The sequence below is a fragment of the Macrobrachium nipponense genome, chromosome 31 (assembly GCF_015104395.2).
Source record: "Macrobrachium nipponense isolate FS-2020 chromosome 31, ASM1510439v2, whole genome shotgun sequence".
In the NCBI taxonomy this organism is placed as follows: Eukaryota; Metazoa; Arthropoda; class Malacostraca; order Decapoda; family Palaemonidae; genus Macrobrachium; species Macrobrachium nipponense.
This window is the reverse complement of record NC_061093.1, coordinates 43,538,813-43,605,583: the sequence shown is the minus strand read 5'-3', so window position 1 is coordinate 43,605,583 and position 66,771 is coordinate 43,538,813. Positions and strand designations below refer to the sequence as shown.

The window sequence follows — 66,771 nt, the reverse complement described above, 5'->3', positions numbered from 1 at the left end:
TGAAAGGTGACGTTCTCGGTTAAGTCTATTTCATATGTTTTTCTTTTGTCCAAGTAAAATCTACTGCATTAATCAAGGGTTGCTCTTTGACGGCTACAGGGTGTAACACGAGTGTATACACATATTTTGGGGAATGAAAGATAGTTTCTTTGAACAGAAAATATTTTATAAACATCCATTTTAAGGCGTCCGTTGTCGGTGCAGGCAATTTTAAAATAACCATTATCATTAGTGATGCTTTCACGCGATACGAGTTCGTCGGACCGAGTAACCTGAGATGGAGAAGAGAGCGGAGGTGGCGTATAGGAGTGATGGAAGGATTAGGCCGATGTTAATAAAGTATCTCCCAATAAAATATATTCTTTAGGTTTTGAAGAAAAAAAAAATGCATGAAGCATTGAAACTGTTTCCCTCCCTATCCGTGGTATTCACTGGCCACCGATAAAAAACAGAACAAAAAGAGTAAGCCTAACTGAATATCTCTTCCATCAAAGATAAGTTTGCTTATTCATTAGACAACTATAAAAGATTTCAAGTGTAGATTTAAAAATCTCTTCCTTTCCATCTAAAGTATTCATCAGACACCAGTCATAAGCGTAGAGCTAGTCATGATTCCTGGTTCAGCAATGTCGTGACGAGGCACAAAAATTCAAAATTCACAAATGTATGTTGCTCAGCAACATTTACACTACTGTATTGTCTTGCTCTCTTGTGGTGCTTCGAGGTGTTCCACCTCTAGGCCCATGTTCTAAATTTTGCCGTTCTTCAAACAATTTGATTTTTCTATGTATGATTCTCTCCGGTTTATTAAGCTTTCTTGATATCTCTCCAACAGGAACTTGCACCGAATGCAGTGCAATAATTGTCTCTCGCTCATCGAGGGATGTTTCTTAGACCGATAAATGACACATTGACATTAGATTCCCGTGCACATAACATCAAAAGCAACAGTGAGAGGTCGCCTGGTTCACACTGTTAGGATATCGTTTTTTTTCTTTTTGCTTTTAAATTTGATAGCATTCTGTGAGATTCCAATGTTTTCTGTAAAATTTAACAAATGGAATAGTTCAACTACCTTCATCTTAATATTCAAATAATAATTTAAGGACTATGTTTATGCGATACTACTAGTGATAGGTGTCTCCTATCTATTTGGTAATGCATATCAGTGGTTGTGATATGACGTTTTTTATCACTTCGTTTCGTTCACGTCAATTTTGCTATATGGAAAATAGTTTTACACAATAACATAACATAATGTTCTAAAGATACCAGTGACTGTTTTAAACGCCATTACATATGATTTCTTCCATCTTTGAAAACAAAAATCTATAAATAAGGCATGAATCGTGCGTCAGGCAGGTGAACGAAAAATTATGACATTCTGCCAATAGTTTTTTGGCCGACAGTACATATACCAAACCGTTGCAGGCAGTCAGAATTCTAAGTCAATTTTGGGGGGCGGCAGAATATAGTATAATTACTCTGATGGATAATTTTGGTTTGGATTTTCACATTTCCCTAGATCTATGAATCAATGACAGTGCATTATGCGATTAGAAAATGAGTGACCACATGGTTTTTGAGACGCCGTCACCTGATGGACCCGGATTAAGGAGCCCTAATAATTAGATAACTGTCTTGAACGCGACGTTTGATGGAAGCAGGTATTATCAAGGACTAATAACCTTGCAACCAAATCACTGACTGTTACTAAATATGAATTGTGAAACTACAAGGGAGAAAGTAAAGAGGGAGATGTATATGGAAGAAACAAGTAGAAAGAGGGAAAGAAGGAACATAAAAACTTTGGGCGAGGGGCAAGCTGTGGGAACTAAGAGGTCATTCAGCTCTGAGAAGGAAACTGAGAGTAAAGGTTTGACATGCGTAACAGAAGGAAAACCTCAAAGCAGTTGCACTGTGAAACAATTGGTAGGAAAAGGTGGACAGAAAGATGGAAGAAGAAAGCATGAACTGAGTAACATAGTGGACCCCGTATTCGTTTTCTCAGCATTCGTGGATTTCTCTATGGACCATATCTACCCATTATACGCGGGAAATTCGCGTATTTGCTGTAATCTTCTGAGAAATATTAAAAAATTCTTTTTCTTTTATAAATGTCATCATAAAATGCACTTTTTGTGTTAAAAGTATTTAAAAAACCAGGTATAAAAATTTTTAGTGCATTTTTCTTGAGTTTTAACTACCCAATGAGCAGTTTTAAGTGTTTTTATGAGTTTCCATATTCACGGATTCTAGCTATTTGCGGTGTGTGTGTGTGTGTGTGTGTTCTGGTACGCGCATCCCCCACGAACACGGGCAGAGGGGGGGGGGGGGCACTGTAAAGTAAAAGGAACAAAAGGGGTTGCAGCTAGGGATCCACGGGAAGCCGCATAGGACTTTTAGTAATGGCTTCAGTGCACGAGTGATGAGCTCAAACGGCACTGCCCCCCCCCCCCCCCCTTCCCCTACAGGGAAAACAAGGAGAGACAAGGCACTGGATAGCAAGGAAGTTCACAATACAAAGCAACACGGGAGGAACAGCATGACAAATAAGTTACGTAGACGTAGGGAGTAGTGCTTTGAAAGGCAGTCCAGATGACAATTATGTATGACATATGTTGTGACGATTGACCTCCATAACTAGAGCATTGCTTGTACTTAAAATAACGTAGCTACACTAACTATGCCTTGTAGACAGTGCGAGTATATCACAGCAGTGACTATTCTGACATTTAAGCTAATATGGTCACTGAAACCAACACTGAATGCTAAGGTATACATACACTGCATAAAGGTTTTTTTTTTGTACACTGAAATACCTGACAATGTGCTTTTGCCTAATTTACACCAAGGAGAGAGAACCATATATCATATGCATGTATATGTGCACGTGCTCTGATATTGAGAGAAGTTTAATAATATAGATTATATACAACGTCCAACAAAATTAATATCTATTGTTATCACCTACTATTCACCAAGTGAATACTGTGTTCCATTGAGGATTGTCTATTAACTTTAACAATTTACTCTATCAACGGCAATTCTGTTTATTTTACCATTCCTATGAAATAATATGGTGCTGTCCACTTCCGTTTTATTTGTGATCTGCAAAGCACCAACTTTATGGAGCAATTTCCACAGTGTACGATATGTTCTTCGGCCATGCGCTGCCGAGCATGCATCCGTTATTGGCAATTCTGTATACGCTGTTGCGAGTCAGTTGGCTCCCGAGTATCCTGTAATAAAGTCCAGTCTCCAGGACGTTGTGTCATTGCAAACCTAACATGGCGCAGTGAGTAGGATAAGGACCAACCATGCCCCAGATACGTCGACCACCCCAGGCCACGCCGAGGCGTGCCTCACCTGCAATGCCAAGGGCCTTGTCACAGGCCGTCATGCAAGCACAGACGTTATTTGCAGACCAGCAGCGTGCCATCCGTTCCCTTCAGGATGCCCTTCCCGGTTCAGGAGCACGTGCCGGTAAAGTTCCTGTCTCTGCTGCCCCTGAGAAGTGTGAGGCGGTAATGTCTTCGGCAGCGTTCAGATCCTGGAGACGTTCGATGACGTATTGGATTCACCTTAACAAGTTCCCGCCGCAGGATGTTGTCCTGCACATTAGGCTCAACTGTGTACCGGCGTTGCAACGTGCACTGGACGCTCGGTATTCAGATGCCAAATGGAATGCCCTCGCCCCAGACGCGGCTCTGGACGCCATTGGGAATATTGTGTTGCGGTCGTCGAACCAGGCAGTTCAGTGGTCTGAATTCTTTGCCCTCGCACAAGGGCGCGAGGAATTAGTGAGCGACTATTTTTCAAGGTGTGCTCAGAAGGCCACCGACTGTAATTTTGAGTGTCCCAAATGCGGGGAGTGTTTAATAGAGTACATGCTGTTGCGGAAAAAATAAGGTGTAGGCCTCAGTGACCCTGTATTAAAGAGGCATGTTTTTCAGACATGTGAGAACATTTAAGAGTGTAGATGCCCTTCAGGCACTGTGCTGCACTTTCGAAGCTGCACGCCAAGATGTCGAAAGTATCCCACGCGTCGCTATCAGTGAGAGGGGGTCTGCTGGCGCCTCGAGTGATGACGTCACAGGCATTGATGACGTAGAGCCAGACGTCGCGGTGTTGCGCGGCAATTCCAATGTGAAGCGTTGCGGAAATTGTGGGGGGCGCCATCCCTTTGGTCGAGCGTCGTGCCCAGCAAGAGTATAACGTGCCACGGGTGCCAAAAGGTAGGGCACTTTCAGAAATGCTGCAGGAATACGAAGAAAGCGCCGCTTGCCTCGAGTTTAGCGATTGTTGCAGACACGCACCTCTCCCCCCACCCCACGATCAAGGCTTGTGTTTCCCATAGAAACGGGAATTCAGTATCCACACTCGTCGTAGCAGACACAGGAGCACAGATCTGCGTTGCCGGACCCACGATTCTCTCAAGACTGCAAATAAATTCACTGGAGTTGCAGCCGCGAGCAGGTCTGAGGGACGTAGCTAATCTACGAGTGAGATGTCTTGGATCAACGACATGCTTCATTGATATAGGTGGGCGACGCACGAAGCAGGAGGTTTACTTTGTGCCGACGGCCAAGAACTTCTATATATCGCTGAATGCTTGTAAGGAGCTGGGAATAGTACCCCCTGACTTCCCTCACCCCTACCATCTCGTTGCATCAGCTGATGTGCTTAATGAAGACGTCGCACGGCCTAACTCCCCTAAGACAATGAAAGCCAGCCACCTTACCCATCCCGCCTGTGGAGGAGAATATACCGAGACTTGAGGAGTGGTTATTACGGCATTTCTCTTCAACAACCTTTAATACAACCAGGGAACCGTTACCTGTCATGACGGGCAAGCAGCACCACATCCATTTGTTGCCTGATGCCGTGCCTTATGCCTGTCACACGCCCGCGACAATCCCTAAGCATTGGGAAGAGGAGGTCAAGGCTCAACTTGACGAGGACGTTCGGAAGGGCGTGATAGAACCAGTCCCAGTGGGGGATGCAACGGAATGGTGTGCAAGGATGGTCGTTGTCGCCAAGAAGACGGGGTCAACCTCGCCGCACAGTAGACTTCCAGCGCCTCAACGCCCACTGTCTTCGGGAAACTCATCATACACCGGCACCCTTCGACATGATTTCAAGCATCCCCATTCATACGTACAAGACTACGGCGGACGCCCACTGGGGTTTCCATCAAGTGGAATTGGACGAAGACAGCCGCCCGCTTACGACCTTTATCACTCCATGGGGACGATACCGTTATCGTAGAACACCCATGGGCCACTGTTCGGCGTCGGACGCCTACACAAAAAGGTTTGATGATGCCCTGCAAGACATCACCAGAAAGCATAAATGCGTTGACGACACTTTGCTATACGATCACAGCATTGAAGAGGCGTTCTGGCATGTATATGAATTCCTGTCAACGGCGTGTGCCTCTGCAGGTATCACACTCAAGCCCGAGAAGTTTAAATTCTGCAAGAGAGAGGTCACTTTCGTCGGTTATTACCTGGGATGGGAGTATACAAACCCGCAGACGAACGACTAGACGCCATTCGTAACTTCCATATGCCAGAGAAGCCCTCCATCACGGATATTAGGTCGTGGTTCGGTGTTTTCGTGAATCAGTTAGCGCCCTTCCTTGCAACGGCGCCCATCATGGAGCCCTTTAGGGACCTCCTCAGAAAGCCCACTGGAAAAAACGTTTACTGGGATAGTCAGCTACGTGACAAACTCCGGCAGGCACAGGAGGTCATCTGTCAATTAGCCAAGGACGGCTTGGCATATTACGACAAAACACGCCCTACGACGATAATGACGGATTGGAGTAAAGAAGGTATCGGGTTCGTAGTCCTTCAGCAGTATTGTATTTGTCAGTCAGCTGACAGCCCCTTTTGTTGCAAGGGCGGCTGGCGCCTTGCCCTGTGTGGTAGTCGACACCTCACCTCCTCTGAAGCTGGGTATGCCCCCGTAGAAGGAGAAGCCCTGGCAGTTACCTGGTGCTTGCGGAAGGCCAGGCTGTTCCTACTTGGGTGTCCTAATCTCACCATCATCACGGACCACCGTCCTCTTCGTCAAGCTGCTGGGTGACAGAGCCCTTAAGGACGTCATCAACCCGAGATTATTCAACCTGAAAGAGAAGACACTCCAGTTCAAGTTCCACATGAAATACCTGCCCGGAAAAAGGAACACTGCCGCGGATTTTCTTTCAAGGTACCCGACCATGCGACGCCACCCCGCGAAGCTTCCGACGTGGATTTGGAGGACGACATTCAAGTGGCAGTGGCATGTGCAACCGTGGCCGCCTTGGAACCGGATATCATCGTGTTGGATGAAGACTGCGTAAGGAGCGCCGCATCTAACGACCCTGTAATATCAGCTCTTGCTTGCAAGGGTTGCAGCGGGCGACTGGCCCCACAGAAGTCGCAAGAACTCGCCTGCCTTCGCCCCTTCTTCAGCGTTCGGGACCGGCTAGCCATCAACCAGGATCTGGTGACATACTCAGTGGACCAAGGATGTGTTTCGCTTGGTTATACCCGAGGATTTACGCCGCCAGGTAGCGTAACCTACACGCAGGACACAAGGACCTCGACTCGATGTTAGAAGGGCCAGGCAGTCGGTCTATTGGCCGGGAATAGAAGGGGACCTTCAGCATTGCCGCGCCCGATGTACTTCATGCGATGAACATGCCCCCTCACTGCCTCCTGAAGAAATGATACACACGCCGCCTGCGGAATATCCCTTCCAGCAAGTCGTAGCAGATATGTTCCAGATAGAAGGCAGTGTATACATGGTGTATGCCGATAGACTAACAGGTTGGTTAGAAGTGGCTCATTTCCCCAATGGTGCCACGTCTAACAAAATCAGTAATCACCTTCGATCATATTTCTCGCGTTGGGGAGCCCCAGAATATCAACTGACGGAGGCACGAACTTGGCCAGCGAGGAAATGGAGGCCTTCTTCAAGAGATGGGGGTCAAGGTCCGGCTGTCGTCGGCCCAGTATCCCCAGTCCTAACGGTCAGGGCAGAAGCAGCTGTCAAATCGCGAAGAGGCTACTCCGGGAAAAATACATTAAAGGGTGGAGCCCTTGAGTCGACAAAACGGCCCTGGCGATACTTCAGTATCTCAACACTCCTCTCAGGGAAATTAACAAGTCGCCGTCTCAGCTTGCAACGGGTCGCCAGCTGCGCGATGGGGTTACCGCACGGCCAGGAGACACCTGTTAGTAGACAGATATTGGAGGCAGACGATACGTCGAAGGGAGTTACAAGTGGCAAGGTCGCAGGAGGCGATGCGCATCCCTGGCACTACCAGAAGACTGCCGCCCATCGAACTAGGTACCCATGTATGCATACAAAACCAAGCTACCAAGCAATGGGATCGAACGTGGGCATAGTAACAGAAACAAAGCCCCATCGTCAGTACACCGTCAAGCTTAACGGGAGCGGCAGGCTGTCAAAAAGAAACAGACGACACCTGAGAGTCATCGCTCCGCCCTCTGGCACGCCCATGTCCCAGCACGAGTCCTCCGCAAACCATACCCCGACAGAACAGGGGACACGCACCACACAGGAGCCCAACGTCGTTGATAGGCCCAGAAGAGCCGCTGGTAAACCCAAGTGGCTCAAAGACTTTGTAGAGTGATGTTATTACCTTTTGTATGCAATTGCATCAGGAATTGATATTTCTTTTCAGAGAATTTATGTATTTTATTTCGTTTTTGTGTATGCATCGAGAAGTTAGCTTTAATTTTTTGTTTCTTCTCTTGTCTCATTGATCTAAGGGCATTTTTCCCTTTTATTTTTTTTGTCATGTATAAGAATGTTCTTGAGGGGGGATGTACGATATGTTTTGTATTTTTCCCCTTTTTATTTTTGCCATGTATAAGTATATTCTTGAGGGGGGGATGTACGATATGTTCTTCGGCCATGCGCTGCCGAGCATGCATCCGTTATTGGCAATTCTGTATACGCTGTTGCGAGTCAGTTGGCTCCCGAGTATCCTGTAATAAAGTCCAGTCTCCAGGACGTTGTGTCATTGCAAACCTAACACACAGAAAGTAAACCATAAAAGGAGATGAAACGAAAAGAAGAAAAGTAAGAAGCAGAGAATAACACATAGTAACTAGAACCCGAACCGAAAAGGAGCAAGTTTTCTGTCGTAAAGCTGGGTGTACGCGATGCAATGCTCTGAGTCTATCTAGTTCGGTTTACTGCTCTGGCGGGAACTCGCGCGAGAAACTGCACCATGTGCACGGTTGTAGCATGCGAATTTAAACTTGCAAATAGAATCGAACAAATTCAGAGCGAGTTTAAAGGCTACAGGTGATTACTGAAATATCTACACACATTCTTGCACTCTGTTTATAATAAGTTTAAACATATTCTCGCAAGCTGTCCTGCGGACGCCTTTCAAGCGGGATGTTCATTTGTTTGGTTTGAAGTACAGCCTTCCACAGGGATGAGTCCCTCTCTGGCGGGCCCTTGTACGTTTTCTAAATGAGTTGCTTCTTGTATTTTACAATTGTCTTTTAGTGTTTTCTCATCAGTAATTTAAAGAGTATCTCGAGGAGGAATAGCATCGCGTACGCCGAGCTGAAAGCATCACAGCAAACCAAGATATATAATAACCACAGCAGACACGAAGAGTCAATTTAACATAAACATCGGAGATTTCTCAGACGAATTCCTCAGTGATAAACAGGAACGACATCGATGACTCCTCGCTTGTCCCCGTTCATCTTCATGGATAGTTTGGGGTTGCCGCTGTTGACCTTGGGCTGACCTCGCTTGTAATACAGGACCTCAATGGCCAGCGCTATCATTGCCAGTGCTAGGCCGATCAATGTCGCTATGAAGACTCCGCCTATTGTGATGGGGAGATAAAAGAAAATGAAAGTCTCTTCTCCTGATGGACATTATGCCATGACATATGTTTATGAGTTTGTGAAATTTTTATTTGGATAGGACTGGTTTTCGTATAATTTGCGTATACATTGTACATATATTATTCTGCAAGGAAAAAAAAAAACTTAAATACAAAAGGCCATAAACATCTAAATATAAATAGTATGAAGCAACACCTTCTTTCCTTTTTTAAACGAGACCAATTTCCCTGCCAAATCTGGTATCTGACTTGCTACTTGAGGCCTTTCCAGGTACGCTGAGGGACGCAGTCCTAATTAAATATTCAGTACTAACATCAATCCGTCGTGAAATCGTGGAAATTTCAACAAATTCTATGCAACTTTAAAAATTTCGATTGAATATTCATCAGCAAGTTGATTACTTTTTTAAAATTTTATAATTTTGCACAGACTGTGCTAACCTGAATTACCCAAACACAACAATGAACCAGTCCAAAGGTCAGAGTGGTGCCGATTTGAGTGATAAGTCCTATTCATGTCACTGAACTGGAAAAGGACAGCTGTTACATATTTATAATATTCAAGAAAAGGCATATAAAACAAGTTTGAAAGTGGTCACAGGCGGAAAAAACAAGACGTGATGAATCTGAAGTTACGTAGAGCACAACGAAGTATTGCATTGGCATCATGCAAGCATACTGGCTACTGTTCCCGAGAGCATAATGAAAGTATTTTATCTAAAGTAAAGTAGGTTCATGAAACCCATTATACTTTGCTACGTAACCAACAAAACACAGACTCCCCATACACTGTATATAAGGGGATAACAAGAAAACAAGTACTGCAAATATTTTTATGGAAAAACGAAAACCGAGTTTGAATTCACAGGAATGAAAAAAGGTGGTTGAAGTCTAAGACTCATTTCTACTTTACCCTGCGACAGAAAGAAAATAGCATTGCTCAAATGAAATGAAACAACTAAAAGAAACATGCAGATTATATATGAAAAAACCTACGAACCAGTATCTGTTATCAGTCTTAAATTCTTGTTCAACCTCTATTGTCCCCATTAGAGATGACAAAATTCTGATCAGTGTTAAATAACTACAAAATGTTCACAGAAACTTCTGCAGGATCAAAACCTGCCTCAGAATAAATCACTCGGCCTACAACTAGGGTGATCATGACTTAGCTACAGGCCGGAACCAAAGCCCTCGTAAAAATAAGTGCAATAGGAATTTCCAAACGGTCAATGAGGGCACGTCCTTTTTCATATATCATTCTCAAATACAATTAGCAACAGGCTGGAACCAAAGCCTTCGTAGAAATAAGTGCAATGGTATTTCCAAAACGGTCAATGAGGGTACGTCCTTTTTCATATATCATTCTCAAATGCAAAGATAAGTGTCGATGCAGAAAATTGTTGCAAAAACAAAAACAAGACGAAAAAAAAAACCTTTTTCCTCTTTTGCATTTACTCAGTAACATCTCTACTCCAAGAGCCAGCAAACCAAGGACTATGCCAGTGATGGACACTATGAACACGCCACCTGGAAGTAACAAGCAGATCTGATTCTAGATTCACTGACGATCACAATTCATTCCCTTTTTCAAAGTTCGACTGAAGTGACTCCTCGCTACATTCTACCGTCATCTTCACCATAACGACTCATACTCTCATGTAATTACAGGGAAAAATGTCTCTGCCGTTCTGATTCAGGAAACGAAAAGAACTTTATATTGTTGCGGGCTGCTCTATGAGCAAGAGTCAGTGCTGGCATAATCAATAACAACTACTTTATATTGTATACGTAAGATGAATTTAAAAATATCGATCTGTTTGCGTTGTCTTGGCCTAAAAAATACGGTTTAACAGAAATACCATACATTCCAAAATTGCCATTAACGTATTAGGAAACTAAAACAAATTCGCCTTGGAAATTATTTCGATATATCAATAAAAATTATGCTGATAAAAGTGCTGTGAAAAATAGGCCCAAACTTATAAGTAGACATTTTTTTATGATGAGAAGCTAGTGTCAATAATTTTCACAATTTAAAAAATATTGTTATACTAGATAATTTTGATTCAAAAGGCTAGGGTAATCAAGCTGTAAGAAGACATTGTAAACTGATCTTAAGGAGACAATCAATGAATACTCCAATAAAAATAAAGCATAATTTTGGCCCTTAAAAAGCTCCGCGAACGTACAAAAAGCTTGACTTTGCAAACGCCCTAACTTTACGATTACCTTTATACAGGATATGTGACACGACACTCTTCAGGTCACAAGACCTACGTGAAAAAAAACTATTTTTCAAAACGCTGTTGACCATCATCAAGTTACCCTGTCCCATTTAGTATGCATCAAATCATTCCTCTCATTTAATAACAGGCAGAACTAGAAACAACTAACATAAAGAATTAACATGGATTCTGGCTTCTGGTTTCCACTCGTCTAGAACAAGAGACAAAATGTGACCTTCTTAAGCGAAATAAGTACAACTATCCATAGTCATCCCAAAGGTCTGCTCATGATTCAGTTAATGACACCTGTAAGTGAAACTAGCACTTGAAGAGATTATGCTAATGTAGTTTATGATGAATTTAGAAACTGTATCCATGAAATGTAGTTGTCAAAGTAATGCAATAATGATAAAATTGCTCTAATACTTCCACGGTTTTGTGTAAGGCTTATAGCCAGTTTGGAGGGTAAACTCATACCGATTGGCAACAGTGCTCGGCCATTTTTCGCTATAAATGAGAATCAGCCAAGCTGAATTCCAGACTAAGTCAAGGAGCTTCGAGATTCAACGAGACTATAACCGAGACGACTCACCCAAACTCTGAAGAGTGATGCCCTCGGAGTCATTCTCGTTGGGGCAAGCACTGCGGGCCGAAGCATTCCAGAACTCAGCCGACAGCACCTCGAAGTAGCGCTCCTTCTGCAGCTCCAGGATTCTTTTGGAAGGAGAAACGTTACAATAATGATAAAGTTACTCGCTTAACGAGATGCAAATGGGACACAAGAGAGCCAGTCATTCAGCTCAGGGAGATGGGAAAGACGAGCAACTCGGCCTAGGGTTCTTTACAACTCGGCCTAGGGTTCTTTACTTAGCTGTGAGTTAATCACGTCATATCGAGGAATATAATTAGCCAGGGCAGAAATAAATTTTAATTACACATGAAGACAGATAATTACAATTAACAGTATATATCTTCTCAGCCTAATCCTCAGTCAGGGTTGCTTTTTTTAATGGGCGTTTTCCCTCTGCCTCTAACGCTCACGGAATGGACAATTTCATGATTTGTTTTGAATAACCTATTTAGGAGGAAGTAACGGAAAAAACCGCTGACTCGTACGAGACCACCCCGAAAAATTGTATCCAGTCTGAACTCAAGTTCCAGTGATTTGCTCATTCCATGGTTTGGTCACAGCTGGAACGAAACTCTTTGAAAATTGTGTGGCCCTGAACTTTTCTAAAAAGACTGATATAATTAAATATACGTCGAAGACTACAGGACAGATGATGTAAAATGGGGGTAACTTATTTTAAATGGGGATAATTTATCTAGCAGCATACTTACGCCCTACTGATTTCATCTTGCAGATGGCTTCCTTGTTGCACTGCAATGGCGTAAGGCTGTTCGGCAAAGGCCTCTCCAACTTCCGTCAGCAGGCAACTGTGATAGACTTTGTAGCGGATCTCTGAAGCATCGTGGATGAAGGCAAACTGACCCTTTTCGTTGTCCAGGACCTTTCAAAACAAGCGAGGCTAATCAGTAAAGCCTGAATTTTTCAAATAATAATAATAGTAATACTGTTGTATAAAATGGCAGAATTCAGCAATATAATCTTGAATATTATCTTTTCTATTTTTATTATTACTCGCTTTTCTAGTTTGGCGAGTAATAAGCGAGTAATAAGAAAAATAGAAAAGATAATATATATAATGATTTCGCTGAACTCTGCCATTTTATTCAACAGAATTTGTTTAATACAGGATCTTCTTCCAAATCCTAATAATAATAATAATAATAATAATTAAAATAATAATAATAATAATAATAATAATAATAATATTTCGGAAGGAGACCCTCTCGTAGACATGTTTTGTTAAAAATAACTGCTGCTTCAGCACTATTAATCTTATAAAGAGTCTTCTCTATCTTTCTGATGACGGCTTTCTCGTTGTTGCTTAGACTGGCGAGCAACGCACCAAAGGGCATGGTCAAATTCGGTTGAGTCATTTGATTTATTATTGCTTATACAATTCTCTCTCTCTCTCTCTCTCTCTCTCTCTCTCTCTCTAACGCGACGTTTCCTCCTGATCGACAGGACATTATCAAGCGATAACTGCTGAGGGACTGAATTCCAGTGGCGAGTCCTTCTCCTTTTATCGTGGTGTTGCGAGCTCTCCAGTACGGTCAGAGCACTTCTCCGGTAGGTCGAGTTTTTATTGGTTCCCGGGAAGGTGACTCATACGGCGGGCGTTGACTAGTCTTGCAGACCTTCTCAGGTAGGGGGTATCACCGGGAGCCTCTTGATTGGCTTCTACCTGCGTGACGTCACCCCTGGTATTGTTCTCATGTCTGGTGTTCGTTCCATGCGCGCTGGTACTTTCGTTAGGGGAGAGGGGTGTGGCCTCCTCACACACGTCGGTATCAGGAACGCTTCTTGGGTGGTATTGAGGGGAGGCTTTTCTTCGAGGATGAGCAGCGCTTCTAGGAGACGCAGACGTCGTGGGTCAGGTGCTCTCCCGATGATCTTAGTATTCCTGACGATGTCGTCTCTCGTGATGTTTCTGCGGTGTACTGCAAGGGCGTGCTGCCTAATGGCGCCCTCCTGGGCGTGGCAGGAAATCCTTTTTGACAGGCGCATCGTCGTCATGCCGATGTAAATCCAGGGCATCCTTGGGCGGGGCATACGTATCGGTAGACGACGTTGGACTGCTTCAGGGGGTCTCCTGCCGGTGGGAGGGGTTGTTCTTCATCAGGAGGTCTTTCGTACGCCGATTCTTGTAGTAAATAATGAGGGACACTCTCTTTCCTTCCTCCATGGGGCGGACGTGTTCCTCTATTATTTTCTTCATGGCTGCTTCTTCTTCCTTGTATTGGTGGTGCATGAAGGCTTTATAGAAAAGTTTTGATATCCTCCGGGGGCGGAATGTTCCTTCTCTCTTCCTCCGTCATGTACACCACTTGTCAAGGGCGGCTCGAGTTTCTCGGTTTACGAGTTTGTTCGAGTACCCATTGTTAATTAGCATCTGGGGATGCTCGGTCGAGTTCGAGGTGTGTGTCCTGCCACGTCGAACAGTGCGAGAGGGCCCTCCTGACGAAGGCCCTGACGGTGGTGGTCTTGAACCGCGCAGGACACTCGCTATCACCATTCAGACAAAGTCCGAGGTTCGTAGCTTTGGTGTAAACGGTCGTCGCCAACTTCTGATTCGTCTTCGTGACAAGGACGTCGAGGAAGGGGAGCCGATCGTTGCTGCTGTACTCGACAGTGAAGTGAGTGCGCTGTTCTGCAGGAACTGCTGCCGAAGGGCTTCTACCTCATCCTCGCAGTCGGCTTGCACGAAGATGTCATCGATGTAGCGTGCGTATGTGCGGGGACATCTGTGTTGCGAGAAGACCCTTTCTTCCACTTCTCCCATGTAGAAGTTAGCGAAGAGGACTCCTAAGGGGGACCCCATCGCTACGCCGTCCTTCTGGCGGTACATCTGTCCTCGGTGGTGGGTGCAAAGGGGCTCTCTTCGTACAGATATCCAGCAGGGTTCTTAAGGAGTCTTCTGGGATGTTAGGGGGTCTCATATCGGGATTCCTATATACCCGCTCCATGATGATCCCTATCGTCTCGTCGACTGGGACGTTGGTGAATAGGGACTCAACGTCTAAGGACGCCATGGTTCCCGCACCGGGGGAGTCGCGGATCTTCTCCAAAAATTCCACCGATGAGGTGAGGCAGTACCTGGAGGGGATATAGGGGGTCAGAATTTTATTAAGGCGTTTGGCCAGAGCGTAAGTCGGGGCGGGTGTTTGGCTGATGATCGGACGTAGGGGGTTGCCTTCCTTGTGGGTCTTCACGTTCCCGTAAAGGTAGCCGAGGCTGTAGTCACCTTGGATGGGCGGGAGGTGTGTGGCATTCGTAGCGGCATTCACGGCTGCGATGACCCGGTTGGCGTCGCGTTTGATGTCTTCCGTAGGGTTCTTCGTAAGTCTCTCGAACTTAGAGACATCAGACAAGATGGCGTCGAGTTTCTCGAAGTACATGACGGAGGAAGAGAGAAGGAACATTCCGCCCCCGGAGGATATCAAACTTTTCTATAAAGCCTTCATGCACCACCAATACAAGGAAGAAGAAGCAGCCATGAAGAAAATAATAGAGGAACACGTCCGCCCCATGGAGGAAGGAAAGAGAGTGTCCCTCATTATTTACTACAAGAATCGGCGTACGAAAGACCTCCTGATGAAGAACAACCCCTCCCCACCGGCAGGAGACCCCCTGAAGCAGTCCAACGTCGTCTACCGATACGTATGCCCCGCCCAAGGATGCCCTGGGATTTACATCGGCATGACGACGATGCGCCTGTCAAAAAGGATTTCCTGCCACGCCCAGGAGGGCGCCATTAGGCAGCACGCCCTTGCAGTACACCGCAGAAACATCACGAGAGACCTAAAAACATCGTCAGGAATACTAAGATCATCGGGAGAGCACCTGACCCACGACGTCTGCGTCTCCTAGAAGCGCTGCTCATCCTCGAAGAAAAGCCTCCCCTCAATACCACCCAAGAAGCGTTCCTGATACCGACGTGTGTGAGGATGACCCACCCCTCTCCCCTAACGAAAGTACCAGCGCGCATGGAACGAACACCAGACATGAGAACAATACCAGGGGTGACGTCACGCAGGTAGAAGCCAATCAAGAGGCTCCCGGTGATACCCCCCCCTACCTGAGAAGGGTCTGTGCAAGACTAGTCAACGCCCGCCGTATGAGTCACCTTCCCAGGGAAACCAATAATAAAAACTCGACCTACCGGAGAAGTGCTCTGACCGTACTGGAGAGCTCGCAACACCACGATAAAAGGAGAAGGACTCGCCACTGGAATTCAGTCCCTCAGCAGTTATCGCTTGATAATGTCCTGTCGATCAGGAGAAACGCTCGTTAGTTTTTTAGAGAGAGAGAGAGAGAGAGAGAGAGAGAGAGAGAATTGTATAAGCAATAATAAATCAAATGAGTCAACCGAATTTGACCATGCCCTTTGGTGCGTTGCTCGCCAGTCTAAGCAACAACGAGAAAGCCGTCATCAGAAAGATAGAGAAGACTCTTTATAAGATTAATAGTGCTGAAGCAGCAGTTATTTTTAACAAAACATGTCTACGAGAGGGTCTCCTTCCGAATATACAAACATCAGGCTGCACGACCCACAGCAAGAAATGAAGAAAGGACCAGGGACTTCAGAACGTCCCTCCTACAGCGGCAACTACGGGCGGGAAGAAGACTGCCGATATGAAGACCCTGAAGGAGGAACATCACCGCCTGCGAGAAGAATGGGCGGAAATACGTGCTGAAGCTGTCCGCCCTGATCCTGATGACAATACCAGACACAACACCCCTGCAAGTGACCACCACCACCAACCAGACGACGAGCGGAGCGCGAGGCCTCCCACCTACGAGGACATTAACGCGCGCCTTGCCTACCTAAGCGAAGAAGACATGCGTAAACCATGGGTTAGGGGCGTAACCCGCAAGCTTGTCGCCCTCAACGGCGGTAAGCTACGCATTCAAGAAAAGACACAGAGGTATATTAACCTCACTCCATACCAGCCCACCCCTGAACAAAATGACATATTAAACCTCGGACTAAACTGCCACTTCATGTCAAAACCGAAGAAACACGAGAAACGCCTGGAGATTGAGATGCTCTAGACCGATTCAGCAGTTGGAAGCAAAGAAGATCCTAACAACGACGGACGCCCTTCAACCTCTTCTGCTAGCAGAGGCCCTTACGGACAGGGGGTCATACTCGGAGCGGTATCTACACCAAAGAGATGAAGGAGGCAGCCGCAGATCTGAAGAAGAAAGAAGACATCACCGTTAAGGCGTGCAGACAAGACAGCCGCGTCGTGCTCATCAGCACCTCGGAATACTTCGAGAAACTCGACGCCATCTTGTCTGATGTCTCTAAGTTCGAGAGACTTACGAAGAACCCTACGGAAGACATCAAACGCGACGCCAACCGGGTCATCGCAGCCGTGAATGCCGCTACGAATGCCACACACCTCCCGCCCATCCAAGGTGACTACAGCCTCGGCTACCTTTACGGGAACGTGAAGACCCACAAGGAAGGCAACCCCCTACGTCCGATCATCAGCCAAACACCCGCCCCGACTTACGCTCTGGCCAAACGCCTTAATAAAATTCTGACCCCCTATATCCCCTCCAGGTACTGCCTCACCTCATCGGTGGAATTTTTGGAGAAGATCCGCGACTCCCCGGTGCGGGAACCATGGCGTCCTTAGACGTTGAGTCCCTATTCACAACGTCCCAGTCGACGAGACGATAGGGATCATCATGGAGCGGGTATATAGGAATCCCGATATGAGACCCCCTAAACATCCCAGAAGACTCCTTAAGAACCCTGCTGGATATCTGTACGAAGAGAGCCCCTTTCACCACCCACCGAGGACAGATGTACCGCCAGAAGGACGGCGTAGCGATGGGGTCCCCCTTAGGAGTCCTCTTCGCTAACTTCTACATGGGAGAAGTGGAAGAAAGGGTCTTCTCGCAACACAGATGTCCCCGCACATACGCACGCTACATCGATGACATCTTCGTGCAAGCCGACTGCGAGGATGAGGTAGAAGCCCTTCGCAGCAGTTCCTGCAGAACAGCGCACTCAACTTCACTGTCGAGTACAGCAGCAACGATCGGCTCCCCTTCCTCGACGTCCTTGTCACGAAGACGAATCAGAAGTTGGCGACGACCGTTTACACCAAAGCTACGAACCTCGGACTTTGTCTGAATGGTGATAGCGAGTGTCCTGCGCGGTTCAAGACCACCACCGTCAGGGCCTTCGTCAGGAGGGCCCTCTCGCACTGTTTCGACGTGGCAGGACACACACCTCGAACTCGACCGAGCATCCCAGATGCTAATTAACAATGGGTACTCGAACAAACTCGTAAACCGAGAAAACTCGAGCCGCCCTTGACAAGTGGTACATGACGGAGGAAGAGAGAAGGAACATTCCGCCCCCGGAGGATATCAAACTTTTCTATAAAGCCTTCATGCACCACCAATACAAGGAAGAAGAAGCAGCCATGAAGAAAATAATAGAGGAACACGTCCGCCCCATGGGGAAGGAAGGAAAGAGAGTGTCCCTCATTATTTACTACAAGAATCGGCGTACGAAAGACCTCCTGATGAAGAACACCCCTCCCCACCGGCAGGAGACCCCCTGAAGCAGTCCAACGTCGTCTACCGATACGTATGCCCCGCCCAATGGATGCCCTGGGATTTACATCGGCATGACGACGATGCGCCTGTCAAAAAGGATTTCCTGCCACGCCCAGGAGGGCGCCATTAGGCAGCACGCCCTTGCAGTACACCGCAGAAACATCACGAGAGACGACATCGTCAGGAATACTAAGATCATCGGGAGAGCACCTGACCCACGACGTCTGCGTCCTCCTAGAAGCGCTGCTCATCCTCGAAGAAAAGCCTCCCCTCAATACCACCCAAGAAGCGTTCCTGATACCGACGTGTGTGAGGAGGACCACACCCCTCTCCCCTAACGAAAGTACCAGCGCGCATGGAACGAACACCAGACATGAGAACAATACCAGGGGTGACGTCACGCAGGTAGAAGCCAATCAAGAGGCTCCCGGTGATACCCCCTACCTGAAGAAGGTCTGCAAGACTAGTCAACGCCCGCCGTATGAGTCACCTTCCCGGGAACCAATAAAAACTCGACCTACCGGAGAAGTGCTCTGACCGTACTGGAGAGCTCGCAAACACCACGATAAAAGGAGAAGGACTCGCCACTGGAATTCAGTCCCTCAGCAGTTATCGCTTGATAATGTCCTGTCGATCAGGAGGAAACAACGTCGCGTTAGAGAGAGAGAGAGAGAGAGAGAGAGAGAGAGAGAGAATTGTATAAGCAATAATAAATCAAATGACTCAACCGAATTTGACCATGCCCTTTGGTGCGTTGCTCGCCATGTCTAAGCAACAACGAGAAAGCCGTCATCAGAAAGATAGAGAAGACTCTTTATAAGATTAATAGTGCTGAAGCAGCAGTTATTTTTAACAAAATAATAATAATAATAATAATAATAATAATAATAATAATAAGAGGTTACAAACGCCCATCAGGGGCAATTATTTAACTAAACATTATCTACAGTCTCTTCCAAATAGGCAAGAAGGCGATGAGCATTTTACTGAAATACTATTCATCTCATTGACACTTACAAACAACAAAAAGATGCCTCGTTCTTGAAAGACACAGGAATATTACCTTTTTGAATCCGTCCTCGGCTGTGGCCACAGGTCCCGTCTCGTCTATGACCTTCAGGATGTGAGTGTACTGCTCCTTAATGGGATAATCCCATACTCTGTACTTACTCTGGTCGCTCGTGCTGTTCAGGGTCAGCTCTTTCCATACCCTGGATTAAAAGCAGTCGATTAAATCGTGAATTTCGAGGGTAAAATATAAGACCAGATTCTCTTGGCTATGTAAGACTCAAATTGTCCCTAGAACTTAATTCGTAGAAAAATGAATTTCTAAAATGAATCGAGATGACTACAATGAAAAAAACGCATGAGCCTGTTGAAGCTTTCTATCTAACGCGATGCACAGAAAATAAGCTATGAATCCACAAGAATGTGAAACATCTTCATATAAGAAAGCTTCACTTTTATTGGAGGGGAATGGGGTTGTAAAAGAACATTCCTATTATTATTAACGAACCTGCACTATTAATCACGTCGTTACTATTACTGTTTAAACTTACACACGCGTTAGAAGAGAGGAAGACTGTATACAAGGCTTAGGGTAAATTGAACATGTTATTACATTCCCACAGTTGGAGGGGAACGAGAGAAGTACCACATTTGAATTAACACTGGATCACTAGTCACTGGGCAGAAAGATGTTACAATTCAAATTGTAGCTGTAACTAATAGATCCGACTGGCTGAGTAAGCACATTAATGCTGTATAATTTTAAGACAAGTTACATAACCGAATATAGAGAAATGTTACAAACTAAATCATACCAATTTAATTTAGTGTATTAAACTATGTATATATTGCATGCATCAATACCTCCAGTACTGTGCAGTTAACATTTCAGAGTGGACGAATATCATTGGCAATAGCTGGCCTCGGTTCGCCAGTAAACTTTTTATATTATTAAGATGTTGTGACCAACCTTACGAGTTCCAAAAAGAAATTTGCAACCACTGTAACAAAGCCAGAATGGTGATCTTATAAAATATTTTGTAGCGTCTAAACCATTTTATTGTTTTCAGCTTCGGCCTAGTAAGGCTGAACATCATCTGGAAAGCAGAAGCAAAATGTTGTATTGGAGAAAAGTTATATTCCATTATACTTTGCTCAAGTGGTACCTACACTTCCTTTTGTTCAGTTTCGAATATTTCTGCCATGCTGGAAATCATCCAAACTAAGTTTTTTTTTTTTTATGTTTTCAATATGCTCAGTGTGAAGTGCAACAATGAACGGTGCTTGACTAACACACATACCTTAGTGCTATTGCTTGAACATCTCAAATACAGAAGTTATGCAGTAAAGGTTGGTTAGAAATACGTTTCAGTGAATCTAAGGTAACTCACCTTTATATATATATATATATATATATATATAGATAGAGAGAGAGAGAGTGGAGAGAGGAATGAGAGAGAAGAAGAGAGAGAGGAAGATGCGAGAGAGAGAGAGAGAGAGACACTTACCGTGAGTTTTGTTCATTCTAAACCACATCTCTTGTAGTTAAAATAGTGAAATCAATATATATATATATATATATATATATATATATATATTATGATATACTATATATATATATATATATATATATATATATATATATATTATATATATATATATATATATATATCTATATATATATATATATATATATATATAATATATAAGCATCCCCAGCTTACAACAGGTTCAGCTTACGGCATTCCGAGGTTACGACGCTTTTCAATTATATTCATCAGAAATTATTTCCAGGTTTACAACGCATGTTCCTGGGTTACACTGCTTACGAAGCGGACCTGACGCAGTATTGTGACTCCAAAAATGCAAAATAATCAATATTTGAAGGTTTTATATAAAAAATGCAATAAAAAGGCAGTTTACATAGTTTTAAATACACCCAAAGCATTAAGAGTAAGGTTTTCTTAGGATTTTTGACGATTTTCCGGCTTACAACGATTTTCGTCTTACGACGAATCTCAAGAACGGAACCCCTGTCGTAAGCTGCGACTGCCTTACATACATACATATATATGTGTATATATATATATATATACACATACATATATGTATATATATATACATATATATATATACATATATATATATATATATATATATATATATATATAGATATATATACATGTATACACACATATAATGACCTCAAAAAAATATTTGTTCAATTCAACATTCATAAAAGGCACTTCAGAACTAGGGAATAAATACTGCGATTATTTAAAGCAATAATCATAGTCAAGCAAAAGCATTTAAACAATTGTTTAGCAGAGATTTCTTTAGATCGTTGGTGATAAAACAAGAAGCAAAAAGTCATGGAATTCTCGTCCTTGGAAAAATCATGCAGTCCAGAAGTGTCTTTCGTCAGACTTTGAACAAAAGAAAAAAAAAAGAACAAAAATCTGAAAGAAAATTGTTTGAATAAATGTAACAGTAACACTGCAATATATTAGGCAGTATGATCTAGATTCTTGACCACAAAGAACACTAATTACTCACATTCAAAGAAAGTTCATCCTTAGTCAAGAGACCCTTGACAATGGAAAATTTGTCGCCTATAGCGTTAAAAAATACACATAATTCCAAGGAAAGTATATTATTGTATCTGGAAGACTTCTCCTCGGCCATTACTGAAAAATTCCTCGGAACATATTTCCGTTTTCGTGAAAAAAGGATAAAATGCAACATATTCACTGTGTAGGATGTCAACATTGGTGTATGATACATTACATACGGACTCGGCACTGTGAACTGGAATGAAATGTAGAGCGACAAGACCAATGAAAGTTGTGAGACTGGATGGAAAGGCCTTCCATCGTGTGAAAACCGTATCCAAGACATCTTAGACTTAGACAGTAGTACATCAGTTGCAGAGACAACACCTATGTAACAAAACTTGGCGGCCAGTCCATCTTGGAGTTGCCAAGGCGGATAATAATTTGCCTCGATTTTCGTCTAGATAGCTTGCTTGAAGAGAGGTTAGGTTTCCCTTTTCTCCTGGATATATATAATCTACTTGATACTAATGTTTCCGGAAAATGACGCCACAAACAAGTTCCGGGTCAAAGCTTGCAAATTGATAACCGCACTGGGCAACTCCAAATGCCGCCACTACCTGAAGAGCTCCTCTTCCGCCGTGGCCATGTTGTTGAAGTATTCGTACACAGATGTGTTGTTGGTGGTTGTGAAGTTTATCTTGGCTTGTCGAGCTAAGGCCTCCAGTGACTGGACAGGAGACTGCAGGAAAGGGGGAATGTTTGCTCAGTGACCTAACCAATCCATCCTACTGTAGTAATCGGAGTGGGTTCAGTTTTCGCTACACTGTTCAAGGGTCCATGATACATTTTGAGATAGTACTCTGTCTTCATCTTTAATGAGTTCCTCTCACGTGTTCCCGCTTTCAAAAAAACTAGTATGCAGTCGGTATTGTCGGATAACTTTCAGAAATTCTTCAATACACACCATTCATGAGTACAAAAGAAGAATGGTGAAATGAGGAAAGTGTCATTTCAGGGTAAGAAAGGCATTAGTAAGGCGATTGCTACATATGTCTAATTTGTAAAGGTAGAAAGAGCGACTACACAGATATGACAAAACATAAACCATAAATTTGGGTAGGAAGAAAGAGCATTTTAATGATTAAACTAAGTACTATTAGTGAGGGAAAAAAGGAACGAATAAGCAGAAGTTACCAGTTATGTACAATAGTAAGGGTAAGAGGAGCACATAAACAGAAGTTAGCAAATAATATGTACAATTTATAAGAAAAATGATGGAGTAAACAACATCAGTCTACCCAACTGATTCTAATGCAGTCCCCTACACACCTAACACCAGTGCACCTATCGAACACATGATTACCCACAGAAATATCTCATATCCTATTCTAGATGAACAAAAGCAAATTTCTTGATAACAATGTACAACCCCAAAAAAATGTTTACTGGTCAAAAAATGGTAACTCAACAGAAACGCAAAATAAACATCAAGGGGAGACTAAATGGGTAAATAAACTTGCAAAGTAAAACTGCTAACTTACTGTTCTGAGCTCTGTGTTTAAATAGTTTTACTGATTCATAGGTTTATCTCGCTTCTAGAAAAGTATCTGGTCTCAACTACGTTGACTACGTAATGTTATATTATATTTACTACTTGAAAGTAAAGAATGAAATGTAAAATATAAAAGTGTAATTTTAACTAGAACATTTCGCAACTATACTCTGATTTTTTCCATCTGTCCATCCGCCTGTGGTGGTCGCGCATGGTAACACTGCGTCCCGGGCTTTAAAAGTTACGTTATGTGTAACTTTTAGGTAAATAAAGACATCTTGGTGTACATTTGTAACTGAAAAATATTTTAATAATTTACTGTATGCGAATTACACCGTTAATATTCGAAATAGGATATTATTTAAAGCCGGGACGCAGTGTTACCATGCGCATACACCACAGGCAGATGGACAGATGGAAAAAAACAGTTTAGATGATGTACCATAAGGATTGTGATCTTGGCCACTAGAAAGATTGTTTTCTTTAAGTATAACTTCTTTGAGGGCTGTCAAGCTTCAGTAATGCTGGAATATAAAAATGCCTTCACATGGACCCTGAATTCCAAGTCAATGCAACTTCATTCTAATCAAGAAAGTAATGTTTAAATATCTGAAATGTTACTCATTTGACAAGTTTATAGCAGCTTAGTGCACTTAAAAAAAAAAAAACTAAATGCTAAAAAAATCAAGTCACAAAAATGACTTACTGAACTCAAAAAGAGGTCCAAGAAATGATTAAAAATCAGTGTTCTCAAATAGCAAACATAAGCAACTTAGTTCTGCTCAAAAACGGGCAACAAAAAACACCAAAGATCAAAATGATTCAAGTAAATCACTGGAACTCCCAGAAGACATTCGCTGCAAAAAGAAAAAACAGAAAAAATCGGGTTATGATAACTGTCCTGCTTCTGCTACATTTCTAAGTCTACAAAACAAAGATTTCCACCACAGGTGTCGGTAGGTAAAATTAAAATGTCTGATGAAAGGGTGACAAATAAGGCAAAAGATGCTGAGAATGTCTAAGATCGTAGATAATTTCTTACTACGTTCCCTGCTCCGGTACTGCAGTATAGTATTACAGTAGGATTTAAATACGACTTTTGTGGGCATGCAAACAATTTAACGGAAATTATTTATACCGACGAATCTCGATCATTTATAGCATAGGTCACCATGCAAAAATCTTTTATGGTGAATTTAGCTTTATCAGATCACTCACGAATCCTGTAAACAAAACAAATGAAAATAAGAATGCTTTCAAATCCAAATGTACAGACAGAATACGTTCTACCGTTTTTTTCTGCTTTAAAGACACACAACTCAACGTCTATAGTCTCAAATTACGTGGATTGGGGGTTATGTAGTATCTGTCATTCACGAAGCTCTAGGGCGAAAACAGACAAATGAAATTATAGGTAATTTACAATTATTACTGGTTCATTCATTACTGTGAAATGATATTAATACTTCCGATGAAAATTGAAGAAAGCTAACATGAACGACAAATACTCTCCCAACAATTGCATTAACTGGCACCTGGTGGTCAAAACGGTTGCCAGACAGTGTTCTAAGGCAAATCCAATACGGTGTCCACAAAAAATAAAAAAACGAGTGGATTTATGAAAGCAACAACTTCAACGCTTTCTGAAACTCAGTGGCGCAATTCAGCGCCTCTCTAGAGTACCGATAGAGTTCTTCTTCTGCCGCCGCCATATTGGTGAAGTACTGTTCCGTAGACGTGGACTGGAGGACCGTATAGTTGATCTTGCTCTGGCCAGCCAATTCTTGCAAGGAACTCACTGGCGTCTGCAGATTACACATCAATTGACTTTTCTTTTCATTCACAACGCTAGATTTTTTTTTTCTCATGATGAGCAACATGCTACAGTGAAAATAGTCACCAAGTGACTACTCTAGGTACGAATATATATATATATATATATATATTATATATATATATATATATATATATATATATATATTGTGTGTGTGTATTATATTATATTATATAATATATAATATATATATATATATATATTGTGTGTGTGTGTGTGTGTATATATATATATTTATATATATATCTATATATATATATATATATATATATAATATATATATGTTTATAAATGCTTCGATCATTATTACCGCACCATGTATTAAGAGGGGAAGGAATGAAACTCCAAAAATGAAATTTAACAATCATATGTAAACATTTCCTGTTCGACGGCAGTTTGTCGTACCAATAAATCAGTCACATGACACCTAACTAACACTCAAGCTTTCGTTCACCCTTTTTTTCACTGGCATACGAAACCTACCAACTTAATTCATCCACACACTCCGTGACTGAAAATGGTCTTGCTTCGAATTCCCGCGTTCTCTGCTCTCACTTTGCTTCACTCCGTTGCAATCAGTTCTTAATCGTTCTTACTACTTCTCCGTAACTCGTACTGGAACAGAGAGCGTGGTTCCGCAAAACACAATCCAATACAGGATTCTGCATGGATTTCATTTTTTGCTAAAGTAAAAATTACGTTTAAATCATCGTTAAAATGAATAGTGAGAATATGCGCCAACATTCTTTCGATTAATGTTTATCGTGGAAGCTGCAAATAACAAAATACTTGGTTATCATGTTACAAGTACAAAAGAGCGCATTCTGGTTCTGATACTATAATATATATATATATATTATATATAATAATCTATATATATATATATATATATATATATATATATATATATATATATAATGAATTGGGGTAACGATTAAGTGGTAGTTTCCACTTCCTAAAGAGACTGAAGATGAACAGACAAGGTAGTTCCAAGTTAACAAGGTTCAGTTCCGAGTGAACCTTTCTGGTTATACGAACTTTCTTTGAGTGGGAGTGGAATGGCATCGGTAGTTATTGTCTGAACCTCGTGCCCTCGTCTCTTACAGTTTGTGGGTGTTAACGTATATAAGACTTGACCAATGTGTAAATTAATCTGAAAATTACACAATTGTAAATTACAAAATTTTAATTACATATCGGGGCAATCTCAAGGTAAATTATATTTTTTTTCGCTTTAATTTTGGCAAACCAAAGGTTAGTACTCTTATACTCTAATCATTAACTGCTAATAAAGGGTTGAGTGTTAAGTATGTAGTAATTTTGGTATCACACTGAACTAGAAGTTAAACTCTTTGGAGACCAGTAACGTCTTTGCTAACTTTGGCAAGTCGAAAATACGTGAATTCGACTTTTAAGAAACGCGGTTTTAGAATAAGTAATTTTCAACGTCTTGGAATTAGTGGCTGAAACCTTTGCTGAACGTATAATCGGATCTTTTCCAGATAGTGAACCTCCAAAGGGTTTTAACCCGGTATGTGTCCACCTTTGCTGCGTATTTAGTAAAAGTGCTTTGGTGAGGACCGTAGAAAGATAAACAAAAACTGTAAATATCATAAAGCTAATGACCCCCAAGAAATATTAGTCCTAGGTCACGACCTCCAAGACCCTTCGGCTGGTCACTATCTACGAAAGATTCCGATCATCTTTTAACAAATTTTTGGTTTTATGCGCGTAAATTAAGAGCGGTAGATCTAGGGTACTTATCCGCGGCGGCCTAGACTATGGCAGTTACGGTTTTTCTATGCAGTTTTACCTCCTGAACAAGACTTCTAAGTAATATTTATTCGGACGACTGTAGTTAACCCCAGGGGCCAGTATTAAACACTGCGAAATACATTGGACGCCCCGATGCCTAGTGGATGTCTTATCCGAGGTTAAGTTCCTTGCAGTCCGTGCGGAACTATTTAGAATTACCACGACAGTCACTTGGGAATGGGGCATCCAATGTATTTCGCCGTGATTAGTACTGGCCCTTGGGGTTAATTACAGTAGACAACAAAAAAATGGTATTTCTATGTAAGCATTCCGCATCGTTCGTCCCCTCGAATTCGAATGCCATCAGGAATTTCTGGCGTCAATTGTATTTCGCAGTGTTTAGTACGAGCCCCTGGGGGTTAATTACAGTCGTCCGAATAAATATTACTTATAATTCTTGTTCAGGAGGTAAAACTGCATAGAAAAACTGCAACTGCCTTAGTCTAGGTCGCCGCGGAATAGTAATATAGATCTACCAAAAAAAAAAAAAAAAAAAAAAAAAAAAAAATTCTTAATAAGCAACCAAATGCTATAGGAAACTGTAATTTCCTAAGAAATAACCGAAGCAGAGTACTTGGATCTACTTTTCGTTGAGTATTCTCCTAAAACTTACAAATCGCTATTAAAGTATGTAGATATGGGCATAAATGCTTTAAACCCAGCAATGACCATCTCTAACTTGATCAACAGGCACTCTGCTGTCCATCGACGACGTCCTCTTGTCTCCGTTCGTTCTCATGAAGACCCTTCTTTTTCTCGCCTCGCTATGGAACTGCCATCTCTTGACCTGTACTGGGTCAATGTGGCCATCTGGATCTGCCTGATCGGTTACTATTTCCTTTACGTTGCTTACTGGGTATCTTATCGACCATCCACAGATAAGGTAAGAGCCGACCGTCTCTCTCAATATGCATAGTTATTGCCAGTTTTACAATTCAAGTTGTATAAAGATGTCTAGGATATGCATCCCGTGATAGTTTTAAAGTTCTATCCCCTTTGAACTAAAAGGTCATGGCTTATTTAAATCTCAATTGCATTTTAATCATCGTTTAAAGTAGTCAAACTGCATATTTATGATCACGATTTCTTGACAGTCGCTTGAAAACCAATAAAAATTTCTGTCCATTGCTACCAAGGATGAAATGGGAAGACGTCGCCCCAGGCGGAGTGGAAGTATTACCAGTCTTCATTGAATCTGAATATGACAGCACAGAAATGCATTGACAGAGTCTGGACCTTGTACGCACCTTCATTCGAGGTAAGCTTGGCACTGGGCTATTAACGTAAATAAGCTGAAAATCCATCTTGATCTCAGCATATATGACAAATCCATCTCAATCTCCGCATATATGACAAATCCATCTCAATCTATGCATATATGACAAATCCATCTTAACCTCTGTATAGGATAAGCAAAAAAAAAAGTTTATATAATAACCAGCCAGCTTGTGTTATGGGTCTGGATAATTACATGGATAACGACATTGTTTATCATGACTCCTTAAAAAGTTAATTTCAACCACCAAAGTTACCGAGAAATTTACTTTGTTTTTATGTTTACTTTGTACAGGATTTCTCTAATCATCGCCCAGAAGCGCTACACGACGAAAGAAAAAACCAAATGGTTTTTTCGTTAACCGTTACTTCTGCTTCTTCGCCGATAATGATCATTCCAAATCTATGCAGAATGGAATGGAGAATTCATGAGTACCGAAAAGATAAGTTCGTGAGCTTCAACGTTAACTATTCAAGTTGCCAGTTAGCTGATTATTCCACACCAAGGTACAAGATAATAAAGGATGTTTCTTGTCGCTGTGAAGAACGGCTTTTTCTTCCTGGTACATTAGCAGTTTAAGAAAAAATTGTCAAGTCCTAGGCAGAAGATTTTTATATTAACAATTAAATATATTAATGCTTTATTTTAAATATATGTATTCATCAACGTTTTTAAAATTAGTTTTTATGGAGTTTCTAATTGTGTAATTGAGTTATACCTCATTTGCATCATAATGTAACTGAAGTACAAATATTGGTTAAGTATTTTAACTAATAATTTGCTCTTTAAGGAAAGTTTTTTTTTTTTCTTGTCCCAAGATGTGTAATCTAATTAAAGATGTTCTCATAAACGGACTTGTTGAAAACCTTTTTATTTTTCCTCGTGACCCCAAATTCATATGGAGCATCGTAGAGGATACTAACTTCGGTACTTTTTAAATGCTGAATTCGGATGGCTGCTTCGAACTCGCTTGATATGTTATGTGAAGTAGTTTGATTTTTGTTTGTATGGTGCTTTTACGTTGCATTGCACCAGTGGTTATTCAGCAACGGGACCAACGGCTTTACGTGTCTAACGAACGACGTCAAGAGTGGACTTCTATCACCAGAAATACACATCTCATACCTCAATGGAATCCCCGAGAATCGGACTCGTGGTCACCGAGGAGTTGTTTGAATCTTGGCTAAAGAACATTGAACAGAATGTTAACTGCTATTCCTTTTTCCGTCTTACTTTCCTCCCTCAAATAAAACTTTTACTAGCAATTTCAATTTAAAGTGCTGAATGACCTCATTGGTCCCAGTGCTTCCCCTTTGGACTAAATTCTGTATTCAATTCATACATGTATTATGATCGCAAGGCAATATGAAAATCTTTTAAATGCCAAGTTTTACCGTTTGAACTTAAATGCAGAATTCCCTTTCATAAACATTACGAAAACTTAAGTAAAGAAGGCATACGATATATGTAAGCATTGCCAGCACCTGTTTATACTTTCAGGTGTGAGAAAGGTTTACTAAAGCTATTGGAATACTGGATGTGAATATCTGCAGACCATCGTAAGATTACGGGGTGGTATGTAATTGGGTACGAAAAAATACCACTATGTTACAACTAAATGTTGGTAGCTAAGATCAACGTGAGTTTACCATATAATCTAGCTCTGCCCACGCATGAAATACGCTAGTTATAAATATTTCGAAGTCGCCAATAGTGTGGAATAATCTGGAAGGAGCGAAGCACTGCTCCTTAAGTCTCAAAAATACATGAAAACCTTGGGGCAGATATTAGTTTCTATACTAAAGTGAGAAATTTGTTCCAAAAGTAAGAGACCATATTCTTATGAAGTAGTTATTGTCGGCTGTTACCAGCCACTGGGAAATTGAGTCTAATAAACCAAGCTATCATCATCTTGACGCAAGGTGTCTCTCAACGCAAAGAATGCTCCAGCTGTAACACTGTCCACGGATATGCGATTCACTCCACACACGTGCGTGCATACATACATACAACCCAATTCATTGAGACCCAAACACGAATGCCTCCTTGACGTATCAACAACTGCATTATTGTGAATCTCGTTTTTATCAACGCTAGGTCGAGATCTGGATTACAACGACGCCAAATGTATCCAAACATGGTCCCCTAACTGTCATAAAACTAATGATTAAGAAAATAACCTGAATGAATGGTGACTAAAAGTAAACGCCCATTTCTCACTGACCTGCATACGTTCAACAGTCAAGAAGGCGGCGAGATTGGCGGTGAACGTAGCCAACATGAGAACCACGAATAGCCAGTAAGCTGCGACGAGCGTCCTGCCACTCAGCGCCTTTGGTGCTTCGCCACCTCCCTGGGGCGTGAAGGAAGTCAGGGCAAACCAGAAGCTCTCTTTCAGGGTGAACTTCCTGAAGAAAGAAAGTTAACTTGAGTGTAACAACTTGTATATCAGCTCGTTTGATCTCGCGAGCTGCGTCTGCAAGAACATTTCTAACACACGCTGCTAACTGGGATGATGTCTGGGTACTAAAACAATAAATACAAACTCTTAAATTACGAACCAATTATAGACATTTATTCCAAGCTCAAAAGATAATTTCATCGCTTTACAAAATGTTTTCCGTCATAAGGCCAACTCATATTAACCCTGAAAACATGTTGTCTACATGAAATGTCATTGATAAATCCACATACCTGCAGTTGGCGGGATACAGGGCAGCATTATTCTGCGCCGAGTATGGGGAGTACCTGTCCAGGAGCCATATCATGACCCCAGTGACAACAAGGGCAGCCACGATGCTCACCCAAACTTCTGCCTTCAGGACCGTCATGAATTTGAACAGGCTTTCTTCTCGCTGGCTCTTCCGGATGACTACAATGAAAAGAAAGTAGGCAATTACATTACTTTTAAAAATAGAGCAATCTCCCCTAGCAGGGGGTGGCTTGATAGAAAACCAAGACGATGATCACTGTCACAATCTTAAACTGCCGTATTGTGGAGGAATTCAATGTCTGGTGAAATTAAGTATAAGGCGCTTTATAAAGCACTTGACGTGCAATTTCACTAATCAGAACGCTTATTAGCAGCGTGTCGAGATATTCATACACAAATTGGTTTCATTTTTTTTTTACATTAAGGCTGTCCCTTACCAGTAACTCTTGTCATCTACCAGCACGTTCTCGGTCTTATTCGCCTTAAATACTGAGTGTAAACATGCGCTTGCTATCTTTAACTTGTGTATATCCTTTTTTTATACATACATACACTCATATAAACGATGACAAGGTCACCAGCTAAAGTTAAAAGGAAATGTTTACACTAGCAATACAATTCAATGCTGATACAGTACTTGCCTCTGGATTTTCCCCTTAGGTTAACACGTCTATAGACAATAAAAAGCGTTTGTTTGTTTGTTGTTTGTATTGTGTTTTTACGTTGCATGGAACCAGTGGTTATTCAGCAACGGGACCAACGGCTTTACGTGACTTCCGAACCACGTCGAGAGTGAACTTCTATCACCAGAAATACACATCTCTGACCCCCTGAATGCCTAGGAATCGAACTCGTGACCACCGAGGTAGGACGCCAACACCATACCAACCACGCCACTGAGGCGCATACAATAAAAAGGATGGATCCTCACCTATTGAAATTCCAGATTGGTCGAAGTATGGCGCCACGAAGTCGATCACTTCCTCCCTCTCTGACGTCATCGTGAGTGGTGCCACGATGATGTCTGTCAGCTAGAAGGAAGGAAGGAAGGAAGGATGGAGGTGAAGTAAAAGATTAGTTTTCTGAATCATTTACACATAATTATACTAATGAACAAGATCAGCTAAAATTCTCCGGTTAGGAGAGGCACTTATGCAAATTAATAGTAAAAAAGTAATTTTTTAGTGACCAGAAACATGATCAATTTTAGCCCGAGTTACATATAATCCTCAGTGATAAGATGGAGCCACATTTTCACTGTTATTTTATATAAACTTATGATAAAATGTATATATAATTGTTGATAGAGAGAGAGAGAGAGAGAGAGAGAGAGAGAGAGAGAGAGAGAGAGAGAGAGAGAGAGAGAGCCACCAACCACCAAGGTCCATTTCTTTGGACCTTGCCAACCACTACCACCTTCTTCCACTACCACTATTGATTATTAGAGCATCCATTTTCAACTAATTATATATCTAATTTCCATAAAACTCATTAATTATATTTCCATTTTCATTCACTGTTATCATAGCGCTGAATGAGTCTGTGGGTTCCAGTGCTTGGCTTTATGCCTATATTACATATTCCCCGTAGGGGGGTAGTGCCGTCAGTGCACCTCCTTCGGTGCAATGTAGGCATTATTAAGGTTCTTTGCAGCGTCCCTTCGGCCCCTAGCTACAACTAATTTCATTCCTTTTAAGGTACCTCCGTTCACATTCTCTTTCTGCCACATTACTGTCCAACCTTTCCTAACAATGGTTTCATAGTGCAACTACTTTGAGGTTTTCCTCCTGTTACACCATTCAAACCTTTTATAGGCCCCAGTGCTTTGGCATAATGCCAAAAATCTATATGAATAAAATTCAATCACATACTCCCTTCTATTCCACTACCAAATTTGTTGTCACGCGTTTACCATAGACTTACATTGCCAATAACTATAAGGCAGTCCCTGGCTTATGACAGGTTCAGCTTACGACGTTCCGAGGTTACGACACTTTTCAATTATATTCATCAGAAATTATGTTCAGGTTTATGACTCACATTCCAGGGTTACGCCGCTTATAAATATGAAAGAAATATGACTCCAAAAATGCAAAATAATAAATATTTTAAGGCTTTTTTGATGAAAAATGCAATAGAAATGCTTTTTACATAGTTTTTAATACACCCAAAGCATTAAAAGTAAGATTTCTTTGGGATTTATGACGATTTTCCGGCTTAGGACGATTTTCAGCTTACGACGCATCTCAAGAAACGGAACCCCTGTCATAAGCCAGGGATTGCCTGCACTCCATTCACCAACCACTGTAAGCAGAGACTCACCCCTTTGGCCAGGTCTCCCACGAGACCATTCCAGGACCCATTCTTTTGCCTGGCGCCGTACTGCCCATCCTCCGGGAGAACGAACTGGAAGTCGAACTCCATGCTGCCGGCCAGACGCTTGGTCAGAGACATGCAGTAGCCTTCGAATTCGTCTGGCAACCCACCCTCTTTCTTGTAGAGCCACGGGTGGGCCTGGTGGAAGGAAGGCAGAAGGGTTACATTTAAGGGCTGTTTGGACAGGCGCAAAAGCCAGAGCTCGCTCCAGCCCAACTTAATATCACAGTTAAAAGATTCTCTAACAAAGATGTTAAGTGACTGCCTGCGGATGAATATACTTCATAACCACGAAAGTCAATGCAATTGTAGGAATATTTGCTAAAATCCGGAAAATTTAAATTGAATTGGTTAATTAACGAAATAAATAATGATTAAATTGAGATTCTCGAACATATATAAAAACAGCTTCTTCCCCAGCCCATATTAACGTTAAAAAAAAAAAAAAACCGCACCATCCTGACTCACAGTACATCAACAGAACGCTACAGTCAACTCACCAGAACAGCGCCTATCTTAAAAAACCTTCGAATGGGCGAGTTCTTATAGTCGGGATTTAAATCCAACTTGCCGAGCGTGCTCCAGCTGCCGATTTCCGTCTTGCTGGAACTGTTGATTGCTGTCAGAGAGAACTCCAGTTGCGGCACAACCTGCTTCTTTTCGGTGTTCCATTCCACGTTAGACCAAGAGCCGACTTCCTGTTGTGAACGATTGAGAAAGGGAGAGGTGAACCTTTAGGAAATTTAGTCAATAAAGTCCAAAACGACGTTGCGCGAATCTATGAAAAATAATGCACAAAGAAAATGTCCGAAGGGCTTGTCACCAACCTTAATATGCAGCTTTATCGTTATACATACTTAGTAAATGGTGTCACACATATCATTATACGTACTGAGTAAACGGTGTCACACAAGAGTTACTGAAATATTGATCTAAAATACGACCTTTAAACAAGACGTTGCCCTGTTCCGAAATGATGAAACTGTAATAATCCAGCAAGTATCAAGATACGCATTGAAGAATTAAAACAAATGCTTTATTCTTGAGCGAAAAAATATTGAGAACAAAAAACTTGCAGAATCCTTTCCGCCTCAATTTCTCGTTGGTTTCAACCTCATCTGACAGTATAACGTGTATAAATCATTCTTGTTTGTTTGTTTGTTTGTATGGTGTTTTTACGTTGCAAGGAACCAGTGGTTATTCAGAAACGGGAACAACGGCTTTACGTGACTTACGAACCACGTCGAGAGTGAACTTCTATCACCAGAAATACAGACCTCTGACCCCTCAATGGAGTGCCCGAGAATCGAACTCGCGGCCATCGAGATGGCACACCAACACCATACCGAGCACGCCACTGAGGCTCTTATAAATCATTCTGGAATACTTTATCACCCTCGAACGGGGATACCAATATTCAGCGCAGTGTGTTTCACTAGTTCTGATCTGCTTCAAAGTGTCTTTTGTGAAAACCATCATCAGGTCCAGATTGGTGTAATAGTTTTCTGGTAATATATCAGAGACAAAGAACTTGTTACTTTACCATGTGTCAGCTCCTAAACATTAAGTGCTACGTCAGGTTATAATCAATCAAATACTATAAACAAACTTTTTCTAAGAAACTGTCCATTTCAGTGATTATGACCAAAACAACAACAGCAACAACAAATAATAATCATCATCATCATCATCATCTCATCATCATCATCATCATCATAATAATATGCTGGAAGAAGACCTTCATTAATTCAGGTTTTATTGAAAAAATGGCTATTTCAGTCGCGCATATTTTTCTTATAGAAGTTTGTCTATTCTTCTTATTGCTGACTTTTCTTCTGTACTCAAGTTTGGCGTTTTCATAGCCAACTCGAGTACAGACGAAAAGTCAGTAATAAGGAGAATAGAGAAACTTCTATGCAAAATAAACGCGACTGGAATAGCCATTATTTTCAACATACTAATAATAACAATAATACTTAAGACTCAAGAGACAAACTTGAGATATGACAATCCCCTTCACCACCAGCGAGTATTCCTGGCGCAGAGGCCATAAATTAGGGCAGAGCTAATGAATATTCCAGCAAACACTTCATTTGCCACTCGCTTCTCAAGAATTCGTCCTATATTGTCCAGCGGGCAGTTGATAGAGACCCTGGTAGGAGTGACTACCAAAGGGGTCTTCAATGATGGATGCAACACGCTTATTTTGGCCGAGAAACGCCCCCGACGAATCAATACTCATTTCCTTTGACAGTGATGTTTCTCACTTACTGGGTTATCCAGCGTGATTACTACCTAATAGCTTCTATATTCAAAAAGGAGGAATGGCTCTAACTATTCCATATTTCTGTTCGTTTGTTTGTATGATGTTTTTACGTTGCATGGAACCAGTGGCTATTCAGCAACGGAATCAACGGCTTTACGTGACTTCCGAACCACGTAGAGCGTGAACTTCTATCACCAGAAATATACATCTCTCACCCCTCAGTGGAATGCCCTGGAATCAAACTCGAGGCCTCCGAGGGTCAAAAGTATTACTAATCTGAATATCGACAGTGATAATAAATTAAGCAAATGTACACAACAATACTGAAAATATATGCGCGCGCACGCACCTCTTTAGCGGAAGAAACAACACAATTTTATCAAAAAGTAACTGGTATCGAACTCGAATTAATCAAAAATATATTTGTTTGAACATGAAGAATTTGTTGGGAGTAATCCCCCCCAAAAATAAAACACAGTACAATATATAAATCATAAGTAGATCTCACCTTGATTGTAATCATAAAACTAATTACAACTTGATGGCGACGTAAATAATCGTGGCAATGAATAAAAGAATAAAATTATTATAACCCAGTAATTATAATAAAAATCATAGTAAATTGTCCGTAACAATAAAAATGATAACAGTAGAATAATATTAATCAAAATTATTGAAACATCACAGAGCCCGAATATTACAGCAAAATTTATTTTTGCAGAAGCATTAAGCTACAAATGTCGTTTAATATCCAATTCGCTCTGCCTCCGAAGTAATTAAGTATATCTTAGTTAAACCAGACCACTGAGCTGATTAACAGCCCTCCTAGGGCTGGCCCGACGGATTAGATATTTTGATGTGGCTAGGAACCAATTGGTCACCTAGCAACGGGACCTACAGCTTATTGTGGGATCCGAATCACATTATATCGAGAGATGAATTTCTATCACCAGAAATAAATTCCTCTGATTCCGCGTTGGCCGAGCCGAGAATCGAACTTCAGGCCACCGGACTGGTAGCCGAGTGCGAAAACCACTCATCCAACGAGGAACTGCCTCCGCAGTAATACATTTATATAAGTATGAGTAAACCGAAGGGGAATTTTTTAGCTGATACGTTCGTCTCATGGGCTCGAACCACCGAACACGAGAACTCAAGACGCAGTGACGCCTTAGAGTAAGACTTTCCGGTTATCAAGAAAGGTATAAATTGATACCGAATCTCTTGTACAAATCCCCCGTTCCGAAGTAGAGCGCATTGGATGTTAAACGACATTTGTAGCTGAATGCTTATATATATGTATATATATAAGGAATAAATGCAGCAGGTCCTGTCCCTCGCTAAAACTGGTCAGCTTACTTGTCGCAAAGCGCTGTAGAAAGCGTCGGTTGCAGGAGGGGTGGAAGGGGCCTGATCGCAGGTCCCCGAAATGTCCTTGGCGCCAGAAGTCTTCAGAGCCTGCGCCAGTTTGCTCATGGACACCTCGACCAATTGCTTCGCTATCTTCAAGGAAAAAAAAAAAGAAGAGAAGCTGTTTGAATAACTTAGTTTCCTTAGAATTATTCTTATTTTGTCTACCAGCTTTTTAAACTATATAATTTATACCATGAGATTTTAACAACCGTACATAATTGTTTATGGCGTTTATGCAAATAGAATTATCGTTTTTGACCTATCCATTAACTCATTAACTTGTCTTCTTTTCATTTCTAATGATTGATCTCTTTCTTTATTTATTTCCTACATTATCTTCCGTAACTTCTTTCACTGGAAGGTTGAATTTCAAGTCAATGACTTTTGTAAGCGTCTTCCATAAGAATAAGAGTTTTAATAATAATAATAAAATAAAATAATAATAATGTGTATTCCAATAAAATTGGCTCGTATTCAGGGAAAAATGTTGACGTGCTAAAACATGAAGAGTGCATTTGAATTTCTTCAGGAAATATGAGAATCATTTACACAGAGCAGAATGGAATATAGAATATATAATTTAGGTCGAAGGCCAAGAGCTGGGACCTGTGAGGTAAGGTTACAAGGATGTAACAGGAGGGAAACCTCGCAATGACAGAGAGAAACAATTTTCAGGAGAGGGTGGAAAGTAAGGCGGAAGAAAGAATATGAAAGGAGGTGCAGCAAAAGGAATGAAAAGGGTTGCAGCTAAGGGCCGAAGGGACGCTGCAAAGAAACTTGTGTGATGCCTACAGCGCACAACGCATGAAGTTCAATTACGGCAATCAGTTCAAAGGTAGTATACTCTGTATTTTTCCATCTGTGGTGTTTGCGCATGGTAACACTGCGTCCCGGGCTTTAGATAGTTACGTTATGTGTAAGATTTAGGTAAATAAAAGAATATCTGGGTGTACACTTTCAACTGAAAAGTGTTTTAATAATGTACTGTATGCGAATTACACCGTTAATATTCGAAATAGGCACTTGTTATTATTGTTTAATGTAAGCTGAATGTATCTATCTAAAGCTCGGAACGCAGTGTTACCATATGCAAACACCACAGGCGGGTGGACAGATGGAAAAAAACCGAGTATACTTACTTACATTTAAAGTGGCACAGGCGCAATCTAGAGGTACATCGCGGACGGTACAGCACACTTTTTCTGTGGGTGCAATTAACGTAACGGCCGTTGTACCGGTCACCATACTCAGGCTGCAAAATAAACAAATAAACAAATAAATAAATGCGGGAATTATTGTAATAGTTATGGATGTGACGAAATTTTCAAAAATGAAAAAAGCGGTTCTCAACGTACGCCTGGAAAGCAATCAGACTGTATAAAGACTATACAAAAAAAGGGAGAACGTGAAGATTATTTTTTCCTGGTTCAAAATCACAGCTTTCAGAAACACAAGGTTCTGAAAGGAGAAATGTGAGGTAAACATACTTTGAAAAATGAAAACATTCAGGGAAGGGCATTGTAAATGTTAAAATCGGTTTATTTACATTTTCTCCGAGAGCAGATACAAAATTACACTAAAAATAATGTTCTGGGTGCAATCTTATGACGACATTATCCTCTGAAAAGCCCTGCCTGCAAAAAACAATTTTTTTAATGAAAAATGGCGAAAACATCTCCAGCCACTGAAACTCAAAATTTAAATAAAAAATCATTCCCAATGTAAACCTGTAACTGCAAATGGAAAGCTGAACTTATACTGGCAAAAAACAAAAACGCATAAAATATGGGTCAGTATCAAAGGGAAAAACATTTCGAATGAGCTAAGAAGCCCATTCAATTACACTATTATTATAGAGAAGAAACTGAGCTGACAAAAGTCATCAACTAAATGCGTAATTATTTCAGATGTCTCACTTTTTATATTAGTCAATCTCTGGAAAGGGGAAGGGTAACAACATTAAAAATGAATGAAAATGTATATCCAAAAAACAGACTCTCTCTCTCTCTCTCTCTCTCTCTAATACACACACACACACACACACACACACACACACCACACACATATATATATATATATATATATATATATATATATATATATTATAATTGTATATAATATATATATATATATATATATATATATATATATATATATATATATATATATATATATATACATAAAGTGTATGTGTTGTAAACGAAATCTAAACTCTCAGACGCGTGATGCCTTCGACGCTGTCTTCAAACAGCATTAATGACTTGGCAAATTCATGGAAGGTTCACAGCCCTACTTAGGTGACAAACAGCAGTCAAAGAGACCAATTCTTAGCGCACACCAGGTCCTCCCCGTCCTGCATCGATCCGTGCGCCAGAACATCTTCATGAATAAAACAAAAGGTACGCAGGGGCTATTGTTTGCTGGCCGGGCCATCGTACGTCAGAGGGAGACTGTCAATTAACAGCCCCTTATCTAATCAAAACGCCCTACTATATTTGGGTTGGACAATGAACGCGTCGCTACGTCCTTGAATCGAAAGTTAACGCTTTATAAGTCGTTAAATTCTATTGGCTCTAAGGAAAAAATGAAGCACTGTTAGTAACTCTTAATATCAAATGCGTAGCTACGTCCTTAACTAAGTAGGAAAAATCTTTGTCTGAAACTTCGCCTGTCATATCCTCATCATATTTACATAAAGTATATCTTACTTAAACCAGACCACTGAGCTGAATAACAGCACTCTTACGGCTGACCCGAAGGATTAGATAGTTCTACGTGGCTAGGAACCAACTGGTTACCTAGCAACGGGACCTACAGCTTATAGTGGGATCCGAAACACATTATATCGTGAACTACTAATCACCAGAGATCAATTCCTCTGATTCCACGTTGGCAGAGCGGAGAATCGAACTCCGGACTACCGAATCAGTGGGTGAGCATGTAAACCACTCGTCCAACGAAGAACTCCAACATTTTACTATCATCATACGGCAATCCTCTCCACCTCATGAGATATTAGGTAAGCAAGTCGAGTCAGTTACTGTCATGTGTCGCAAAACTCACGCTTTCCTTCACCTACGTTTAATGTGGACGATTAAACATAGTCACCGTTTCCTCATAGCTATTATGGATACAAACGAGTGCGCTGATAGTGAGAGTCGCATGTGTCGATTTGCGGACAATTTTTCGAAAATCCATTATTCGAAAGGCAATTGTTCGAAAAGTTTTTTTTTTTAAACCAAATATTCGGAAACAATAGTTCGAATGTGTAATTGTTCGAATATACAATTGATCGAAACACAAAATATTCGAATAAGCAGTTTTTCGAAGTGAGTATTATTCGAATCTATAACTTACTTTATCTGACCATATAGGAGAATAGGATTAATGTTAATAAACGATTAATTTAGTTTAAATTTATTAAAGTTTTCTTAACATATCTTTGCACAATTTATTTTCAGAATAATCTATTACCGGAAGTAACTCAGGTGAAAATAACTCTTCTACTAAATTTTCTAAAGTTTCAATAACTCTTTCTTCTGGGATAAATGCCAATGCTAATAGCATTCGAATTTTGACTGAAAACTCTCTTCTTCCTGGCTGAGTCAAAAAGAAGAAAACCTTCATTTTTGAGTCTTCATATACTAGTCGACTGAGAATACTATATATATCCTTCCCATGATTGGGCGTAGATAGTCCACGATTTTCTTTAGAGCGAACCCTTCTAATTGAGCGCTTAGTACTGTTGACAGTTGGTCATCCTTGAGCTGCAGATTCGCTAAGATCGGAAGGTGCTTTTGCAATTATATAATGAGGGGAGTCACGTGACCTTTTGCGTCGTCGTTCACTTTTTCAACAAATCTCCGAACCTTTACGCCAGTTGGATCACCTGCGTGATTAAATTCTTTAGAAACGGTATTACTGTTGTAGCGCGACATTTACAGTCATTTACAAATTTTATCTAGTATTTGCTTGTCTTTAACAAATAAATGTCCATTCACTAATAACATGGGCTTTCCTTTTTTTGGTTTTACGAACTCAGCCATGATAGGGTTTAAGAGCTTCTCTACTAAATAGGAAACCGTCCAAAATAACAATGGGAACTTTAAGGTTTTAAAGATTTGTTAACGGTTTATTTTTATGTTAATTTATTTTTTTATTTAAGGTAACTAAAATACAAACAATGCGATTGAGTTGTTTCTCGAATAACAACACTTTGGGAGAGAGAGAGAGAGAGAGAGACGAGAGAGAGAGCATTGGAGGAGTGAGAGAGGAGGAGGAGTGGGGGGGAGAAGAGGAGACGAGGAGAGTGGAAGGGGAGACGAGGACGCAGGGAGCGGGCGGGGGAGCGAAGGAGAGACCGTGGGGGGGGGGAGAGGGAGGAGGGTGAGACCGGGGGAGAGCGTGGGACGGGAGCGACGGGGTATAGAGAGAGTGCGAACATACAAAACTGCCGTCGGGCTTTTTTCAACAAGTCGACGTTACTCATGGATTCGAACAATATTCATTCCGAAAAACTGCTTATTCGAATATCTAGTATTTCGATTAATTGTAAATTCGAACAATTACACATTCGAACTATTGTTTTCGACTATTTAGTTTTGGGAAAAAAACTTTTCGAAAAATTGTCCGCACACGCATATGTCAGATAATCGACTGGTTACTCGTTGAATTAAGAGTAGTGATGGATTTGTGCATTTTGGACAGGTGGTATTTTTAGAGAGCACGCGCTTACTTAAACACACACGCACACATATCTATCTACAATATAATATACATAAATATATATACACAAATATACTATACACACACATATATATATATATATATATATATATATATATATATATATATAGGTATAAACCACGAAGGAAAGATAAACAACGGAGTTTCTGTAAGACCTTTCGACTCGACGTCATTTGTCTGCTAAGTAAAGTCGAGATATCTTGCAGAAACTCCGTTGCTTATCTTTCCTTCGTGGGTTATGCCTTTATTTATGAATTTATCACGTTCCAAACTTTCTTGATTCAGTTATATATATATATATATATATAATATATATATATATATATATATATATATATATATATATATATATATATATATGACGGCTGACCCACACTCTCGGAATATCTAACCCTTTTGCATTTACTTACCCAAACACCTTAGCCAAATCCCTGATTAACGTCCAACAAAAGACATCACCCAAGGACACAGGCGTTTACGAAATCCCATGCCTGGACTGTGACCAATCTTACATTGGATTTACTGGAAAATTACTTCCCCAGAGATTAATACTACATAAACGGTCAGTTAGGTATGGACAACAGAACTCAGCTATTTTCAACCATATAAATGAACATAATCACAGAATAAATTGGAATTTGTCACGTATAATCTACAGTAGCAACTGTCGGTACAAGAGTCAGATGATGGAATTGGCCTTGATTAAACAGAGACAGGTAATGAACATCTCAAAGGGTGCATGGGATTCAGATGTCATTGACAAAGTTTTCATTCAACCAACACTTAAGAGGATTAAAGGAAGATTATCAGTGGGAGTGACCTAAACTGGCTTACCTGTGGATGGATCTCTTGGCATAAATACCACCTTTTCTGTAACTTTTCTCATTCATCTACCTGAAGAGGGAGACAGCAGTCTCTGGAATATAGTATTTTCTCTCTATATTTTGGCATTTTTATGGGCTCCTTTTATTAGATGGAATTCTGTTGTAACAGGACATTTTTACTAGTCATATATATATATATATATATATCCTCAGCAAAACCTCCAGACGTGTGAGTTCAAATCCCGCCACAACAGTTAAGGTTACTACTTCGTTTTTCCCCTTGAACATGAATCAAGGTATAGAAATAGGAATGAAGTGCTTGGAGCTAGGGGCCGACGGGACGCCGCAAAGAACCTTAAGCATTCCCTACAGTGCGCCGTGTGGGGTGCATTAACAGTACTACCCACCTACGGGGCCTAATGGTTAATTTGTACTTGACACATGACCTTTAAGCGCAAACTCGACCTCCATCTGTAAGTTGGCTCCTGTAGTGAAGTTTACTGTGCATACCAAATTTTGAGAGTATCTTATATCTAAAGGTTCATTGCTAAGGTTACATTCCTATTTGACCTTTGACCTCTAATTGTGACCTTTGACCTCTAGTAGTGAAGTTTACTGTGCATTCCAAATCTTGAGAGTCTATCTTATATCTATAGGTTTATTGCTAAGATTATATTCCTATTTGACCTTTGACCTCTAATTGTGACCTTGACATTGGCATCAATTAGGAGAATGCAAGACAAATATGAAATCTCTATCTCGTATCATTAAAAAAAAAACCATGGCAATGACTACATCCCTATTTAACCTTTGACTGCTGGGTAAGACACTAACAGATGAATCTCTATCACCCACAGATGATGTACATAAAATGTGAAGTCTTTGCTTGCAAAGATATCAAAATCATAGTGCTTTAATAAACGTTATCGTTCATGGACAGGGAGAAATACAGAGGGCCCAACAGACAGACGGCCAGAGAAGTAAATTACTTGATTGCCTCTGACGCCTGAACTGAAAGCATAAAAAGTACGCAATAACTGGTACTTACTCCAACACTCCTGGTTTGACATCAGTAGCTACCAAAGTCCATCTGGAATCTCTGGAGACCAACTGGTTTTTCACAGCCTACAGAAAAAAATAGCATAATTATAACAAATGGTTAAGAGAAATGAGCCGTAAGACATCGGTTCATAACAAGGGAAGTACCAAGAAATAAACAAATTTTCTACAAATTTAGGGTATATTTTTGTTTTATCTATCAAACTAAGCAGCGACATATTAAAATAGACAGGTATAAGCCTTTTTTAAGAGGGGATTTTTGCATTTCCGTGGCAGGTTCTGGAACATATTCCCACGTAAAAGTGGGAGGGCTGTGTGTGGCTACTGGCACATTATGAATAACACGAAACTACTGTCTATTTTGCTTTACTGAATCCCAATCAAAGACTAAGAAACAGAGGCTATAGACGACAGTTTCCACTCACTTTGCTGAAGAGCATATTGAGCTCGCTGGTTGAGCCGATGATGACGTAATAGGAGGGAGCGGGTCGCATTTTCTTTAGGGTGTCTGTGCTGTTGGTTTCAATGCCATGAAGGACGATCACGCGGATGACGGACCCCTCCACCAGGTAATACAGGGCTTGGTCCAACTCTGCAACGAAGGCAAGTGATCAAACCGAAGGATGAAACTGCAATTTTATCAGATTGGAAAGTATTCCCAAAATGGTGTTAAAGCCTGAATGAAAAAGACTTGATGGGAGGATTTCGTATCAAGTATCATGTGTATTTCAAAATTTCCAGTTTTAGTGGACCTATTCCCGCCCCACATATTCATTGGTAAAAAAATAATATAAAAAATTATTAAAAGTTATACCTCAGTTAATTTTACCACTGCACTGGAAAGAAACTTCTCTGAATCTAGTTTTATACAAGAAAGCTTTCGTAAAAAAATTAATATCAGTCAGAGCAAATATAAACCAGGGCTACTGATTTAAAAAGATGTTAAACGTTTAAATCTTAAGGAAAGGAGCAGATTCCGACGATATGTGTTGTTCCTTGACCATGAATAGACAATAGAAAATAGAAAAAGTACCAAAACCATTCCTGTTTAGAAAAACTGTATTCAGGAGGAATTATCAACCTGTTTTAGCTAGTATTGCTTCCAAGATCAGTTCAGAAATCCCTCAATGCGCGGTTGTAGGGTTAAAGTTGCAAACGAAACTCTTTATCAATTGGAAAAGAAAAATGGCAGTACCAGTGAAATAATCAATTTAAACAAGGTCTTTTCAATTCGTCTTACTATTGAACTGGCCACTGTGCTACATAATCCGGATAAAAGGAGAGGCATTACTTCTGAATTTAATCACTATTCTAACATTCCTCTTATCCAGATTATGTACACATTGGCCAGCTCTTGGCAGATATCAGTCTCGAAGAAAAGGGAATACAGTCGGAAGAATTGAAAAGACCTGGCATAAAACCTTATTTCACCTGATGGTGCCATCCTTCTCAACAGGACATGTTCGACAGAGGATCTATCTGCTCCCTTCAAATATTCCGTGTTGCTATACAGTGAGATCACTACTCACGATCTTCAGAGCCGAAGATGAGCGCCGCATCGGTGGCATTGCGACTCTGAAGGAAGGCGTCGACGGCCGACATCCACTGGTAGTTGGAGATCTGGACCCTCACGTAAGGAACGCCGTGGGCGGCCGCGTGATCCCGCCCGAACATCCAGCCTCCAGCGGCTAAGTCCAGCACCACGGCCGCCCCGTTGTAGAGGGCGGAACAGACTGTAAATGCAACTTGGTTGTTTACACGCGGAAACAGAGAATGAAAATAAGTCGAACCAATGAGAATATGCTGGAAAATCAGCGTTAAATTGTTCACTTAGTACAATAAGTAGATTAACATCAGCCGTGCACCTGATGTCTAGGTCTGTCCCTTACGACGCTCCTGCTTGGCTGTTGATAAGCCAATCACAGGGTTGGAAACTCACTTTCTCTCGAGAGTTCACATAGGCAGGATGTATGTTTCACCACTCCTGAGGGATACTTTTGAAAGACGTATCTCTTGGGAGAGGGGGAACATATATCCTGCCTATGTGAACTCTCGAGAGAGAGATTGAGAGTTTCCAACCCTATGATTGGTTTATCAACATCCAATCAGGAGCGTCGTAAGAGACAGGCCTAGACATCAGATGCACGGCTGATGTGAATCTACTGAGACGGGAAAGAAACATTGGCCTCTTAACCGTTAAGATGTGGAGTCTATTCCTAGATGCAAGATACGTAAAAGGAATGAAATGGAGACATTAAAATAGTGAAAAACAAATGTTTGTTGTGTAGAAAAACTTGTTTTCTATGGTTACAAGTTTGTTGTTGATAGAATAGTTCCTAATTGTTCAAATCTATTGTGCTATGGTTGATCAAATTTTCCCTCAATAGATTTTCTTAAAATGAGTTGATAATGAATTTAATATCCCCTGTGCACTAATAAGGTTTACAAATGGACGAATAAGCACGATTTCTGAAACAATCGGGTGAACAACTATCGGAGGATCTTTTGATGGGCAAAAAAAAAATTCTTTTAAATAAAATAAATAAAATAATTAAAAAAGTAAAAATGCTTCAAACCCGTCCAATTCATCAACATGATTATTCTTTCAAGGGCGTAAACATCACCAAAAATAATTTTGAGAATGAACTTGGAGGGTTTTGAAAAATAGACTCCAAAAATTGCTGCTATATTTACATATCAAACAGTAGCATCACGAACTACTTTGTACTGAACTAAACAAAATAATGTGTTTAGTTCTCAGTAGAGTCTGGGTTTTCCTTAATTGTCGCATGAACTAATACTCATTATGCTCACACATACTTATACAAAGGAAAGTTTACCCCGAACAGAATGTATGCATGAATAAGTAAAACTTTACCCACAGCCCGGCGTTGGCCTGGCCTATATTGTTGCCAGATGCACGATTATGGCTATCTTTAACCCATGATCTGCTTTAAACCTAAATAAAATATAAAAATACTGAGGGTAGAGGACTAAAATTTGGTGTGTTTGATCATGGGAGGGTGGATGATCAACATGCCATTTTGCAGCCCTCTACGCTAGGAAGTTTTTAAGGTCTGAGGGCGGAAAGATAAGTGCGGACAAAAAGGTGTGAACGGTCAGACCTATAAGATCTGGGGGCGGACAGAAAAAGTCCGGACAAAAAAGTGGAAAGGGCAGACAAAGCTATTAATATTTTTCTTGTACAAATAAATAAATAAACAAATAAATAAATAAATAAAATAAAAAGACGAGGAACTTACACTGGCCTTCGCTGGTCTCCTCATCCTCGAGGGAGAGTGAGACGAGAGACTGTTTCAGGCTGAGGCCCGTTTTCTTTTGGGCATCGGACACAGACTGCTGCACCCAGCCTGCTCCTTCCTTCAGTGAGGCATCTATGACGGTCACTTGAGGGTGAAAAATAATAATAATAATCACTTGTATGGAAAATTTAATAATAAAATAATAATAATTTTGCATTGTAGCATTCATATTGTAGGAGCGAATGAGGTTTTCCTTTCAAATGCTGATCTGTCTTATCGTCATCATTGTCTACGGGATTCTCAACCTTAGGCTTAGCTTGTTTGTTTGTTTGTTTACGTGGTGTTTTTACGTTGCAAGGAATCAATGGATATTCAGCAACGGGACCAACGGCTTTACGTGACCTCCGAAACACGTCGAGAGTGAACTTATATCACCTTAGGCCTAGTTCAAGGTCGGAATAACCTAAAAGGGAAACAAAAAAACTATACCCTCACCTATATTTATCTGGGCCAACACAGCAGGAGCAAGGAGTAACAACAGAGATACTGAATGAAAGAGAGTGAAGTGCTTGGTGCAATCCATTTCGCTTTTGCTGCAGTTGAGATTACGTTAAAAAGCAGGTGATCTCCGTCTCTCCTTCGGTTTCCAATGAACAATCGGTCCTGCGTCGCCGAACAATCTTGAGAAGTATTCACAGCGCCGACTTACAGCAGACAGTCGTCGTAACTTAATGAGACGGATGACGAAACTGCCACATCACTGTAAGGAAGAAATGGAGGATCGAAAATGTATTTCAGGCAATTTAATGACAAACTATCTTTATTCAGTCGTAGGAATAGCAATGACGATACGAAGTTGGTGTGAGGGTGTGAACAAAGAGGCAGTGAGAAGTGTACTGACTTTATCAAGTTGTTGTTTAAGATCAAGCTGGCTTTATGCCGGCACGGGCTCTTGCTCAAGAGCAGCCCGTAGACTTTAATATGGTAAAGGAAATTCATATATACAGCGTGCGGGCGGAAATGTGGTGTCCGATGCATATAATTATAAATATAAAAGCATACAAAACATGATGTTACATGATATACGTATACATTGGCGGGAAGCCCGCTGAACGCTCTCGAGGATGGAAGTAAGAACAACGCGATTGCAGGAATATATACAATGAATTTGCGGATAAAGCGTTGTCCTTACATTGGATTTTACACTAGTTTTTTCGTGATTGTGCTTTGAGTAAAAATATATAGTGTGCATATACATACATACATACATACATACATACATCATACTAAATACAGATATATATATATATATATATATATATATATATATATATATATAGCATATATCATATATATATATATATGATCTCCAAACACACAATGACCTCATAGAAGACAATAACCTACATTAATATGAAGCTCGTTTTCTATCGACGACGAGTGGCATTTAAAGGTCCCAATCCAGTCATTTGAATAAGATCTCGAAGAACGAAATATTTTTTAGTTCCTCCCCCTACCCCCCCCCCCACCCCCCCCCCTGTTAGTATACTATTTACGTTGCTGGAGAATTAGAACAAAAAGAGTTTTGATCATTTTGTTGAATCGTTTCCTTATATCGATGGGGAATTATTTATTTAACATCATTATTCCAGAACGATATAGTCTTGGGGGTTCAATGACGGAATGTCGTTACTTGAATCAGACTCCTAAGATACGGGGACGTGTCAGGCATTCACTGTGGTAACCCGTCCAAGCAATGATAAGAGCTCGTGATGTTCAATTTCACCTTTTGAGAATCTGGTGGTGCAGTGAATAATTATGCAACAGGTTCAAGGGAAAGATGAAATATCTAGGCAAACGATTGGTGGCCACAACCCTATTTAGCCTGTTGGTAACCTGCCACATCTATTGTCAAAAAAATAAATAAGTAAATAAATAAACATATACGTCGTATAAGGCAGCGTAAGTACGCTTCCTTTGACAGTATGAAATTTGACTTATCAGAAATTTTGCATATAGTAATTACAAAGTACATTTGCTTTACTACCCTTTACTAAACACATAATTCAGGTTAGGGCCCCACTGAACGCAAAACTTTCACTTTAGAACCACAAAGTTACAGACTGACAAGGCTTAATTTCTGAAGGCTAGTTGCTTAGACAGTGTGCCCCATATAACATAAAAAATGTTAACGTACCTGAGAGAGAGAGAGAGAGAGAGAGAGAGAGAGAGAGAGAGAGAGAGAGAGAGAGAGAAGGGGGGGCTCGCTACTACTTCATAAACCTGAGACCGTAATATGCTTTCATATGTAAATACAGAATGCAGTATAAAATCTACGGTAAACCCATTCCATATTAGCCGAGGTGCTCCTATTAAACATGGAGGAAGCTCCGTGGGATTGATTTATAGTTGACCGATTTATAGATTCTAGGCTTACATGCCAAGCACTGGGGTAAATGAGGCCATTCTGCGCTGAAACGGAAACTGACAGTGAAAAGGTTTGAAAGGTGTAACAGGAGAAAAATCTCAAAGCAGTTGCACTATGAATCGACTGTTAGGAGAGGGTGGGAAATAAGATGGAAGGAAGAGAATATGAACAGAGGTACAGTAAAAAGAATGAAATCAGTTGTAGCTAGTGGCTGAAGGCACGCTACAAAGAGCCTTAATTAATGCCTACATTGCAAAGCATGAGGTGCACTGACGACACTAGCCCCCAATGAGGAGCGCCTTGGGGGGGGCCGTGTTTAGTGAGTTGCCCATCGGGGTTCAAAGCATTATATACACCCATTTCTATATTGCGCGGTCGACAAATTTCATTAATAAAAGATATCTTCGTGCAGCCGTCTACTTTACTTAGCACGAGTTTACCCTGGACTTTGACAGGGGTGTATACATATATACCGGGTTATTACCACAGAATACTCTGTAGCAATTTCAATTAAGTAGCTTCATTTCTTTGGTAAATGAAGCTACCTATATATATACCTATATATATATATATATATATATATATATATATATATATATATTATATATATATATAGAGAGAGAGAGAGAGAGAGAGAGAGAGAGAGAGAGAGAGAGAGAGAGAGATATATTATATATATATATATATATATATATATATATATATATATATATATATATATATAATATATGTGTGTGTGCGTGTGTGCGCGCGTCATGATGGTGACAGAAGAATTCCAAAAAACGTTGCTAAGCTAAGAATATGTTGCTGATTTCAATGGTGAGGCTTCTGTTTCTACATAAAATTGTATAATATATCATATATATATATATATATATAATATATATATATATATATATAATATATATATAAAGAGAGAGAGAGAGAGAGAGAGAGAGAGAGAGAGAGAGAGAGAGAGAGAGAGAGAGAGAGAGCTGAAGATCAGTCACTATAATAAAAGTTCGACGGAGAAGTTATAAGACCACGAAATAATGATCAGAAACCTCATATTTCACCGGCGACTTTTTCTACGAATTCTTGAACAACGTCCAGAAGTTTGTCTTGAAGAAAGAAGTAAAAATGAGAGGAGAGAAGTTCTTCGAGAATAAGATAGTTGCTCCTCCTTCGAGCGGTCTGTTTCTTTGCTGCTCCTACTTCACGATTTTTTCCAAATGCATTTATTTTGACTTCTAGCCAAAGGACTGTTGTGGATAACGGAAACGACGAAGGATTAAACGAGTAAAAAACCGTGACCCGCGAAGCTGTCAGCGCCACAGTCCTGTGGTGGCCTGTTCTACAGCGCTGTCAGACGCACGATTATGGCTAAATTTAATCTTAAATAAAGTAAAAACGACTGAAGCTAGAGGGCTGCAATTTGGTAAGTGTGATGATTGTTGGATGGGTGATCGACATATCAATTTGCAGCCTTCTACCCTCAGTAGTTTTTAAGAAATGAGGGCGGACAGAAAAAAAAAAAAAGTGCGGAAGGACAGCCAAAGCCGTCTAAAAATGCAAATAATGAATTATGACGAATTTACAAATAATAACTGACAAAGCAATATACACAACACATTAACACTGATTTTGTATTTGCAAAGAGTTCCCCAAAAATGAGTCAAAGTCACCCATATAAATACATCCTGGGACAGTGAGAACACTGACATGAATTTAACCCCAGTTTCTCTCTCTCTCTCTCTCTCTCTCTCTCTCCATGGCACGCCTCAGCTGGAAATTGCAAAAGCGTTCTGTAAGTTTTTGTGATATACAAAACTATCATAACTTATCTGATCTTGAGAACAAGAGAACTGTATTCTGCGCTATTTTGTCTGTTCAGGATAACACTATACGCGTCTGAGTTCTGCGCTATTCTGTCTGTTCAGGATAACACTATACGCGTCTGTTTTCTACGCTATTCTGTCTGTTCAGGGTAACACTCTGTATACGTCTGTTTTATGGTAAGTATTATAAGGATATTTTGTTCAAAAAAATTAGTATTAGCCCTAGTATTAAAAGCTTCGATCATAAAAAACCAGAGAGATATCAAGGCCATTTTGAAAGAGAAATTGTTAAAATATTTCACAAAATTTTTTTTGTAACATTAAATGCAATGTATTTTAGATGAATATATATATATATAATATATATATATATATATATATATATATATATATATATATATATATATATATATATATATATATATATATAGTTCTGGATTTATTGTAATGTTTTGTAAATAATTTATTGAATAAAAGCTTAAAAGAAAAAAAAGTATTTTCTACGAAGATGTCCACACTGCTTATCTTATTGCCTTTGAGGAATTTGTCCTTAAAAGTCACAAAAATAGTAAGGCACTCATAAATCTTCAAGTCAAAGGTCATAAGAATATCCTTCAAACTTATCCCAAAATGTCACTGACGTACAATACCTGGAATGTCAGTCCATGCTACGTATTTTCTAGGTTCTATTACCAAGGATACAAGAAGGTCAATGTATTAGACATTTTCAGTATTCTCACAGGTATGAATAAATATGATTTAAGACATATGACTGTACTGACGAAACCAGTTTTATAATAATTCCCCACAGAATTTAATAAAGAGATATTGACAAACAACTATACATTTACGAGTGAAATGTTTCTTGAAATAAAATGGCGGAAGATTTCAACTATCAAAGGAACAGCGTCATACTGAGCTTCAAATAGCACTAAATTCAGCGTTATTAATTAAAATATTGGATTTCTCACAAGGCGAATGGATGTAATTTATTATTCCTTACAATGCAAGCCACTTGACTTTTAACAACCAAGAGCTATATATAACATTCAATTTCATAATCGGTCCAGTGACAAAGAGACAACACTAGATCACGTTAGTTAAGCGATACTATTTTCAGCGTAAATTTTCAAGCAAACTAGGGGCGTAAAACATATGTCAAGAAAATCATCACAAAATCTTTTACTGGCCATAAAACCTTATCCAAAACTGATGATGAAACTAAAACAAACTCTTATAAAGTGGCGAGTTGCTGGAATACTTCACCATGAAGATAAAAGAAATAAATGTGGAAAAGCGGAGGACTATACTCGGTTTTTTTCCATCTGTCCACCCGCCTGTGGTGTTTACGTATGGTAACACGGCGTCCAGGACTTTAGATATAGTTCCATTCAGCTTACATTCAACATTTATAATAATATCCCATTTCGAATATTAACGGTGTCATTTGCATACAGTAAATTGTTAAAACACTTTTCAGTTGCAAATGTACACCCAGATATCCTTTTATTTACCTAAAACTTACACATAGCGTAACTATCTAAAGCCCGGGACGCAGTGTTACCAAACGCAAACACGACAGGCGGGTGGACAGATGGAAAAAAAAAACAAAAAACCAATGCCCGTGGATGGCACGCGAACACACACTCTTTATTTAGTATATATAATATATACTTGCAAAAAACAGCTCGCAAAGGACCATAGACGGGAACGGCAAATGCATGAGAGTGGAGCAAAACGGGAGAAGAGGGTTGCGTAAGTCGGCGAACTCTGTGGAATTGGCAAAAAGGCAACAGAACATCCAACGATTATTGACAGGGAATGTTACAAGAACCAAGGAATGGGGTGGGGGGGGGGGGGGGGGGGGGGGGGGGGGGGGGGTGGCTCAACCTACGACAAAGCTGACAGCATTGGCGATGAGGCAACAATTGGGAAAGCAAGTCCCTGGACCCACCTGAGAGGAACAAAGAGCGTTTTTAACAATGGTTACCAGGTGGTAAATTAATCAATTAGGAGCATGCACACACACACACACACATACATACACGACACTACTGACGGAACAGAAAAGTAATGATGCTTGAGACTTTAAAGATGATAATACGCTCAAATAAATAAGAGACGGAAAAGGGCAGTAAAACAACTAATAAATTGGGTGATAATATTAGGAGACAATAAACTAACTTATTACAGACGTCATTGCGCAATTGGTCTTCAGGTGAATATATTTATATACATACATACATTTATATATATATATATATATATATATATATATATATATATATGTATATATATATATATATATATACATGTGTGTGTGTGTCTTTGTGCTCCTACATGTCAGTTCCATGAGGTGATATATCACATTTAGTGAACAAGACCACAGCTGATGGTCGAAAGCTATAAGTTCCTGTACAAGAAATACATATTTTAAACTACAGAAGGATTTCACATCATTGTGGATTGTATCCCCATATATATACTATATATATATATATATATATATATATATATTATATATATTAATTTAATTTATTTATATATATTATATATATATATATATATAATATCTATATATATATATAATATATATTATATATATATATAATATATATTTATTTTATATATCATATATAATATATATATATATATATATAATATAAATATATAATAATAGATTTAATATTTAATATAAATGGAAACCAATGTTTGAACAAAGTCCACAAAACCAATAGACCAATTTAAGAACGTCACGAAAAGGAAAAAAAAAGAAAAAAAAATGTTCTTCCATTCACAGCAAAAACGTAAGTTTTCTTTACTTGAATAATACATTCTTTTACAAATATGTTCTTCAATAAACTCAAGCGGGACGGAAACTTACAAATGCCCTACCAAGGTATTATTCAGAGATATGACAGGTCAGCTGTCAGGCAGTGTGGACACTACGTATGTTATGTACCAAAGACAAATTCAAATGCATTATTGACGAAAGCATTTTGTAGGTCTTGTCAATAATCCACCTTCAAAAAAGGCATAATAAAGTGATATTTGTTATTCATGTTTGGAGTATTTATAGGTACATATATTAGAAAAAACTTACATATATAATAACGTAAACGTATATATGTATAAATATTTACATATATGTATATGTATACATACATACGTACACACACACACACACACACACACACACACACACATATATATATATATATATATATATATATATATATATATATATATATATTATATTATATATAATATATATCTATATATATATATATATATATATTATTATATAAATTATATATAAATATAAAATTAAAAAATCATAGTAGATGCACGTGACTTCATTAAATAAGCGAATGCCAAAGAATAATGATAGGTAGAAATCCAAGCGATTTCGTCTTTACAAGACATTGTCAAGGATCGAATGAAATACAGTTGGAAAGAGACTTATCAGGTAAACAAAAAGATCAAGAATACCAGACGGCTAATTGTCAAAAGGGTAAAAATCAAAGAGATAATCCAGGATTATCGGATATCACAAAGGTCACAAACTTAAACATAGATTTAACCCTAACAGGAACTACAACGTATCCATATAGTCCAAAACATGTAAAAACTGAATATATTAATTTTGTTGCTATAATTTTCCCGTGGTATTCGCTATATAATATAATATATACTATCTTATATATATATATATATATATATATATATATATATATATATATATATATATTATATATATCATGGTAGTCAACGAAAAAAATTAGAACTGAGCAAAATACCAATTTTAAATTGACCAGACTTATTCCCAATGCATATCGAACTGCAAAACCCACCAGTCAGCATGAGAAAAAAAAAATAAATAAATGACTGTTTGCTAACCACCATTTATTTCATTCGCTTGCGAACATTATCGATGATGACTTTCGGGTGTGGGGCACAGAAACAACGACTACATCATAAAAGCTGTCAATCATTCTTTGTCCTTTCACTTAGCTCATGCTTTTTCTAAACATGCTACGGAACGCTTAGTGGAATATCAAACAAACTTTGTTGACATATAATTTAGCGCAGGGTGTGATCCACATCGGAAGCACATTCTTCTGGTGCAGGATAAACAATAACCCTGCTGCACAGCTGCACGTCGACTTTCTGAGGAGTAACGAACACCCACCTGAGGGAGTGATAGAAAACAATCAGGCAAAGATCCTCTGGGACTATGGCATGAAAACACATAGGGTGATATGCACCAATAGACTAAACGTGACGCTGATTGACAAAATCGAGAAGAAATTATCACTCACCGATGTTGCAATACCATGGGACACCAAAGTAGATGAGAAAGAGGAAAAATTTATAAGTATCAAGACCTGAAAGTAGAAATAAGAAAGATATGGGATATGCCAGTGGAAACTGTACCCATACTCATAGGAACACTAGGCACAATCCCAAGATACCTGAAAACGAACCTGGAAAAACTAAATGCTGAAGTAGCTCCAGGACTCATGCAGAAGAGTGTGCTACTAGAAAAGTGCACATAGTAAGAAAAGTGATGGACTCCTAAGGAGGCAGGATGCAACCCAGAACCCCACACTGTAAAAACCACCCAGTCAAATAGGATGACTGTGGTAGACAAAAATAAATAAATAAATAAATAAATAAAAATAAAATAAAAATAATAATTCCATAGAACAAAAATTAAACACACACTTGGGTAAGATCTCCAAATGAACAGCAAAGTACAATCACTATCATACGACAATATTTTTATGCAAAGCATTACTAGTAGTTCTGATGGCAATGAATAACCTATTAAATATAAAAAAAATAATAAAAAAAATTAAACGGACCGATAACAATATCTGCTAAAGCAGACGCTCTCAACTTGGGGATGATGAATTACTATATCTACTGTTGTACCACATTATATCAAATTAGTATACACTGTACTGTATTTTAGTATAACTGATCTGTGTGCAGTGTTAGAATGACACACAGCATGGGAAGGAAAAGAAAATCTGAAATCTAAGCTAGATGAACACACCAGCCCTGTACAGATATCATTCAGAGATACTAATCCTAAATTCAGAATGCTTCTTGCAGTTACATATTGTAAATCTGTCAGCTTATGTATGGGGTAATTTCTCCAAAGCAGGTGAATCATTGCATTTGCACAGCAAAAATGATAATGAATATAAAGAATATGTCAATACTTACATCATCTGTTAGTGTAACAAAAGATTTAATATGTGGTACATACACATACACGTGACATCAATCACTGACAAAAAATCTGTTATACTTTCCTGTGTAGGTCACTTTGATAAATGGTTTACATGACTATTTAACGTTCAATTGGTAATCAATACAGCTTCAAGACAAAGACGTTGTGTGTGCTGGATAACTTGGTAGGCTTTCTTTTGTCACACTGGAGGAACATAGTACATATTAAAAAACTGTCAATTTAAATATTTACCTTATCTTTTAAGCTTTAATTTCACTACTGAATTTGTAAACTTTTACTGCAATCTTATTCATTAAGTGAGGAAAATGTTATATAATACAGTACAGTCTGCAATTAACCTAAAAAAATCAACTTCATTTCCACACCCTTTAAAAAGACAAATTATAATTAGTTCGGCAATGCATTATACTCTCAAACTACTTAAAAAAGACATTTTAATTTATGTGATAGTTTCATTATCTGAGTATAAAGAAAATATCTTACTGTAAACCAAGAAAAAGTTACATAAAAGGGCTACTTTTTTTATAGAACATCAGTACTACTGTATTTCTACAGCATAGGGACTGCAAGTGAAACAATCCCATGATCACTTTCTTCAACCAGGCTATTTTTGTCAGTAGAACACAAGCCTTCTCTCAGGGTGAGACCCTTACTGGGAGACCAGATAAGGATTTCTCATGAAGAATGAGACTGCTGAACACAAGACCAGCTTATTCTAACTACATCACCCACCTTGTAACCTAATAGCAGAGACTATCACAGTACATGAATATTACGATATCATTTGATCATTATATTATGCATGCCTTATCCTTTTATTAAAAGAATGACCAAAAAAAAACCTTCGTTCGCAGATTTTCAACATTCCATTATGCAGGGTAATACAGTAGCTAAGTGTTGGCTGTAATAATCAGATGTCAGTCTCACTCTTCCTGTACTTTCCAAATCAGTGAGTTGTTGTTGATGGCAATTATAGCAAGCTTAAAATTATCATATATCAATATGCTTTACCATCTAAGCCAGTAAGCTCATACAACAGATTGCCAAGGCAGCAACTGATAGACCATAGAATAGAAGAGATGTGAAACCACCAAATTCTTCAGATCTGGTACCATTTTTTACTGTTACCACATCACTTCTAATGTTAGCTATGGTTTGCGATACATAAACAGCTTCCCTTCTTGGAAAATTTTAAGCCTTCTTTGTGACATAAAACTCTGTTATGCTTTCTGTTATTAGCTATTTGAATGAATAAGAATAATGTAATTCTAGTATTGAAATAGGCAGTAACTTGCAACTCTGAAAAGCCAATCAACCAACCTGTGGTTATTCACTTACTGTGCCAAAGATCTGTAAACAATCTGAGTTTCCCAGGTCATAAAAGGCATACCTGCTGACCCTCAACATCCCAAGTTACTGAAAAGGTATAGTAGGTACAGCATACAGAGGGATGAGAGTCAAGAGAACTGTAGTGCTAAACAGAGATCATGGTATCATAGATTACTTTAGGGTGCAAACGTCCCAGCATACATTTATAGCACCTAATGGGATCCAGGAAGGCAAGGAGACCTCATTCGGCTAAATTAAGATTTATAGGTTGTCCTGGCGTGCATTTACAGTACACCAAGGTAACCAAATGACACTAAAGTATTTGAACAGCAATATCAGGACATACTAGTTTGGCTGCATCACTACAACCCAACTGCACACTTGCAAGGATGCAACCAGCAGTTAGGTTTCCTGATTTATGTTAGGTTATATTACTTGTTGATGTTCTTATTTTGATGCATATATAATTCTGATTGCGTATCTGCTTTTTCACTATAGCAGCACAGGTTTAACTAGTATTCATGTGAATCACACAATTTTTTCTCCCTCTTCCAAAACCTGCAGTTTCTCATCAACAAGAACAATAGATAGCATATGCTTTGCAACTACTTTATAGGCTAACAAACTTTTAAAATACACAATCCATACTGAGCCATTTGTCAAATCAAATTTTAAAAATTAGCCTACCTCAGATAACAATTATAGCGTAATGACCTAAAACCTAAACATTGACCTGATCTCGTCAGTTTAAGTAGGTAGTCTAAGTAAGGGTGCAAAGTAAGATAGAATATACTAGGTAAAGAGAATATGAACGAAGCTACTACCTAGGTAGGTACTAGGTAAGCTATAGGGTAAACAACCGACTGGACTGGCCAACCCACTGACTACCGCGATTGTGGCCACCCTCCAAAAAAGTACTTTAACACGTCCTGACACCAGAGATGGCCATCAGCCATGAGTTGTTGGTGATGAGAGGAACAGCTTTAGACCTCTACTCTCCTTTGGAAGTAAGTACTTTCTCCAAAGTTAGAAATTAAGGCCATATTTTAAGATTAAACAGAGGGTAATGAAAAGTGTGACCAAACGCAGTGCACACTACCCCCAAGACGCTTTCAAAATTTTTTCTTACAACTAAAAATGTTTCGAAGACTGACGCCATCTCGATGTTTGCGGAGTCACTTGTGTCAACAAACCTCCCATTTCCTGTGCTAAATCCACACACCACTTGTACCCATAGACGCTGGGGCACTTTCATCACAACAATCGTAAACACCGACTTCCAACCACTACTTATCCAAGGGAACTACGATTTTTAGCAGAAGAAGAAGAAGAAGAAGAAGAAGCGTGCGCTAGATAATTATTTAAATAAATAGTTAAACAGCAGTATAAGGTCGTGAATTGCTTAAATATTTTTACATATTCATGATTATTAATTTGAAAATACCGTCGAAAAAGTAACTAGATTCCTGACTCAAATATCATCAGTTTTGCATGTGAACGGTACCTCCGGTGTTCTTCGCCCTCTTCAATTGTATATCAGTGTTGCCAATTGGTATGTGTTTACCCTCCAAACTGGGTGTAAGACCTACACAAAACTGGGGAAATAAGTGAAATTAGCGTATCTATTTGTAATATATACATATTACAGCAATTTTATCATCACTGCATTACTATGACAACTAGAATTCATGGAAACAGTTTGTAAATGCATCGGCGTATGTGTGAAGCTCCACTAAATTGGCAATGATGAGTCATTTTGCTGTTGTCTGCTTGTAAGTACTTCAGAAATATCAGTAATTTTTCGGGGTTAATTTGGTTGCAAAAAAGGGATAATAGACATGAATTAAATAAACATTTTGAAGTAACAAAGTAAAGTTAAACTAAATAATAAGTAAAGTAAACAATTAAGGGAATAAAGCTTTGCACCTCATAAACCGTGTACTCATGTGCTGCCCGTAACTGTGTTTGTGGAGTGAGCGCTTAGGAACCAGGAACCGCAACATAGTTCAAGTGCAATTTGGAGTGAATTAAAACCAAAATGTGTATAATTACAATCAAATGAGCATTGTGGAGTTTCAGTTGTGATGGCAGTGAGGATAAAACCACCGATTACATGGTAAAAATGAATTTCTGTTCAAACCATGACCCCGGGAATAAAAAGTTTCATACTTTCAGTAATATAGGCAACAAAATGTTGTTTTATTGTGCTGATTACAACTGCAATCTTGAGTAAGATCAATAAACATTACGGTAATTCTAAAGAATAACTCCGCACGGACTTTAAGGAACGTAACCGCGAATACGACATCCACTAGAGATTGGGGAGTCCAATGTATTTCGCTGTGTTTAGTACTGGCACCTGGGGGTTAATTACAGTCGACCACCCAAAAATAACAGTAAATTCTTAGTAATAAGCAACCCAAATACTATAGGAAATTGTAATTTCCAAAGAAATAGCCTACCTGACGCGGAGTTATTATTAAGATTTACCAACGTTACATAGCTAGGATATATACGCTAACATTGTTCAAATGAGGGCTGGGAAGGCTGGGAAAGATGGTGGATTGTCTGTGGTTACGAACGGCAAGTCAAGCGGTTGCCGCCATATTGGATTTCAAAACTGCCTTGAAAACATATTTTACGAAGAGTTCACATGCTTATTTTAGTTCGTATGGCGCTTTCATGTATCGCATTATGTTGACGAAACTTCAATCTTTTGAATGGTATGCTTAAAGATGTAATTGTATTCTTGTTTCACCAACTGAATATCGAGTGAATAAGGCCGAGCCACACGATGACGATGGATCGACTGCGGTTGTTTACCCTAATAAAAAGAATGAAAGGAGTCACTTCTAGGGTCAAAGAGGTGCTGCTAAGAACCTGCTTAATGTCTACTGTACACCACGTGAGGAACACTGACTGCACTATCACCCCTAGGCCTAATGTCTACTGTACACCACGTGAGGAAAACTGACTGCACTAGGTATAGCCTACCTAGGTAGGCTAGGTAGTATCACCCCAAGGCAGGCCTTGGGCTAGTACCCAGTGCAAAACAATTTCATTAGAATTCTTACCTCCAATGCTGCCTTGAGTAGGTAGGGTAAGCTTCGCTTAGACGACTTCGTAAAACATACCCAGGATAGTGTGTAGGATTCACATATGCAACCAACTAGCTAGCCTAGCTACCTAGGATAACCCCGATCAACACTCACATTAATCATGAAACAGGTAGTTTCTTCACTATTAAAATATTTTGTCAGAAAACACATCTCTAAGTTTACTTTAGGACAAACAATACAGTTTGTACCGTAATCCTTTCCTCCAGTTAAAAAAAAATCAAAATTGTGATAAATTAAAAGTGTCTCGCTCGCCAAGCTGTCAATTCATCGACAGGCATTTGACATTCAAAACATTGAGTCACCAATCAAACTGCGTAGGTAACCCAAACAAAACAGATGTGAAAATAACTACTAGATAACAAAATTAATAGAACGTTTATTAACTCGGCTGGTGATTCGTCCTGGTCATTTTCTGTTACATATACTAATTGATATAATTAATGTAACTATAAATGGCTTAGACCTGTGCTTCATCGCTGTGGAAACTCTGATGCAGTTTAGAACAATAATACTGATCCAAAGCTTATTTTCTAACTTTTATATTGGAGATTCTATTACAACAATCTCAGCTGTCGATGACGAATGATCGTTATAATCTTTATCAGACGCACTTTCATCATCATTGTTGTTATTATCTTCTTAGTACCTGTAGTCTTAAGCTTTCTTATGTCTGCTCTGTTTGAAAATATAATACTCTTACCTGCAAGGAAGAAAATAAAAAGTTGACGGGGAAGACGTTATCAAGGGTAACAGAATTCATAAAATGCATTCTGCTTTGTAGCGTTCTTTTTATGATTATCAGTGTACCCATACCATCAGAAATTACAGTAAAATACCATTCTGATGTTACAAAGGATCTGAGTGCGTTCTTCTCTAAAAGTATCTCTAACTGACTACCGTAGCCATTGGTACCAGTTAAGGAAAGTGTGGCTTTATTAACTAGATATGTGTCAATTCCTTTACATTTCATATTATGGAAACCCTAGAATATAGTGTGAAATGTACTTTCCTTTTTATATGTAACTTAATAATGTGCTTTCCTTTTATTCTAAGAAGATGGAGAGGGGTAGTGTATTTCAAAATAGAAAAGAAATGATTACGTACAGTCAAAAGATAATTATAGACATTAATTTAAAAATACAATATTCCATATTAACCACATATAATATTACCAAACTCCTAATTAGTCCAATCAAAAAGCCTTAAGAAAAAAAAATCCTATGAAAACAAAAAACGAGAATCGTAGAGCAGACAGGCTGGACTTATTAGGTCTTTTGCAGATGTCATAAAATCAGAATTAAAAAATAACAATTTCACAGAAACTGTCAAAGCTGGCAGTGATGAAATAGATTCAACTTAACCTACAAATAATTCAGTGGAAAATAATAAACTTTGAGAGTAATATATGGTAGTAACTTGACAATGAAACATTCTGATCGGGGAAAAAAAATTCTTACGTCATTAGCAATATGAAAGTATCCTCTAATGCGATGGAAGTTTATGGGAATGGTGGAGAGCAAATAAACAGATCAAGCACTACTCCTGTTCAGAGAGAAACCAGGTTGAAAAGTCATAAAATTTGACCAGGACAGAGTGAATGTGTGAGGGAGATCATGTGGGCGTTAGGCAGTCGAGTAAGGAATTTCGTCCCACATATCAATCGCTTTTTTAATTGCATCCCACGCTTAACAGGCATAAATCCATATACCTATTAAAACATTCCAGTTCCCATTATGATAAGAACTGTTTTGCTTACCCCCCACAAAATTTGACATACCAGACTGAATAGTTCTTATGCTGTCACATTTGATTATCATTATTTGGGGATTAAACTGCAGCAGCAGAGAAGAGATGGAATTATTTCCACTCTTCATGTCCTGCGGAGGTAAGTTCACTATTAACTGGAGTTCTAAAGTAACCATCCTAAAACAAAAATAGACAAGCTTTGATCTTTTTTCTCTTTCGGTGAAGACCGAGGAGACTAGGGTTCCTACCAAAAAAATGTCAATGGACAGTTAATACTATAGAAAGTCTGGATTGGCGCATTCTGGAAATAAATGGTATGGAGGGCTGAGCGCACCACTTAAACTCCGACTTCGTGCCTTTCCAGCAGTATCTGAGGGTTTGCAAGAGCGAGAAAGAGGGGGAGTGAATTATATGATTAACCGTAAGTAGGGGCCTTTTGAGACCCCACATACGGTTAGCCATGAATGTGTCTTCATTCCGATATGTAAAAAAAAAAAAGAAAAAAAAAATCGCGGTTTTTACAGCCATCATTCCTACAGGTAACATTAGTGGATTTGCTCAAGTAAACACCAGTTTGGGAGATTCAGCATTTGCAATTTATTGCAACAGGTCAGAATGAGTCTCTGAATTCATCACAGCAACATCCCTACACAACTTTGGTTGTATAAAAACGAAAGATATTGAAATACCAGACTGACCATTTATGTGTGTCATCTGTTCCAGAAATTTTTTCGCTCTCCTGTGCACTTTTGTTAGCATCTGGCTCGGTTTCGTACAATTTTCCTACAAATTTGATATCGCTTCCTTTCATACCAGGTTTTACTATCCGTGTAGATATTAAATGCACGATTTGTATCTAAATATTCACTCGAAAAAACATGCTTGTCATCCCTGCTCGCTTTGATTACTCTCCTCTACTTGGTAGGTAATTGCACACACATCACTACAAACAGTCCGAAATTCGAGAACATTGTTAGAATTAAGGAAAAGCTGCTCCGTCATATGTGTACTATTCCCTGACATTGGCACACATGAGAGTACTGACTGTACCTGCAGTATTCATAACGGCCGAATATTATATATATATATATATATATCTATATATATATATATATATATATATATATATATATATATATATACACACACACACACACACACTATATATATCCCATATATATCTATATATATATATATTATATATATAATATATATATATATATATATATATAATATATATATATATGTGTGTGTGTGTGTGTGTGTGTGTGTGTGTATGTGTGTGTGTGTGTCTACAATATACCGTTTCTCCTTAAAAGGGTGGCTGAAAAATGTACCTTTACGTACATACACATATACACTTATTGCACACGCACAAACAAAATGTAATATAAAATGTGTGAATTTAAAGAGGACATTTGCATTATTCTTCTATAACCATTCGTAACGGTAGCAGTAGTATGGGATATACAATGCAATCCAATTTCTTATAAGGATCACATACACACACATTATATGTATATATATATATATATATATATACATATATATATATACGTATATATATATATATATATATATATAGATATATATATATATATATACGTATATGATATATATATATATATATATATATACGTATAATATATATATATATCATATATAATATATATAATACATATATATTACTATCTATATATATTATATATTATATATCTATATATATTACTATATATCTATCTACATATATATATACGTAATATATTATATATATATATATATATCTCTATATATAGATATATATATATATATCATATATATATATACGTATATACGTATATATATATATATATATATATATATATATATCATATATATATACGTATATAGTATATATATATATTATATATATATATCTATATTATATATCCCATAGCATATATATATATATATAAATATATATATATATATATAAAAGATATAAATCCAGAGCATGAAGTAAACGAAAAAGCAAGGCAAGCAATAAACGTATTTATTTGAGGCAAACTGATCCATTTAAGTGAGCATCGAAATGGGATCACTTACCTCATGAAATATAATCACTTCTCCACGGAAATTCAATTCTCAGGAAGTGCCACTTACGGTATTTCTTTTGGCGGTGTCTGATTACTGTCCGTTGTGGTAGAATAGCCTCCACCGCTGTGACACTGCAAGGTGCCACATAGGAAGGGATTAGCGCTTCAGTATGTCAGTTTCTGCGAGCGAAGTTCCGCGCATGACCGAGGCACCAAGACCAGCCCTCGCAATAATGACGGGCCAATGAGTGACCGAGGCTAGATTCTTCACTTCCGGGCTCGATGTTTCCACATACTTGAAGCGCTAACAGAGGACTTATCCTTGAAATGATTAATTATAGGCATATTCATGCCGCTCGCGGCTTTTCAATTTATTGGTTTGAGGTGGTAAGCAGTATATCTTTCGTGCGCAATAATTATCATTATCAATGAATCGATGTAGCCACCAGGAAGGTCTAAAGAATACCTCGGCTACCAGAACGTCAGTGGCTAAATTATGTGGCTGCTGCCTCTTGAATTTGTGGGGATAACCAGTACATTTTCAAGGCAAATCTTCAGTTGTTGGCATCAGTGACCAAGTCGCTGTTGTAACCTAGCTGGCTGAATCGTGTCGTTCACGGCTCCCAGCTCGCGGGTTTATGGTAATAAATGAGTTTTTTTTAAAAGTGAAATTAGGATTTGTCATTGGTCAACAGCGTAACGGTAATTTTTGTCTTCGTTATCCGTTACTGGAATGAGATCGGCTGGGCACGAGATGAAGAGTTGAGATGATGAGCAACACGCTGCAGGAGAGATAATGAAAACTGAAGCTCTTGGGACACAAGAAAACGAAGGCTTAAAAGAAGATGGAGACTTTACACTCGAATGATCTTAAATACAAAGGAATAAATAAAGGGAGGACACGAGATAGAAAAGGCTCATAAAAAAAAAACAGCGGTCTCTTTTGACCATAACTTTTGGCCAAGGGCACCAATTACTTAAATAATATCTTTCCCAGGCATTAGGACAACTTTTCTACGCTTACTAAAAGAGCAGAATGAGGTTTTCACCTTTCTCAGCATTAATCTGTCAAGATGAAATTAACTGTTTAATAAGTGAAAGTAAGTCAACCAGACTGATGTTCTAAAAATTTATTTCCTTTGGGCAGATTTTAGCATTTATACTATGCGTTTTTCTGTTTAAATTTCACACAAGTATTCTGAAATCCCAATTTTTCAAGTTTCCTAAACTCTCTAGAGTTAAAATTTCCCCATGTTTTATTTGTTTTCATCTTGCAGGTAACTTGCATGATGTGTATTAAAGTTACTGTATTATCCTTGGTGAAGGAAGTAAGACTACATTATGGTGACCACCTGACTGCATTTGTGCTCATGTTGTCCGTAATGTTTCCATCGACTCCTAGATTGCATTAAATGTTAGCATTCGCATTCGTCCAATCAGTGTTTAACTTTTTTTTTTCTGGTATTAAGAATAATTCTAGCAACGGAAATTTTTCCCTGCAGCCATAAATTCGATTCCATTAAAAACAAATATAAACAATAAACTCTGAAAAAATAAGTGGACTGGATAAAGAGAACCATTTATCCTATATTAACATTTAACACTGGGATTCCCAGATAATTTGCTCAGTATAACCCAAGCGTTTTACATCAGCGTTTTCCTAATCATCTGAAATTTCATGATTGACTTATCTTACACACCAGTAAATCATTTCTATCTTCTCACCCGGGAACCACTGATTGATTGAAACAATTAGATTTATTTCCTTTAATTCTCACTTGTATATTTCAAATATTTACGAAAACTTGCGTAGTATGTGGAATAAAGAAACTAAGACTGCTTTTGTATACATTACGACTCATCTGATTGCCGATCACCAGCATTCAGCATATAGTCCCCAAATTTATTTTTCTTTTTCATCCACACTCTCTCTAGTCCTCTATTAAACATTCTGGTAGCCATTTTC

The 66,771-nt window shown here is 39.3% G+C and overlaps 1 protein-coding gene and 1 long non-coding RNA gene across 5 annotated transcripts; one reads left to right on the top strand and one right to left on the bottom strand.

The window, feature by feature from the left end:
• Positions 1-7,419: 7,419 nt before the first annotated feature.
• Positions 7,420-64,972, bottom strand: LOC135206930 (ionotropic receptor 25a-like). Of its 4 annotated transcripts, none has more exons than XM_064238434.1 (18): positions 64,873-64,972; positions 47,524-47,788; positions 47,029-47,172; positions 45,295-45,498; positions 44,191-44,357; positions 43,755-43,831; positions 38,280-38,388; positions 37,083-37,226; positions 33,958-34,155; positions 33,404-33,595; positions 32,013-32,112; positions 31,063-31,240; positions 30,593-30,776; positions 25,127-25,248; positions 19,392-19,539; positions 12,460-12,629; positions 11,711-11,832; positions 7,420-8,869 (listed from the first exon to the last, which is right to left on the bottom strand). In XM_064238434.1, the coding sequence occupies exons 2-18, from the start codon at positions 47,609-47,611 to the stop codon at positions 8,694-8,696; spliced, it is 2,523 nt and encodes an 840-aa protein (XP_064094504.1). In that variant the 5' UTR covers positions 47,612-47,788; positions 64,873-64,972; the 3' UTR covers positions 7,420-8,693. The 4 variants fall into 4 exon arrangements, with proteins under 4 accessions (XP_064094504.1, XP_064094502.1, XP_064094503.1 ...); XM_064238432.1 differs by lacking the exon at positions 64,873-64,972 and adding an exon at positions 60,940-61,282; XM_064238433.1 differs by lacking the exons at positions 25,127-25,248; positions 64,873-64,972 and adding exons at positions 22,509-22,630; positions 60,940-61,282.
• LOC135206931 (uncharacterized) lies at positions 26,332-29,222 on the top strand. Its single transcript, XR_010312849.1, has 4 exons — positions 26,332-26,489; positions 27,783-27,975; positions 28,229-28,350; positions 28,663-29,222. It is a non-coding gene; the product is annotated as an uncharacterized LOC135206931 (long non-coding RNA).
• Positions 64,973-66,771: the final 1,799 nt, after the last annotated feature.

Coding starts and splice junctions, on each gene's coding strand:
- LOC135206930 (XM_064238434.1), bottom strand. CDS start 47,611: ATGGATTGCACCAAGCACTTCACTCTCTTTCATTCAGTATCTCTGTTG. Junction 37,227..38,279: donor GCGCCTGTGCCACTTTAAAT/GTAAGTAAGTAT, acceptor TTTTCCTTGAAG/ATAGCGAAGCAATTGGTCGA. Junction 34,156..37,082: donor TCTACAGCGCTTTGCGACAA/GTAAGCTGACCA, acceptor CGTTCACAACAG/GAAGTCGGCTCTTGGTCTAA.